Source organism: Nicotiana sylvestris, chromosome 5, assembly GCF_000393655.2.
Source record: "Nicotiana sylvestris chromosome 5, ASM39365v2, whole genome shotgun sequence".
Lineage (NCBI taxonomy): Eukaryota > Viridiplantae > Streptophyta > Magnoliopsida > Solanales > Solanaceae > Nicotiana > Nicotiana sylvestris.
Window position 1 is genome coordinate 39,469,851 of NC_091061.1, and position 72,089 is coordinate 39,541,939.

At 39.8% G+C, this 72,089-nt stretch overlaps 2 protein-coding genes and 1 long non-coding RNA gene across 3 annotated transcripts; 2 read left to right on the forward strand and 1 right to left on the reverse strand.

Moving 5' to 3' along the window:
• The first annotated feature begins 10,397 nt into the window (after positions 1–10,397).
• LOC138868538 (uncharacterized) lies at positions 10,398–12,431 on the forward strand. The gene has a single exon (XM_070146093.1). The coding sequence runs from the start codon at positions 10,398–10,400 to the stop codon at positions 12,429–12,431; it is 2,034 nt and encodes a 677-aa protein (XP_070002194.1).
• Positions 12,432–28,466: 16,035 nt separating this feature from the next.
• LOC104212403 (uncharacterized) lies at positions 28,467–36,068 on the reverse strand. Its single transcript, XR_011407538.1, has 2 exons — positions 34,722–36,068; positions 28,467–28,820 (listed from the first exon to the last, which is right to left on the reverse strand). It is a non-coding gene; the product is annotated as an uncharacterized lncRNA (long non-coding RNA).
• On the forward strand, positions 28,891–32,941 carry LOC104212402 (phenylalanine ammonia-lyase 1). Its single transcript, XM_009761643.2, has 2 exons — positions 28,891–29,487; positions 30,925–32,941. Exons 1-2 carry the CDS (start codon positions 29,081–29,083, stop codon positions 32,672–32,674), a joined length of 2,157 nt encoding a protein of 718 aa, XP_009759945.1. The 5' UTR covers positions 28,891–29,080; the 3' UTR covers positions 32,675–32,941.
• Positions 36,069–72,089: the final 36,021 nt, after the last annotated feature.

The following is a 72,089-nucleotide window of genomic DNA, read 5'->3' on the forward strand; positions in this document are numbered from 1 at the left end:
GACCAAAAGGGATTCAAAGAGAAACAAATAATTGAATGGAGAATGAGTTTAAAACTAGAAGTGTCCCTTTCGGGGAAAGGAGAGAAGGACTTATCTGGAGTACATGCGGACTCAACCATTTTATGGCTTTTCTTCTATCTCGGCAATGGTTGTAATGGCCTTCAGTGCCGGATCAAATTCCTCATCTTCACAAATCATTCCGACTATTGGCCTGTTATTGTGGGCGGGCAACAGATTGTTCATCACATCAGGAGCTTCTTCATCCTGAAAAACGATTCTTTCAGCTTCAATCGAATCTTCAGCTGCCCTTTTGAGGGTCCAACAGTCCTTTGTATTGTGCCTCACTGCTCCAGAGTGGTATTCACATATAGTGTCAGCTCAATGCGGTGGGGACTCGGGGTTCAGCCGAATTTGGTCCACTGGCTGCAATAGATCCAGCCTAACCAGCTTTTGGAACAAGCTTGAATACGATTCACCAATAGGGGTAAACTGATTCTTTCTGAAAGGCTCTCTTGGACGAGAATTGTGTCGGGGAACATCTGATTGAGGATTATATGGAGCTTGGTAAGAATGGATATTTCTGGGAAATAGAGCTTAGTTTTGTGGATAATATTGGTGGCTGTGTGTAAGGTTGCGCATTCATCAACGCATACCAACAAAACCAATCACCTGAACAGAACCTGGCTAATTTACTCACACACACAACCTTGTTAGTTTTGAGGCATTTAACATATAGGAAATCACATGTTGGGATGCAATGCACCTAAACAGTTAAACGCTTCTACCATGTGTTTGAACGGGTTGCATGTTTCACCCCGGCCTTAACTAGCTCTTTTCACTATGTATCTCTTTTCTTTTATTCCTGCCTCTCTTTAACCACTCTTGATCCTTTTTTTTTAATTTTTCTCTCTTTTTTCCCATTTTTACTCAATTATTTTATGGCTATGATCGAATCCGATGGGGATTGTCTACGTATCATGACCCCGCATGAATCAGATCTTGCGTAGTTCGGGAGGATCGAGAATGAAGTAAATAAACTAATTCTCTTTTTTTTTGGAATTTTTGAATACTTTAAAAGAAGAAAGGAAATAATTTTTTTTAAATTTTTTTATTTTGATTTTGATTTTTGTTTTGCTTTTGAAAGAAAGACTTTTTAAACCTCATTTGCTTTTGAATTGAATTTTGGGAATTTGAAAAGTAAAAAGAAAATATTTTTGTTTGAATTTTTATTTGTTTTGACCTTTTCTAAGGAAGAAAGGAAACATTTTTGGATTTTGGATGTTGCCTCTTAATTTTCGAAAGAGGGACTTTTTTTTTTTAAAGAAAAATGTTTTGAATTTCTGAGCTTTTTATTTATTTACAAAAACTTCTAAAGAAAAACGAAAACATTTTCTGGACTTCAAAAATTAAAAAAAAAATATTTGTTTTGAAAGAAAGACTTTTAAACAAGGAAAATAATTTTTTTTTCTTTTTTGTTATTTTGTTTTTTGAATTTTGGGGAAAAACTTCTTAAAAACGTAGAAAAATATTTTTGTTTTATATTTTTTTTTTTGGATTTTGATTTGACATGTGGATTTTCGAAAGAAGGACTTTTAAGAAAATATTTCGGATTTCTGAGTTGCTCTTCTTCCCCCCCTTTTTTTTTCTTTTTAATTCACGAAAGTACTTTTAAAGAAAAGTAAAAATATTTTTGGACTTTTATTTCTAAAATTTTTTATGGATATTTATAAAAGAAGTATTTTTAAAGAAGAAAAGAATATTTTTAGATTTTTATTTCTGTTTTTTTTTGCGGGAAAAATACTTCAAAATGAAGGAAACCCGTATTTTGGACCTTGATTTTTTATTATTTCATTTTTCCGTATGAAAAACTTCAGAAAGAAAGGAACTACCCTTTTTTGAGTTTTAAAAACTTCATTTTTTTAAAGAAAGATTTATAAAGAAAAATATTTTTGAATTTTTGAAAATTGGGGCCGGAACCGATGAGGTTTGCCTACGTATCTCACATCCGGTGAGAATCAGACCCGCATAGTTCGGTCCGATAAAACTAACTATTTTCGGAAAAAGACTCTTTTTTTTTGACAAACACCATTTTTGGAAATACTCTTTGTGTACTTCGACAAACTATATAAAAATGAAACTTTTCTCTTTTTTTTTTTACTTTTTTTTTATTTTATTGACCAATAAACAACCATTTTTTTAACAAATTCTCTTTTTTTCATTTTTCTAAAAATTTGGCGGAGTTTCGACACTATTTTGACATTGCTTATTTTTCTAAAATAGATAATCACACTCTCCGTACTCTATTTCTCTCCCTTTTTTTTTTAATTTTCCCACATGCTCCAAAGCCGGTCAGCATGTAAGTCTGAAACAAATAAATGCACAGAAAATAAGTAGGATGCATCAGGATGGTCTTTTCATTTTGGTACATCTGTCCTAGACAGACCCAACCCCTGTGTTGGGCCTCCAAAGTCAAATGCACATGATGCAAACAAACGTTCCTACTAGGGATCCGGCATGAAGCTGAGTTATTCTAGGTTCGTAACCTAGTATTTGTTCTAGACTGTGTACCCGAGCGGACAACTCGAGTCGAGGAGGGGGCTACGTACCGGGGACCCGCGAGATCGTCCGTCTTTGTAACTTGTCCGGCCTCTTTCTTATTTCAAGGTATGACACTAACAGAATAGGGAGTCTCGACCAGCAAGCTCCTCCCCGGAGGTAAGAAGAGAAGGGTTTCGGCACAGTTTATATACAGTTCAGATAATATCAAAGCGGTAAAAGACAACATTTAGCACGTTATGCCCAAACATGTAATAAAGATTAGATAATAAAGCCAAATATAACAATTATTCTAAGCTCGAATTCTTGAACCCTGAACCAGCGATTCTGGGTTCTTTCCCCAGCAGAGCCGCCAGAGCTGTCACACCTCCTTTTTGCGCGCCTACCCGAAGGGTAAAATCCGTAAGGGGGTTTTTCCAATTTAAGTGACAATATTCGAAATGGGATTATTTATTTAATTCAGAGTCGCCACTTGGGAAAGGTTTGGCTTTTGGTGTCCCAAGTCACCGGTTTATCTTGAATCCCAATTCGAGGAAAATATTCGACTTTCCAAATGAAGTCTGCGAACCAGAAATTCTAAGTAAGGAATTCTGTTGACCCGAGGGAAGGTGTTAGGCACCCCCGAATCCCGTGGTTCTAGCACGGTCGCTTAAATTGTTATAATGGCTAAATATCTGATTTAAATACATGTTGTGACTTATGTGCTTTTATTAAGTTTAAACCGCTTTTATTATTATTATTTTTAATAGAATTGCAACGTCGTGAAAATGCATCTCGAACCACGTCGCAATCAATGCACCCATGGTTGTTAATACATTCCGACTCCGTTGAAATTTGGATTTGGGTCACATAAATGCACACCCAAATTTAGGAGATTTGGTATCGCAACTATGCCACGGGAATCGTTCCCATAGCCACGATAATTTATTAATCACGCCTAAAGCAAACTACGAATATACAATTATTTTTTCTAAACTACTTTGAGATTATTGCAAAGCCGAGAGTTATGGAATTATTGTGGTAAAAGTGATATAGTGTAGATTTTTATTCTTTACCCAGTTTGTATTTGAGCCCGGATCATAATCCTTGCTATGACTTATTAAATCTAAAAGCCCAAAATCTCATTCATCTCACTTTAAATTTAAAAGATCCAATGGCTCTAATATACCATAGTTTCTTTAGCGTAAGGCTCCATTTTTTAGTTTTTATTAGATAACTATAATAATTTTGAACTTAAAGCCATATATTGTTTCATGAAACAAGAAATTAAAATAATTGAACACTAGAAACATAACATCAACTAAGGAATAAAATGCTAATATAAAAATTGTTTTTTTTTAAAAAAAGAACTTCCTTTAAAATAATGACTTATTTACGTTCAAGTCTAACATGGATTTCTCAAATCATATTAATCTAACAACATAGGTGAGAAGCTAATTATTTAGTGACTTGAGAAACTAATTCTAATCAAACACACATAAATCAAAACAGAAACAAAAGAAATAATAATGAAACATTTAAACAGATCTAAATCAAAACTGAAACATTCATCTAATGCAAACAAGAATTTAGAGGAAATGAACATTTGATATGAATATTCTATCAATAGACTGAGTAGACAACATTCTTCATGAAATGGATACACCTCAACAATCGTTACTCCAAAATGAAATAAATCCAAGCAAAACCATACGGACTAGAAGGAGACTCAAACGGAAACCCGGACTAGCGTCTTCGACCGGCGACGAAAATCCAAACGCATCTGTTCTGATTTCTTTTAGCCGATTTCAGCAGATCTTTTGGCTCATTTTGGGTGGTGTTAGGAGTGGATTTTATGGCTGTTTGCAACAGGTTTTTGCTGCTATTTTAAAAGTCGTTTTGACTAAAAAAACGGAGCTATTTTCAAGCTTGTTTTGATGTGTTTTGAACAGATTTTTGATGGCTGAATTACTGGAGCTTCAAGGCTGGTCTTGATGGTGAAAAGGTCATTGTTTTCTGGTTTGAGAAGAAAGAAAGAAGGAGATCCGTTGGGGAGGGGGTGTTCTGCCTGTGTATACCCACGGTATATCGAGTGTATATCTACGGTATACTCTGTCCGCGTTTTTGGGAGGGTGAGTGTATTTGGAGAAAAAATGGGTAGAGGAGAGAGTTGGGGAGCTCTCCTTGCTGCCTCTAACCGTATGTGTGTTGAAGAAGCTTAAGAAATGAGGAAAAGGGGGAGAGGTAAAAGTTGTCTTGTTGTTGGAGTGTAACATGGGTGAGTTGGAAATGGATAAAGTGAGAGGGGACAAGAAAAAATGGGGGACAAAAGAAGGTGGGATGGAAATATGAGAATAGTGGGATGAGGGACCGGTGTAGGGGCAAGGGAAAGTGAAAGTGAGGTATTGAAGAGATAAGTGGGAAAAGTGGGAATAAATTCAAATAGGATCAAAAATTAGGTGTCAACAACTTGCACAAGTGCCAAAGACAAGACAAGCTCAGGCAAAGCAGGCCCAGTGCGGCCGCACACCATTCTGTGCGGTCCGCACCAGGAGATTCAGAGAGGTCGACTTCCAGGCAAAGATGCAATGCGGATGCACTAGGTTTTGTGCGGCCCGCACTGAAGGCAATCTGGCCGCACTCGATTTAGTGCGGTCCGCAGAACCCAAGATCAGAGAGGTGCCAGAGTTGAGGATTGAAGCCTATGCGGTCCGCGCTCCATTTTATGCGGACCACACTAGAAGCCTATGCGGCCGCAGTCCATTATGTGCGGTCCGTATTGTCCAAGTTCAGAGAGCTGTATTTTCAAGTTCAGAGCCCTAGTGTGGCCGCACACCATTTTGTGCGGTCCTTACTAACCCCGCAAGAGCATTTTTGTCCAGAATTTTAGTTTAGTATAAATAGTTTCTTTTCCCATTTTTAGGGTATCAGATAGTTTTGTAACGTAGTTGCGCTCGTGGGTTCGACTTTCTTAGCCATTTTGGGCAATTTTATTTATTTTTCATCATTGAATCTTGTTATTTACCTTAGCGATTAATTAATATGAGTTGTTCCTCATCTATCTCTTATTTTTCTTCTTTAATTATGAGTAGCTAGTCCATAAGCTAGGGTTGTGGCTCAACCCTAGTGTGAGTAATTGATAGGTCTTGTATTTTAGGGCTAGATTGACTATGTGTGTTTGATATTTGGTCCAATTTCATGGTTAATTGCTGAATTAGTGGTTGCAAGCACTAGTTTGTGTTTAGTTGACTAGGGCTCTTCTTGAGAAAGAGAGCCTAAATCTCCGAAATTGGTCCAATAAGGAATTGGGGCGTACTCAAGAGATTAATAGCCCCAATTAAAGGGTTAAACCTCGAGAGAATAATACCCGACTTGAACCCTAGTTGCTTGTGCAAATTTGCATACCCAATTGGTCTTGAGAAAGTCAATTCAGGCAAAATCACTCGAACCACCGAGAGGTGTAGAGTGGGTAATATCGTACAACGGTTATATCATACTCCTCAATTATGTCAATCGTGTCTTCGATTCAATTACCCGTCAATTAACCACCTAGGTGAAAGTCATTACCCTAGTGCCTTTTAAACCATCTGAACAACCCTTTTTAGATTAACTCTTAGCTTAATCTAGTTGCATTTACCATTTGTAACTGATAATAGTAGAAGTAAAATGAAAACCCCAAAAATGATTAGAAGTGTAATTTGGAACACACACGCAACCCTAAACTAGATAGATACTCGATTCCAAATTGTAGCTCTCTGTGAAAATCGATCCCGACCCTAAATCGGGTAAAAGCTGCTCTGACCCTCTCTCGCTACTCAATAGTAGTGCGGAGTAGGCCGCGATCATGTCCCAGTAAAAAAATGCCACCTTGTTAAATGAAAGGCCCATATGTTCTGCCGTTAGACGCGGAGGTAATTTTATTAATAAAATTAACGTCGTGTATTTTTTTGGACTAATAGATGGACGGAGGGTATTTATAAACCATTTAGCAAACCATAGAGATAGTTTTGACCCTTTTCCATAATAATAATAACGATGATGATGATGATGATAATAATAATAATAATAATAATAATAATAATAATAATAATAATAATAATAATAATAATAATAATAATAATAATAATAATAATAATAATATATGTATGTCATCTACCCCAAAAAAATAAAAAAAGGCTTATTTACTTGAACAGTACCTAACAAAAATTTCAACAAAATGGAATATAATAGATATATGCATCACGATAAATTTTTCCAAAATTCTCACATAAAAAGTTTATTGTAAAAAGCACTTCGCAATGGCTGCAAAGTAAATGCAATATAGTTGTAAAGATATATGGTGATTGCCTCAATTTCAAATATCTTTGATTTCAATGTGTGCCTTTATAAATAAGGTAATCCCATAAATTGCACTAATACTGTAATTATTTCATAAATTGATCCACTTGACTACATTACATTCAATTTTTATATTATTTAAATTACGGAAAAGGGTCAAAACTATCCCTAGCTATTCGATTTGCTACTAAAATGACCTCCATCCACTTATTGAGCCAAAAATAGCCCCACCATTATTTTAGTGGCTCAATTATGCCCTTATTACTAGCGGATTTATCTAAAAGAAATAGAAAATTTTAATGAATATCCATGTGTTACTGTCTCATTGGCCCAAAATATAAACCCATGCTAAATTAAAAAGAAAAACCCACCATAACCTGGGTTTTGATTGATCCGTCCTGATTTAAAACCCTATTAATCCAAACTCGATAAAAGACAATGTAACTTCTTTTTCATCTTTTAAATTATGCAAATGGAAGAATTTGTGCCACCACCACAACAAGAAAAGTAACAATTTAAGCAAGAAAATGTTGAGTTTGCGAATGAAATGAAATGGATATAATCATAAAATTCCATCTTGACTTAGGAAGTAATTCATTAAATAAAATCAAATGGGTATTAGAAAAAAATTCATTATCTCCTCTGATTCAATTTCTTGGAGATGGGAGTTGGCAATGGAGCTTGTCCTTTTTTTCGGGCAAGTCTGAAGAAACCAATGGGTGTATTTTTTTAAAATATTTGGTAAAGATTTAAATTTAAACCAATGAGACGGTGATACGTGGATATTAATTAAAAATATTTTTCAAATATTTTTCAAATAAGTCTATTAGTTAATAAGGGCATAAGTGAGCCACTAATATAACGGTAGGGGTATTTCTTGCTCAATAGGTGGACTGAGGGTATTTTTATACCAAATCGAATAGTCTAGAGGTAGTTTTGACCCTTTTCCGTTTAAATTAAAAAACAAAAGATTCAAGTTCAAATATTTCTCTTCAAATAATGATATTACTATTTCAAAGATATCATCATATCAAATTAACGTGCTTAATTTTTAAATTATCAGATCACAAAATGTAAAATGCTGGAAATTAAAGGAAAATGAAAAGAAAAGTCAAAAGGAAATGGAAGTTGAAGGGAGAAACTCTACTGCTTAAAACTTCTTCTATGGCACAAAAGTCTATTTGAATAATTATCGGAAAAAGATAATTAAAATGAACACCATGACAGAATAAATAACAGTAGATGGTATTGCTTAATAAAAATTTGCATAAATAATACTAATATACAATTTAACATTTAATACGATGTTTTAATAGTCAATTAACTTTTAGTGGAGTTTTTGTAATTCAATCTTTAAATTGGGACTTCATACTTATAATATAGTATGATTTAAAATAGAGAATATACGTCCATTTCCTTCATTATTCACCTTTTTTTTTAAATCTACTATTTGTTGCTATCGATGTATTTTCTTATCTCTTTATTTATTCTCGTTGCTTAAATGATATCCAAAGAAACATGAGATGGCCCCCTTAACAGATTAATTTAATAAATTATTTTTGTCTTAAAATATTTCACATTTTAGGCAAAAAGAAGTTACTCTTTTTCTTCACACTTACCGGTGCAATTAGTGTGAGTATTATAAGATAAAATATAAGAAGAGATAAATAATAAGATTATTAAATATCTTTTTGTTAAATATATAAGAATTTTAAAAGATAAATAATATGGACCGAGTGAATATATATTTTGTAAACTTAAGCGAAGACAATAAAGTAAGAATGAAAGTCAAGTCAACGCTCGTGAAATCTGGTCCCTTCACCAACCCCTCTTATTTATTTATTTATTTATTTATTTTTTTAAAAAAAAACCTTTTCCCCACTTTACCAACCCTCTAATTGACAAAAAGGTGTAATCGGACAATAGCATATCTGGTGGTTGTTGGTTAGCTAAGACTTGACGAAATCTACCAAAGCGCACTTCATTATTTTACCAATTTATTACTTATATTGTAATATTTTTATTTTAAATTATCCATTCATAAGAAAACCTACCTCTAATATGATTACTTAGTTAAACGTATCAACATGACAAATCCCAGCTTTAAATAAATAAATGCAGGCAAAAGTATAAATTTTTCTGCTGTCTACTGACCGGTCTTGAAGAGAAGCAAATTTTCAAATTTAATCCTAACAAGAAAAGATAAAGATTCGAGGAAATTTCTTTTCTTGACTTACACAAAATTTGATGTATTGACTCACTAATCTTTCCTTAAGACAATTATAAAAATAAAAAAAGAGTTCTGTATCCGGAGTAAAAAGATGATTAAATATATAACAAAATAAAAGGATTATAAAAATTATACAGTAGCAGTTTCTGAATTAATCAAATAATTTCGTACAATAACAAGCCGTTAAAGTCAAAAATAATGGCGGAGGAACTAATTCAGGATGCTAAATTCACATCTAGGTTGTGATTGCCTGTTTGGTATGAGGGAAGACAATTTTTATTTTCCGGTGTTTTTAGTTGTCAGCAAAAATTACCAAAAAGAGGAAAATGACTTCTTGGCTCATCATTGGATGGAAGCTATCTTTCTTCACAATTATCTCTATTTTTAACTTTATATTATTGCTTTAACTAACACTCAGATAACATTATCAGATCTTTATGTCATGACCCACCACATCATCATGCCACGTAGGTATCACTTGGCATATATTTTTGCCATATGAAATGGTTACATAAGTTAGGGACAAGATCTTGGTGAAATATTCTAGAACTATGGAGAATCTCCTTGGAAAAAGCTCTAGATATTTATGCACTTGTAGGAAGATTTTAGAGAAATATAGAGGTTTCTCTAGGAAGACCCTAGAACCCTATAGAATTGTTAGGGAAGTCCTTAGAAAATTCTAGCTATGTAGAATATTCTAGAGAAAAGGACTTATTTGTAAATACGGAAGGACTTATAGAATAATTATTATTTACATACTAGCTCCTAGGTGATTAGTATAAATAGGGGGCATTCATTTGTAATTCATCAATCAAGCAAACAATTCAAGTTCTCTCTAATACAAAACTTCCTTTAACAATTCTCGTGTGTTCTTTCTTCCATTCTCTTAGCGATCTTGAGTGTAGTAAGGCTGACTTGACATAGCAAGAACGTGAGCAAGTTGTGCAAGATCATGAGCGAGTTGTCAAGTGCCGCACGTGTACATAGTTAACAACTAAGGACGTGACAACGTGGTACCAGAGCGAAGGTTTCAACTAAGGGAATGGCGAACGATGGAGAAATTAACGCTGCCAACACCCAAGCCAATGTCATCCAGGATGCTGCTGGCAAAAGTGGCCGTAGCAAAAAGAGGAATGCCACCAACAAGAGCTAGGAGGTTCCACCTGAGGTTGTGTCAAACGAAGGGCTTACATCCCAAGAACCATTTGCCACTGAAGCGAGCGGGGATGAAGTGAAGGTCCTTCCAGAGGATGTCTCGCTCGGTAAAGAGTGAGTGATGAAGATGAACGCGAGGATGGACGCCGTAGAGATCTTAGGCCAACACTTGAGGAAGGTGGAAGGCACCCTTAACGTTCTTGAGGGGCACACTCTTGAAGAGATTGAGAGTATCCGAAATGACTTGGAAGGACGTACACAGACTAGGAGGGAACTAAGGCAAACCATCAAGGCCTTAGAGTGCAGACTCATGGAGGCTTTGAGTACTATCGATGCTATGAAGGCAAAGATAGAGTCACTCGAGGAGCATGTCAATGTTGGCGTGACCGAGGTAGCCAACAATGTTGTGGTGACGAGGGAGGCCAAGATCGAGGCTCCCAAACCCCCGGTGTTCAAAGGTGTTCGTGATGCACAAGAAGTGGAAAACTTCCTTTGGCACTTGGAGAACTACTTCAGGCATGGCAAAGTGAGGGACGACGAGGCCAAGATCAACACTGCGGTATTGTACCTCTCAAAGACTGCCATGCTATGGTGGAGAAGGAAGATGACCGACGTGGATAAAGGTCTATGTACTATTAGCACATGGGATCAGTTCAAAGCGGATTTCAAGCGACAGTTCTTTCCAAACAATGTCTTGTACGAGGCAAGGATCAAACTTAGGGAATTGAAGCAAACATGGAGCATACGTAACTATGTCAAGGAGTTCACTACACTTATGCTTCAAATCCCCAACCTGACCAATGATGACTTGTTGTTCCACTTCATGGACGAGTTACAAAATTGGGCTAAGCAGGAGTTGCAACGCCGACAAGTCACTGATATAGACCAAGCCATAGTGGAGGCTGAATCATTGATGGATTTCAGGCATGACAAGCACGACAAAGGTAATGTCAATGAGTCAAAGGTTAACAATGCCAAAGGTGGGGGAGACCGTGACAAAGTCAAGGAGATACAACAACAATACTCCAAGACTCAAGATTTCAAAAAGTCGAGTGGTCGTCAGGGCTACGCCGAGAAGAAGGCACAGGTTGAGAAGAAGGGATGCTATATATGCGGAGGGCCACATGGCTTCAGGAATTGTCCTGACCTCAAGAGCCTCAGTGCCAAGGTACGTGAGCAGAAGGAGCAGCCACAAGGAAAAAGTTCGGGAATCGCAGAGTTGGGTATGATCGGATTATGTGGTGCTATCACGAAGCAAGCTATCCAACCTACCGATAATGGCAATCAGTATGTGGATATCACCATCAACAACAAACCCGCTCATGCAATGGTGGATACTGGAGCAACTCATAATTTTGTGATTGAGGCTGCCGCAAAGAGACTAGAATTGAAGCTTGCTCCAACTAACTCTCGCGTCAAGACCGTGAATGCCGAGATACAGAATGCTCGTGGGGTAGCTAATGGAATTGGTGTCAAATTGGGAACTTGGAAAGGTATGACAAACTTTACCATAACCGCTATGGATATCTTTGACATTATACTGGGGCAAGAGTTCTTTAGACATTGTCATATTTTAATCGACCCCTACCACCAACGTCTCTTGGTTATGGAGCGAGAAGGAGCTTGCATGGTACCTACAGTGACTATGCCACACGGACAGATCCAAGCACAACTCTCAGCTATGCAGGTTGTCAAGGGGATCAAGAAGGGGGAGCCGACGTTCGTGGCAACCATTGCAAGTCTAGAGGAAGACAAAAATTTTCAAGAGATAGTGCCGCCTTGCATAGAGAAGTTGCTTAAAGAAAACAAAGATGTCATGCCCGAGGAGTTGCCTAAGCACTTTCCACCCAGGCGAGAGGTGGATCACAAGATTGAGTTGGATCCAGGGGCTAAGCCACCCGCATTTGCCCCATATCGTATGGCACCTCCCGAGCTAGAGGAGCTCAAGAAACAATTGAAGGAGCTCCTAGATGCTGGTCACATTTGCCCATTAAAGGCACCTTTTGGCGCACCAGTATTGTTCCCGAAGAAGAAGGATGGATCGTTGCATTTGTGCATAGACTACCGAGCACTTAATAAGGTCACCGTGAAGAATAAGTACCCGATCCCGCTTATTGCTGACTTGTTCGATAGACTTGGGCAAGCAAAGTACTTTACCAAGGTGGATCTTTGAAAGGGCTACTACCAGGTTCGCATTGCGGAAGGGGATGAGCCAAAGACAGCATGTGTGACAAGATATGGAGCCTTTGAGTGGTTGGTAATGCCCTTCGGCTTAACCAATGCACCGGCCACATTTTGCACCCTTATGAACACGATTTTTCATCCCTACCTTGATCAGTTAATGGTAGTCTAACTAGATGACATAGTCATCTACAACAACACCTTGGAGGAACACATGAAGTACTTAAGGAAGGTTTTCCAAGTCTTGCGAGAGAACGATCTATACATCAAGAGAGAGAAGTAAGAGTTTGCACAATCAAAGGTGCACTTCTTGGGCCATGTCATTAGAAATGGCGAGCTACGCATGGACGATGCTAAGGTACGTGCTATCCAGGAGTGGGAGGCACCCATAAAGGTAACTGAGTTGAGATCCTTCCTTGGCCTTGTTAACTACTATCGTCGGTTCATCAGTGGATACTCAACAAAGTCCACACCATTGACTGAGTTCTAAAGAAGAACAAGCCATGGGTTTGGACGGAGCATTGGCAAAAGGCGTTTGAAGGTCTTAAGGCAGCTGAAATAGAGGAGCCAGTCTTGGCATTACCTGACTTTGCCAAGACTTTTGAGGTGCACACAGATGCCTCAGACTTTGCCATTGGGGGTGTCCTGATGTAGGATAAGCATCCCATAGCATTTGAGAGCCGCAAGTTAAATGAGATGGAGAGGCTTTACACGGTACAAGAGAAGGAAATGACTGCCATTGTGCATTGCCTTTGTACATGGAAACATTATCTGCTCGGGTCGAGGTTCGTGGTCAAGACTGATAATGTGGCTACTAGCTACTTTCATACACGGAAGAAGCTCACACCAAAGTAGGCTAGGTGGCAGGATTTCTTGACCGAGTTTGATTATGCGCTGGAGTATAAGCCGGGCAAAGGTAACGTTGTAGCCGATGCCTTGAGCCGGAAAGCTGAGCTTGCTGCAATCACTTCAGCGAGATGGGATATTCAGGAGGCTATAAAAGAAGGCATGCAACATGATCCAACAGCCAAACAACTTATTGAGTTAGCCAACCAGGGCAAGACGAGACATTTTTGGGTAGAAGACGGCATATTGCTTACTACGGGTCGGTGGGTCTATGTGCCTAAGTTTGGAGACATTAGACGGTGTATTAAAAGGGAGAGTCATGATACAATGTGGGCTGGTCATCCAGGCCAACGTCGCACCAGGGCCTTGGTTGAGTCAGTCTACTATTGGTCACGCATGCGAGATGATATCGAATGTTATGTGCATACTTGTCTTGTATGTTAGCAGGACAAGGTTGAGCAACAACAACCCGGAGGACTTTTGGGGCCACTACCAGTTGCAGAGCATCCATAGGAGAGCGTGACTATGAACTTTATCACTTGCCTACCAAGGCCCGACGGTTATGGTACTATTATGGTGGTAGTGGATAGATTTTCTAAATATTCCACCTTTATGCCCGCCTCACCAAGTTGCACAACCAAGGAAGCTACCAAGCTATTCTTTAAGAATGTGGTGAAGTATTGGGGCTTACCAAAGCATATAATCAGTGATCGAGACCCCCGCTTTACTGGAAACTTTTGGAGAGAGTTGTTTGACATACTTGGTACGGAGCTGCACTTTTCTACTAGTTTCCACCCACAGACGGATGGACAAATGGAACGAGTCAATAACTTACTAGAATGCTACTTGAGGCATTATGTAAGCGCACATCAGAAAGATTGGGCAAGGCTCATAGACATCGCCCAATTCTCTTATAACTTTCAGCGGAGTGAGTCCACGGGACAGACACCATTTGAGCTAGCCACAGGCCAACAACCACAAACTCCACATTCCTTACCAGCCGCATTTGAGGGAAAAAGTTTAGGGGCTTATCATATGGCCAAAGGATGGGAGGAGCAGCTCGACACTGCTAAGTCCTACTTGGATAAGGCAGCTAAGAAGATGATGAAGTTTGCGGACCGTAAGCGGCGTCCCATATACTATAGAGTTGGGGACATGGTCATGGTGAAGTTTAACCTAAGACAGTTCAAGGCACTACGGGGCATGCATCAGAATCTGATTCGCAAGTATGAGGGGCCGTTTAAGATCGTTGCCAAGGTAGGCAAGATCTCATACAAGCTTTACATGCCATCGTATCTTAAGATCTACCCTGTCTTCCATGCCAACATGTTTAAGCCATATCATAAAGATAAGGATGATCCGAGTAGGGGCCAATCAAGTCGAGCGTCAATGACTATCACCGCCTCGCATGATCGGGAGATTGAGGCTATCATAGATTATCAGGCCAGGCAAAAACAAGGGCAAAAAGCCACCGCTATATTCCTCGTCCATTGGAAAGGGAAATCACCAGAGGAGGCCACGTGGGAACGATATGAAGACTTGTGGCAATTCAAAGATAAGATCCGAGAGTTTATGCAGTAGCATTGCGCCGCGGTCTTCGCAATATTGAATGGGGGAGAGTGTCATGACCCGCCACATCATCATGCCACGTAGGTGCCACTTGGCATATATTTTTGCCATATGGAATGGTTACATAAGTTAGGGACATGATCTTGGTGAAATATTCTAGAACTATGGAGAATCTCCTTGGGAAAAGCTCTAGATATTTATGCACTTGTAGGAAGGTTCTAGAGAAATATAGATGTTTCTCTAGGAAGACCATAGAACCCTATAGAATTGCTAGGAAAGTCCTTAGAAGATTCTAGCTATGTAGAATATTCTAGAGAAAAGGACTTATTTGTAAATACGGAAGGACTTATAGAATAATTATTATTTACATACTAGCCCCTAGGTGATTAGTATAAATAGGGGGCATTGATTTGTAATTTATCAATCAAGCAAACAATTCAAGTTCTCTCTAATACAAAGCTTCCTTTAACAATTCTCTTGTGTTCTTTCTTCCATTCTCTTAGCGATCTTGAGTGTAGTAAGACTGACTTGACATAGCAAGAACGTGAGCAAGTTGTGCAAGATTATGAGCGAGTTGTCAAGTGCCGCACTTGTACTTAGTTAACAACTAAGGACGTGGCATTTAATACTAAAAAATTTCATGAAAAACTATATATTTGCTAATATTACCATTTACCATCATCTATCTATAATAACAACAACAACAACAACAACAACAACAACAACAACGACTCAGTGTAATCCCACAAGTGGGTCTGGGGAGGGTAATATGTACGCAGACCTTACCCCTACCCCGATGGACAGAGAGGCTGTTTTCAGGAGATACTCGGCTCAAGAAGGCAACAAGAGACGATATATTAGTACCATCAATAAAATCATAATACAATAACAACAATATAAAAAATACGAAATAAATGGAAAGTACAATAATAACCAGCAGATAAAGCCCTACATCAGTAGATGGTTACTAGCATCCTAGAACTAAACACCATCTATAACACTATATGTTTTTTCAATAAATAATTTTTATTTTCCAACCAAATACCAAAAAATATTTTTCAAAAAATAATTTCTATCCGACCAAACTTCTACTATCACAAACGTATTGAATTTAATATCATGCATATAATATCTCAACCTTTTTATATCTCGATCAGGGTGGGTGAATAGCTTCTTTTAGACATTGTCCACCTACGAACATTGAATTTAATTGGTCAAGTTGAATTAAAATGAACCAAAAATTTTATGTTCTCTTTAGTATATCCTTATATGGCATTTATTCTTTCATATAAACTATTGCATCATAACATTAAGCTTATCCTAGTCAAACTTTATCACTTATTATATACGATCAAAATCAGGTATACTCGATTTTGTAGGTACGAGGAGTCGCTCCGAGAATAAGTTCAAGGCGGACCGGGCTCGAGTCCGATGGTGGAATGCAGGGCTTGAATATCGAAGTGCTCGATGAACGCCGAGGTCGAGTATGACCAACCCTGAGATGATGCTGTTATGGATTTGTAACAAAAAGAGCAAGATTCCCACAACGGTCTTAAGATCACGGCGTAAATTCCGGAACGAATTTGTACTAGGCGGTTAGACAGCTGTCCAATAAGATTCCTTACTAAAATGGAAATGTACCTTGTTAAGGACTCCCTTATTATATAAAGAGGAGCTCATTCATTTGTAAATCATCAATCATTGGCAAAGAAATATACATTCTTCACTTTCTTGCTTACTACTCATCATAACTATCTTTTAACTTTCCTATTCTTACTGATATACCTCGAGGCCACCTTAGCTCGAGGTCGAGACTTGCTTGCACACTGGTTTGACTTACTTTATTCTTTAATTTATACGTTTGATTCCTTGATTATCAGTTAGTATTGGATTAAATCACATATCTTTAAGATATCTATACAAATTTAATTGTTACTCGGATTTTAGCGTAAACAGTTTAGCGCCCACCGTGGGGCTAAGGATAATAGTGATTGTTTCAGTATTGATTTTGATAACTCACGTTATTTTCACACTTGTTCTTGTCAAAGATTCTTTATTCTCAGGTTAAAACATGTCAAACTTAGAAAACACACCCGTACATGGTGATAACGGTCTTGGATTTCACGGGGAAATGAAAACATAATTGCTCGAGGAGTCGGGGTGCCACCGATTAACCCTGGGGAAGTGCTTGTTGCTGACCTGGTCAATGTCAGTTCGCACATTGCTTTGGACGCAGACTTAGGCGTGGACCCCGGAGGGAGCGTGCACACAGAAGGCAGAACTAGTGGCCAAGGAACTCAGGGCGTAGGAGACGAGGAAGTTAGTATCCAGGTAATATTCGAGATGTTGCAGGCTCAACAGGCCGCTATTATAGCTTCAGAGTCAACACAGGACTCCGAGTGTGGTCAAGCCGGAAATCACTCGTCGTACCGAGCCAGTGCCGAAAAATATGAATGGTAGCGGATCAAGGGCTGATCCCACGATTATGAAAATGCTTGAGGAGCTCACCAAAAGAATTGAGTCAGGAGAAAAGAAGTTCGAAGATAATGACAAAAAAGTGGAAACATACAACTCCCGAGTTGATCAGATACCAGAAGCACCCCCGATCTTAAAGGGTTTGGATTCAAAAAAGTTCGTGAAGAGGCCTTTCCCTCAGAGTGTGGATCCAAAGCCCATTCCAAAGAAGTTTCATATGTCGGATATACCAAAATACAATGGGACCACCGATCCTAATAAAGATATCACTACGTACACATGCGGGATAAATGGAAATGACTTAGAAGACAATGAGATCGAGTCCATTTTGTTGAAATTTTTTAGGGAAACCCTATCAAAGGGAGCAATGATTTGGTACCACAACTTGCCACCGAATTCCATCGATTCATTTGCTATGTTAGCGGATTCTTTTGTGAAGGCACATACCGGGGCCATAAAGGTCGCCATGAGATAATCAGACATTTTCAAGATAAGACAAAGGGATAACAAAATGTTGAGGGAGTTCATGTCCCTATTTCAAATGGAACATATGGAGTTACCACTGGTCTCAGATGATTGGTCCATTCAAGCTTTCACCCAGGGGTTGAACGAGCGGAGTTCGATAGCATCACGATAGTTGAAGCAAAATCTAATCGAGTATCCAGCTGTAACTTGGGCAGATGTGCACAATTGATATCAATCGAAGATCAAGGTCGAGGACGACCAGTTAGGAGCCCCTTTGGGTTCATCTCATCCAAACAGGTTGGTAGTTAAAGCCCCGAGGGATACCGACAGGGAACGATATCAACCATATATCGCAGATCGAAGGAACAATGGTTCGGGGCACAATCCATCCCGAAATGTTCGGAGAAGCGATCAAGGGTAAAATTCTCAGGGACTTATGAGAAAAGGTGGTTTTGATAAGCATGCCGATCTAGTGGAGGCACCTCGATTATCGGAATATAACTTTAACATCGATGCATCAGGCATTGTATCAGCAATCGAAAAAATCAAGGACACTAGATGGTCTAGACCCATAGAAACCAATCATTCCCAAAGAAACCCAAATTTGATGTGTAAGTATCACGGCACGCATGATCACAAGACCGAGAATTGCAAGCAATTAAGGGAGTAGGTGGACCGTCTACTCAATGAGGGCCATCTTCGAGAGTTTCTTAGGTTTCGAGCCAAGAATCATTTCAGAGACAGAGACGCCAACAGGAAAAATAAACAGGAAGAACTACAACATGTCATTCATATGATCATTGGAGGGGTTAATATTCTACAAGGGCCCATGTTCAAATGCACTAAGGTATCGATTACCAAGGAAAATCGGACCCGGGATTATGTGCCTGAGGGTTCCTTATCATTCAACAACGAAGAAGCAAAAAACATTTCTCAACCATACAATGACGCTCTGGTAATTTCTATCTTGTTAATAAAGTTCAAGTTAAGCATGTTTTAGTAGATCCAGGTAGCTCGGAAAACATCATTTGATCAAGGGTTGTGGAGCAGCTCAACCTACAAGATCAAATTGTGCCCGCAACTCGGGTCTTAAACGGCTTCAACATGGCCAGTGAAACAACTAAATGGGAGATTATTCTACCAGTGAACATGGCTGGAACCATTCAAGATACTAAATTCCACGTGATCGAGGGCGACATAAGATACAATGCCCTACTCGGAAGGCCCTGGATTCACAACATGAGGGCGGTTCCTTCAAATCTCCACCAAATGATGAAATTCCCAATATCGCACGGCATGAAAATAGTGTACGGGGAGCAGCATGCGGAAAAAGAAATATTTGCAATTGATGAAGCAATATCAGTATCGACTTTGTAAGCTCTGGAGAGGTCGAGCATCAAAGGCAAAAAGGATACCAAATAGCAATCACAGCCACCAGCCTCGACCGAATCGGGAAAGCAGGAGGAAGAAGAGGAAGAGGAAGATTTTTAGACCCCTCGAACCTTAATTGTTTCCGAGGACTCCGATGCTACCAAATCAACTATCGAGGTGCTGGAACAGGTCATATTAATCGAGCATCTGCCCGAGTGAATGGTATATCTGGGAATGGGATTAACCCCCAAACTCATGAAGAAGCTTATTCAATTTCTTATCGATAACATAGATTGTTTTGCTTGTTCCCATTTAGACATGACAGAGATCCCACCGGATATAATAACACATCGGCTAAGCCTTGACCCAGGTTCAAACTAGTGAAACAAAAGAGAAGGCCCCAGTCTGAATTAAAACATGCATTCATAAAGGACAAGGTAACTAAACTTCTCAAAATAGGGTCCATTAGGGAGGTAAAATACCCTAAATGGTTAGCCAATGTAGTCGTAGTCCCTAAAAAAGGGAACAAACTTAGAATGTGTGTGGATTACAAGGATTTGAACAAGGATGCCCTAAAGACTCTTTTCTACTGCCTAACATCGATGGCATGATCTATGCCACAGCCGGCCACGAGATCCTTACCTTTCTCGATGCCTATTCTGGGTATAATTAAATTCAGATGAACCCGGAGGACCAGGAAAAAACCTCATTTATCACCAAGTATGGAACATATTGTTATAATTTAATGCCTTTCGAACTAAAAAATGCAGGAGCTACTTATCAACGCCTAGTAAATAAGATGTTCGAAGAACAAATAGGTAAGTCAATGGAAGTTTACATTGATGACATGCTAGTTAAGTCCTACGCACAGAGGACCATTTGGCTCATTTGCAGGCAACGTTCGAGATTTTGAGGAAATACAACATGAAACTCAACCCCGAGAAATGTGCTTTCGAAGTCGGCTCAGGCAAGTTCCTAGGCTTCATGGTGTTAAATAGGGTGATCGAGATCAACCCCGAAAAAATCAAGGCCATCGAAGACATCACCGTCGTGGACAGTATAAAAGCCGTACAAAGGCTAACCAGACGGATAGCTGCCTTGGGCCGATTCATTTTGAGGTCATCAGATCGAAGATACAGGTTCTTTTCCTTACTCAAAGAGAAAAATGATTTTGTATGGACCCTAGAATATCAGCAAGCATTGGAGGAATTGAAGCGATACCTATCGAACCCACCTCTGCTCCACACTCCGAAGGTAGATGAGAAGTTGTACTTATACTTAGCAGTGTCCGAAGTAGTGGTAAATGGTGTACTAGTTTGAGAAGAGCAAGGTACGCAGTTCCCTGTTTATTACGTAAGTCGAACCTTAGGAGATGCTGAAACTAGATATCCACACTTAGAGAAATTGGCACTTGCATTAATAAGTGCGTCTAGAAAATTAAAGCCATATTTTTAGTGTCACCCCATATGTGTGTTAACCACTTATCCACTTCGAAATGTTTTGCACAAACCCGAGTTATCGGGCCGATTGGACAAATAGGTCGTCGAACTTGGCGGGTATGATATCGAATATCAACCCCGAACGACTATCAAGTCTCAAATTTTAGCAGACTTCGTAGCTGATTTTATGCCAACCCTCGTACCCGAAGTGGAAAAGGAACTTCTACTAAAATCATGTACATCATCAGGGGTATGGACGCTCTTCACGGATGGTGCCTCGAATGTGAAAGGGTTCGGGCTTGGCATTATTTTGAAGCCACCCACAGGTAGCACTATTATACAATCTATCAAAACTTCTGGGTTGACTAACAATGAGGTCGAGTACGAGGTTATGATTGCAGGTCTCGAGCTAGCTAAAAGCTTGGGGACAGAAGTCATTGATGCCAAGTGTGACTCTTTATTGGTAGTGAACCAAGTAAATAAGAGCTTCAAAGTTCGATAGGATAGAATGCAAAAGTATTTGGACAAGCTACATATAACATTGCACCGCTTCAAGGAGTGTACTCTAGACTATGTGCCTCAAGAGAAAAATAGTGAGGCCGATGCACTTGCAAATTTGGGATCATCAGTCGAAGAAGATGATATTATCCCGGGGGACTGTCGTTCAGCTATCGAGATTTGTGGTCGAGGAGGGTCACGCCGAGATAAACTCTACAAGCTTGACCTGGGATTGGAGGAATAAATATATTGAATATCTAAAAAACGGAAAGCTCCCATCGGACCCTAAAGAGTCAAGATCCCAACAAGCCAAAGCCACCCGATTCACATTAGATGAAGATGGAACGTTACATAGGAGGACTTTAGATGGACCATTGGCAGTTTGCTTAGGGCCGGGGGACACCGATTATGTTTTACGAGAAGTTCACGAAGGCACTTGTAGGAACCACTCCAGTGCTGATTCTTTGATTCACAAAGTCATTAGAGCAGGGTACTACTGGGATAACATGGAAAAAGACATTAAGGAGTTTATTCGAAAATGTGACAAATTTCAAAGGTTTGCACCGATGATCCATCAGCCTGGAAAACAACTTCATTCAGTCCTATCCCCATGCCCATTCATGAAATGGGAGATGGATATCGTCGGCCCTCTGCCAACGGCCCCAGGTAAAGCTAAATTTATTTTGTTTATGACTAACTACTTTTCTAAATGGGTGGAAGCACAGGCCTTCGAGAAGGTCAGAGAAAAAGAAGTTATAGACTTCATATGGGATCATATTGTGTGTCGATTCGGGATACCTGCTAAAATCGTATACTACAATGGAAAGCAATTCATCGGCATCAAGGTAACAAAGTTCTTCGAAGAACACAAAATAAAAAGGATCTTATCGATGGCGTATCACCCGAGCGCAAATGGATAGGCCGAATCTATGAACAAGATTATTATCCAAAACTTAAATAAAAGGTTGAGCGACACTAAGGGGAAGTGGAGAGATGTTCTACTCGAAGTCCTTTGGGCATACCGAACGACATCAAAGTCCAGCACGGGGTCAACCCCGTTCTCCTTAGTATATGGTTCAAAGGCCTTAATCCTAGTCGAGGTCAGCAAACCTAGCGCCAAATTTTGGTATGAAACGGAGGAATCAAATCACGAGGCTATGAATACTAGCCTCGAGCTATTGGATGAAAAACGAGAAACTACACTTGTTCGGATGGCTGCACAAAAGCAAAGAATCGAGAGATATTTCAATAGAAGGGCCAACCTTCGCCACTTTGGAATCGGGGACTTAGTTCTAAGGCAGGTCACCTTCATAACTCGAGACACAAACGGAAAGGGATCTTACAAACTTGGCACGATGGAAGGAGAATAATTGCCAAACAATTGGAACGTGTCACTACTCAAACGATATCATTGCTGAGGTATGATTTTTTCCCTTTTCTATTTATAATTTGATGCTAACTTATTGCAAGTGTTTGATCGAAGCGTCGAGGAAAATTTTTAACACGAAGATCTTGGGTTTTAAAGCACGTGTTGCACTCTTTTTCCCTTAGTCCGATTTTTATGCCAAATGGGTTTTTCGGGTGAAGTTTTTAACGAGGCAACAATTATGTGCTACCTGAGACAAATTCAACAGTATCCAAGTCATCTTTTCAATCAACCTCGAATACTAGGGGGCATCACCCTCAGAGGTTTTATTTTCAAGAAAAATACTCCATGTCAAAGGGTCTTGATAGGGAAACTTTGTAATGGGCCAAACGGTCGAGTGAACCGTGCCCATATAGATTAGTCAAGGCCCGATGGCAAAATATGTGCGCATGTATCGATTATTCAAAGAAGTATTCTATATCGAACACTTTGCATCTCAAAGAAAATTTGCTACTATACTACATACTTATGATTTTGTGAGAAATGGCTCAAGGGCCAAGCACAAGTACACCTCGAACACTCGGGGACTGCATGCTCGAATTATCTAAATTCGAAGTCACAAGACCTCAGACAGGCACCCCTCGACGTAAAGGCCAAGGACATCATACTCGAGGACTAACATTTCGAACAAGTTCAAAATGTTATCAGGAATAAGTCCAAGAGGCATACCTGAAGGCTACAGTCGAAATAAAGGCTAAGGCCAAAATTACACGGCTCAAAGACATCCGAATTCCGCAATAAATGACATGCCTTCTAATACTTTGAAAAATCGGTTAACATAGGATACCCTTGGCAAATTATAATAGGGCTTCGATAAGATCAGCCCTCGAAAAACCTTAAGAGGTATCAGCATAATCTTAACATAAACGTGCTAAGGCACAAAAAGCAAAAGGGTTTCGACCAACATGGAACCCTCAAAACATCCAATGGGTAAAAAAACACATGCTAAGGCATAAAGAAATTTTCACTAAGTGTTTTAAGCCAAAAGAGGGGAATAATAGCCATCTTTTAAAGGCCATAAGAACCGATCTAAAAGAGCCTAAGGGCCGATACACTTAGGGTTCGAGATCTCATTCTCACCCAATCCGAAACCAAGGGTTCGATTATCCCGAGTCTGAATAAATAATAACTTAATTACGGCTCGGGGAACTCACCATTATACGACACATGCCCTTAAGGGTTTATGCCTCAAAATTCAAACCTTATTCAAACTCAACCATGACAATTTCAAGGAAGCCATCCGAAGCAAAGTCTCGAACGCATCGTTCAAAACATGAAACTATATTAAAATTTTGCAAGGCAGGAAACATGTTCATAAAAAATAAATAAAGAAGGCATTCAAGAAAGTTTTTTTTATATATTGTAGAAAAAGTATGTACAAGAGACCGACAAGGGGTCTTACAAAAAGAAAAAGAAAAAATACAAGAAGAAAAGGAAAAACTCTAACTATGTTCGGGGCTAGTTTCTCCCTCGGGAGCAGCTTCCTCTTCGGGTCCCTCATCATTATCAGACACACCTTTGCTGCCTTCATCATTGTCATCATCATTGGAGGAGACGAGAAATCTGGCATCAGCCTCGTCCGCCTTTGCTTGAGCTATTTCTGCAAAGAGGTCGTAACCTCGAGCATGAATTTCTTCGAGAGTCTCCCTCCTGGATTGGCACCTGGCCAGATCATTACTCTGCCGCTCTCGGTCGGAGGCTTCCCGTAGCTGTGTTTGTATAGCCTCGTCGTCCCTTAAGTACACATCAACGGTTTTGTCAGCCGTGACCTTCGTCTTCTCGACCTCTGCTTTGGCCTCGGCAAGCTTGACCTCGAGTTCGTTGATATTTTTGGCTTGGGTCGAGATTTTCTACATAGCACCCCAGATTTGGGACTCAGCCGATGCCAGTATAGCTAAGGCAGCCTCCTTCTCCGCAGTGAGGCAGACCATATTCTCCTTCCACCGATTGTAGTCGGCCTTGATCTGATCGACCTCTCCGCGAAGTAGCTCGATACTCTCCAATTTTTGTTGCAACTGAGACATCGAAGTATTAGCCTCCGAAGATGGGTCTAGTAGACCATACTCTTTCAAAATAACAATTACCTGCTTGTCCAGCTCGGCCTCATCCTTACGAGCCTTGGCCAAGTCAGCCTGAAGATCTTTGAGCTCTTCCTCCTTTTAACTACAAAGGAGCTTCAAAGCGTTCCTTTCATCCGAGATCTTCTGGAGCTCAGTCTCACATTGACTCAAATCGGCCTAGAACTTGGTAAGAGCCTTGTATTTATAGGGATGCATGACGGTTCGGCGGCACTAAGTAGCCGACTGCCTCTGACAGACATTTAATATTTTTGGGGAGCGAACCGACGGGAGGTTTCGGTCACCTCGAGTGCTAACGTCAAGGGAATGACATCATCATTAGGGACTCCAGATAATCGAGGCTGAAATCGTTTCTTATCATCTTATTCTAAGAAACGCGAGGACTAATTGTATGCGGTCAAAATTAGGTATGCCCAATTTCGTAGGCACGAGGAGTTGCTCCGAGAATAAGTTCAAGGCGGACGGGGCTCGAGTCCGATGGTGGAATGCAGGGCTTGAATATCGGAGTGCTCGATGAACGCCGGGGCCGAGTATGACCAACCCCGAGATGATGCCGTTATGGTTTTGTAACAGAAAGAGCAAGATTCTCGCAACGATCCTAAGATCACGACGTAAATTCCGAAACGAATTTGTACGGATTTGTACTAGGCGGTTAGACAGCAGTCCAATAAGATTCCTTACTAAAAATGAAAATGTACCTTGTTAAGGACTCCCTTATTATATAAAGGGGAGCCCATTCATTTGTAAATCATCAATCATTGGCAAAGAAATATACATTCTTCACTTTCTTACTTGCTACTCATCGATCAGAACTGTCTTTTAACTTTATTGTTCTTACTGACATACCTCGAGGCCACCTTAGCTCGAGGTCGAGACTTGCTTGCATACTGGGTTGACTTGCTTTATTCTTTAATTTATACGTTCGATTCCTTGATATCAGTTAGTATTGGATTAAATCATATATCTTTAAGACCTCAATACAAATTTAATTGTTACTCGAATTTTAGGATAAACACTCATCCTAATTGATATTCTATTATATATGTTCCTAGAATTGTTAGATCAATTTTCTTTTAGTAGATCTTAGACAAAATCTAAAGTTGGCAAAATTGAATGTTACAAAAAGTTCGAGAGGGATAAACTTGATATTTTGTTCAAATTAATTGGGCAGAAGAAATGGAAAAGTACGACATAAACCTAAAGGTTGGTAGGAAAAATAATTTTTACGTCCTTATTTTGATCTTTGGTTGATAAATTGTAGCAACCAATCGTCCAGCTTATATTATGTGTGCCCACAGTGATTGGGACACTCCTTGCTGAGAGGTGTCACCGAGCACTGCTTCGCAAAACAAAACAAAAACAAAAGGAAATTTTAATATATGTTTGTAAATAATATTTTCTAAAAACCAATAATATGAGGTTACACTTGTAAATAATAGTAGTAAGTATAATAAGAGCATAAATATTGATTTGAAACAAAGTGTAAATAGTCACAAATCCAATTCACTTAGTTACGAGACGAATTTCAACAATTAATCGACACTCTTTGTATAAAATCTTTTGTACGTCACGGCCCCAATATAATTTTTTTTTTTTGCATATATACGATCAGTATGTAGTTTTTTTTTCTTTTTCTGGCAAAGCAACAAGTAAAAATTTATGAAGTTTTGTACTACTACAACTAATATTTTATTGTTAATGAAACGGTAGGTTGTTGAGTCAATAAAGACTGTAGCTCGATGTCTGTGTACTCCATTTTAATTTATTTGCCGTAGTTTTGCTTGAATATCGAGTTTAAGGAAAAGAAGAAGTCAAATAAAGAAAGACTTTTGAAATTTATTGTCTTAAAAGTTGTAAAAGTTTTGTGCGACCATAATATTTGTGTGATTATAAAAGATTTTCATTTAGAGTAGATGAACAAAATAAAAAGTTTAAAGTTAAATTATTTTGAAAAATAAAAATGTGTCATTCTTTTTTAAATGAACTAATAAAAAAACAAAAATAAAATTGTGTCATTCTTTTTTAAATGAACTAATAAAATAAATGAACTAATAAAATTAACAATCATATAAATGAACTAATAAAAAAATGCTCATAACTAATAAAATAAATGTGTACATGGACCGGGTTGGTTCGGTTTTTATCAAAACCAAACCAAACCAATTATATCGGTTTGGATTGGTTCGGTTTGTCGAGTTTTTCGAGTTTTTTTGTTACATGTATATTATTTCAATCTTACTTTATTAAAATTATAGATAAAGCTTTGATAAGTGAATATATGTTTAGTAAATATGGAAAAAATTGACAAACATATGATCTATTAAAATATTCTAATGGGAGAAATTTTTTAGTAACACATGATAGTTATTTTCTTAGTCGTTTAACAATAATTTTTCGTTAATTTACGCTTTCAAGGTTAATACATGAGAGGATCCCAAATATTTCTATATTTTCTAAAGAAAAATCACTATAAAGTCTTAAAAATATAAATAAAATTTATATATTTATATGTCGATTTGGTTCGGAATTTTTTACTCAATACCAAACCAAATCAAACCAAACCTAATCGGGTTTTTTAATCGGTTTGGTTTGATTTTTCGGTTTGGTGCGGTTTTCCGGTTCGGTCTGAACACCCTAAGAGGAAGTATGTTTTAATTTAACACTTTTACATTGTTAGTGTAGCCACACCCTCGTACCCTACATTATCCCAATGATAAAATGTCAAACATGAGAGTACAGGACCAAATATATATAAAATTTTAAGTCAATAAATATACTGTACTAATAAAAAAATTAAGTCGAGAACAGTAATTTTAGTGAGATTCGTAATATAACTTATCCATAATATATAACTATTTTACTACTACTAGAGTTACTCGAAATACTGTACAAAGTATGCCCCTTAAATATTACTGGCATCTATATTTGAACATTATTAAGACTATAGAAAGTAATTAATACTCAAAATTTGGACAATAATCACTATTTGCATTGAAATATTTATCAACAACTTGTGTGTGCAGTTTCATGTATAATACACGCAAATGATCTTTTTATTAAGACTTCAATCTAACGACTCCAAGATTATTTTAGGTATAGCTACTTTCATGGTTTGACTGCTAGACTGATACTACTATAATAACCACGCAGAGTTATGTGAGATCGTTAAATCCCTTCGTTCGGGTTCGAAAATCGAGGAATGAAGAACCTCTTTGGTTCCCCTTAGTTGGCCTACTTACGTAATTAATTGAATTTGTGAATATCGAATACTTGATGCATAAAGAAAAATAAACCTTATAACAAATAAGATTCCATATATTTCTTATCTAAAAAACGTTAATATTCCTAGTTACCAACTTAGGATGAAGCAAAGATAGTTGAATGAATAAAGATCTTCAACCAAATTTAGCTTAATGGAATATTCATTTTGTCCGTGCCCAAAAAAGTGAAAATAATCACTCTTAAAACATCCCATTTAGACGAAAAGTCAGAATTATGGAAATTATTTTGCTTCACTTTTTGCGACGTTTTTTCACGTATTCCTCAAATGTGAAACGACGCGTTGCTTTTGTTTGAGTCCATCCCAACAACCATGCCCAAACCCTTTCTTTCCCTTCCTTCTTTGACTTGAACAAACATCCTTCCCTTTCCACCTTCATTTGCACATGAAATTATATATAGTGAGGGAAATAATATTATATGTTCCCTTGACATAAAGTTATCTGTAATTCATTGAATCAACTAATCCAAATTAACGTCGCACTGGAGTTCATTATAGTAAGAAGCATTTTCTAATAAAAGTTTTTTCATTCGGTGCTCGAGCCACGGACGTAAATTTGCTATTATTGCATCTAGAAACATAGTCAAGAAAGGAACCACTAATATTTGCATTAGGGTAGGCTATTTACATCATATTTTTTGAGGTACGACCCTTTCCGAGATCATGTATGAACGCGAAATATCTTGTGCACCGGGCTACCCATTTTTGTACCTACAAACGTAAATTCTTAACCACTTAAAAAAAAACAAAAAGAGGGTTGGTGGATCTTTGTTTTTCGGGGTGAAGAGTGGCTGTTAGTGAAAATACGCCTACCCTGGCTGCCCTTCCTTTTACATGTACAACTACTTCACGTTCTCCACGTGTCAAGAATCTCAGCCGTCCATTCCTATGTGCAATCCAACGGCCAATCTTGATTTTCAACTAACACATCGGCCTGCCAAAGTCCAACACACAATGACAATGTATTTTCCCATTCTATTTAAACACTCACATTTTGGCTAAACAAACTCAGGAAATTCATATAAGCTTTGCAATTTCCTAACCTCCACCAACAAATAAACATAGAGCAACACAATCATATATACATGCACCTATAGCCCAATATTCATCAAACATCACATATAGTTTTCTTTCCTAACCAATTAAGTATTTGTCCAAAATATTGAGAATTCATTAATTACCCTGCACATAATAATGGAGTATGCCAATGGAAATTGTAATGGTCATAATGCTAGTCAAGAATTTTGTATTAAGGGTCATGAACAACAAGACCCTTTGAATTGGAACATGGCAGCTGATGCACTCAAGGGTAGCCACCTTGATGAAGTCAAGAAAATGGTGGAGGAGTTTAGGAAGCCGGTGGTCCGGCTAGGTGGAGAGACGTTAACGATAGGTCAGGTGGCCGCGATAGCAGGCAGGTCGGGCACAGAGGTGATGGTGGAGCTGGCGGAGGCGGCCAGGGCGGGCGTCAAGGCCAGCAGTGATTGGGTCATTGAAGGCATGAAAAATGGGACTGATAGCTATGGTGTTACTACTGGTTTTGGTGCTACATCACATAGGAGGACCAAGCAAGGTGCAGCTCTACAAAAGGAGCTAATAAGGTAAACACAAATTCTATTATCACCACATGTTACGTACGTACCTCATGTCTTCTCGCAATAAGTTTTACGTGACATAGTTACGTGAAAACAAGCTGTAATTTTGTTTCACATATATATAAAATATTTTGAATTTTAATTTTATATATATACTTTGACAGTGTTATGATATTTATGTTATCGATTGTAGTTTAATATATGATAGGAGTATTAGATTAGTTGCTATTTGTACCAAATTATTCGTATTTTTACAGAGTTTCTTAACTTTTAATTATCCTATAAATAACTTCATTGAATATATTTTTCACAATATTAATGCATACACATAAATTGAATTATCAAGTTTATTAGTAGAAAATTTATCTTCGTTGAAAATAATTATGCTTTTGCTTTCGTGCAATTCTTCACTTTCCCCCCTTTTTTCTCAACCATGCTTTCTGGGATTATGCCATTACTACCGATTGAAACAATACTATATGCGCGCGCACATATATATATATATTTAAAAAAATGAAGTCTATATCACTAACATGATAGGGTTGTCTTCAGATTTTGAAAAGTAGTTGCAGACACGTTATCCAAGTAATAGGAAACCTTTACTCATTCCTTAATTAAAAATTAAATTCAACTTAATTTTGGTCCCCAACAAATCAAATTATTAATTAACCAGAAAAATTTTTGACGTTGTAAACATCCCACATGAATAGCCCAAACGGACGTGACTGCATGAAAACCTTTATACATTATGGTTCAAAGTTGCTTTTGCTTTTTTTTTTTTTGCCTAATAAATATAGCTGCAGATTTAGGTCTAATTTTTGTCTAAAAAGAAGGCATTTAATAGATACAACATCTGTCTATTTAATCCATAGATTTGTTAGGTTAAAGTGGTCCCAACTATTAAACCATAGTAACGTTATTTACAAGAGAGACTGAGAGACACAAGATATCCCAACTCAACTTTTAATTATTTAAAGAAATAACCTAAAATAACAAAGAAAAAAACCCCAAAAGTATACTCCATTATATTTTGTAACAGGATTTGTTTGCTTTATAAGGGAAAAATATGTTTTTGGCTCTGATTTTGAACGGTATTACTCTTTTAACTGTTTAAACTGGTCTAACACTCGCACTTTAATAAATTTTGAGGGAAAATTTACCCGTATTTATTATTCTTCGTACTTTAATACATTTCAAGTGCACAGATAGTTATTCTCAGGGATGCTATTTAAAGATTAATCAATACTTATTTTGTTCTGAAATTTTAAACTAAAAATCTTAACTTTAGGATAATTCAGGATATTGTCCTACAAAATTGACTGAAAAACTGAAATTCATGATGAACGGGCTAATTCCTAAAGTGGCTACCTGGTGTCATTTCTACTAGTAATTTTGTACGTCAACTTAAAGCTGATTTGCTAAATGGAATATCATCTGAACCAGGTTCTTGAATGCCGGAATCTTCGGCAATGGGACGGAGTCTAGCCACACGCTGCCACATTCCGCCACGAGGGCTGCCATGTTGGTGAGGATCAACACCCTACTTCAAGGCTACTCCGGCATAAGATTTGAGATCTTAGAAGCTATAACCAAATTGCTTAACAACAACATTACCCCATGTTTGCCTCTCCGTGGCACAATCACAGCATCTGGTGACTTGGTACCACTGTCCTACATTGCTGGGCTTTTAACAGGCCGGCCCAATTCCAAAGCAACTGGGCCTAATGGAGAATTATTGGATGCCGTCAAGGCGTTTCAATGGGCCGGTATAGACACTGGATTCTTTGAGTTGCAGCCCAAAGAAGGCTTAGCTATGGTTAATGGCACTGCTGTTGGTTCTGGTTTGGCTTCTATGGTTCTTTTTGAAGCTAACATTCTTGCTGTTCTTTCTGAAGTTTTATCAGCTATTTTTGCTGAAGTTATGCAAGGAAAGCCTGAGTTTACAGACCATTTGACACATAAATTAAAACATCATCCTGGCCAAATAGAAGCTGCAGCTATAATGGAACATATTTTGGATGGAAGTTCTTATGTGAAAGAAGCTAAAAAAATCCATGAAATGGACCCTTTACAAAAGCCTAAGCAAGATCGTTACGCTCTACGTACATCTCCACAATGGTTAGGTCCTCAAATTGAGGTCATTAGATCAGCAACAAAAATGATTGAAAGAGAGATTAACTCAGTTAATGACAACCCTTTGATTGATGTTTCAAGAAACAAGGCATTACATGGTGGAAATTTCCAAGGGACACCAATAGGTGTATCAATGGACAACACTAGGCTAGCACTTGCTTCCATTGGGAAACTTATGTTTGCACAATTTTCTGAACTTGTCAATGACTATTACAACAATGGATTACCTTCAAATTTGACCGGGGGACGGAATCCTAGCTTGGATTATGGTTTCAAAGGTGCTGAAATTGCTATGGCATCTTACTGTGCTGAACTCCAATTTCTTGCAAATCCAGTGACTAACCATGTCCAAAGTGCTGAGCAACATAACCAAGATGTCAACTCGTTGGGCTTAATCTCCTCAAGAAAGACAGCTGAGGCGGTCGACATTTTGAAACTCATGTCTTCTACTTATCTAGTAGCACTGTGCCAAGCCATTGATTTGAGGCACTTGGAAGAAAATCTCAAGGCTTCAGTGAAAAGTGCAGTGAGTTTAGTGGCCAAGAAAGTGCTAATAACTGGCCAAAATGGAGGGCTTCACAATTCAAGATTCAGTGAGAAAGACTTGCTCACAGTAGTTGATAGAGAATATTGTTTTGCATATGCTGATGACCCCTGCAGTGCTAACTATCCATTAATGCAGAAGTTAAGACAAGTCTCAGTGGATCATGCCCTATCGAATGGCGACATGGAGAAGAATTCTAGCACTTCAATTTTCCATAAAATCAGTGCATTTGAGGAAGAATTGAAGATTGTTTTGCCTAAGGAAATTGAGAGTGCTAGATGTAACTTGGAGAATGGCAAGCCAACAATTCCTAACAGGATTCAAGAATGCAGGTCATATCCATTGTACAAGTTTGTGAGGGAAGAATTAAAGACTAATTATTTGACAGGTGAGAAAGTCCAATCACCTGGAGAAGAATTTGACAAGGTATTCACAGCTATGAATGAAGGGAAGTTGGTAGATCCATTGCTTAATTGCTTGAAGAAATGGAATGGTGCTCCTCTTCCACTTTGCTAGAGAAAAAAGTGGGAAAAATGATCAAAAAGTTATTGGCTTCACACTGTAGGTACATTACTTTGTAAGTTTATTTTTCTAGTTTTGAGAATTTTTTAAGGGTTTGTATGAAAATTTGTGACTCTTAAACTTATTGATGATATTTGTATCTTGTTTTTAGCAACTGTATTTACATTTTTGTGATTACAGAAAAAAGTTACTTCAACTTGTGTAATCCCTCAAGAAGATAATGTTCTACAGAGAATAAGAAAATCACTTTAACAAGTTTAATTATATCTTTCATTGGCCCTACACTTTGGTTTAGGTAGCTATTGTTTTGTTCTTGACTTCTGCTCTTTCATTTGTGGTCATTAGTTTGATTTTGCTGGCCCTATTGCCTCATGATTGTTGATAAGACAGATAGATAAATACATGTTTTAGTCAACATTAATGCATTTCAATTGTGACTAATAGCCTGTTTGGCCAAGCTTATTTTTGACCAAAAGTGTTTTTTTTTTTGCCAAAAGCACTTTTGGCCAAAAATTGAGGTGTTTGGCCAAGCTTCTGGAAGGAAAAAAAGTGCTTTTGAGGAAGCAGTTTTGGAGAAGCAGAAAAAAATAGCTTCTCTCCAAAAGCACTTTTTGAGAAGCACTTTTGAGAAAAATACACTTAGAAGCAGTTTTTTAATGCTTGACCAAACACTAATTGCTGCTCAGAAGTGTTTTTCAAACTAATTAGCCAAACACAAACTGCTTCTCACCAAAAGTACTTTTGAGAAAAATACTTTTAAAAAAAAGCACTTCTCAAAATAAGCTGATTTTTGCAGCTTGGCCAAACGGGCTATAAGTCTTGGTTAGCCAACAAATCCCCTTCATGGGTTGGTAAGTGAGAAGAGAGATAGTGATATCTGTTCTAATTTTTCGGCCAATAACTTAATCAACTTGTTGACAAAAAGTTGGTAAGTACATGAAACTAAAAAAATAAAAATAAAAAGTACTTATCCACAATGTTAATAAATCCTGAACTTTGAACAGGAGAAATTGGTCAAATTTTAATGACAAGAATGTTCCCAGGAGTGCTAGTTAGGAGTAAAAGATACTCAGTAAATAGTAGCACTACAATGCTTGCAAACTATTTTAGAATTACATTCTGAATCAAAGATGATATTACTTAAATTAAAAGAACAAGAGCCTTTAGTTACTAAATCCTTTCAGTAGACATTTGAACATACACTGGGGAAATGGTTCAAAATTAAACTTTTACAATTTGGGTAGAAGAAAATGACCCTACAAAGATCTCTTGTGTTTTATTTTCAATCTATTGTGCATCAAAATAAAGATCTCTTTAAGAAATTTGACATAAAACTAATAGAAATTCTCTAATAGGCCACAAAATTTTGTAAACTATGAAATATTATTTGCAAACCAATAGGTGTTTTACAATTTTGTCCATTATTTCAACCTCAACTAGAAGTAGAGAATTTAAAGTTGAAAAGTTGATTTGAGGAGTATTTCAAATGAAATAATGATTTTCACTCACAAAACTTCAACCTCAATCTTTTCTTTTCAGTAAGATTTATGTTCAAAAATACAGTAGAGCGTTCAATCAACTGAACGTCAAATACTCATCGTTTCAATTCAACCAAATGTGTCTTAACAATACCTAATATTTTGCTAATGGAAACCTCAGCAGGGCGGATTTAGGCCGTTTTAAGATGTAGGTGAACCAATGGGTCTTTCTTCCAAACTAGGTATTTTATATATATATTTTGTAAAATTGATCTAACATTGTCTGTTGGCTCTCATGCTCCAAAAAGGTTGAGCATTCCACTTGGTTGAATGCTGAGTTATTTATCCAAAGGAATATAGATCGATTCCCGCTTAGTACTTTTTTCTCGCTTTTGTAGTGGTTCACCCATGTTCTAGAAATCCCTCGGTGAAGTTTTTTTTTTAAGTCATGGAGTAATTAACATTTAATCAAAGATAATAAGTCTTTAACAAAACATCTAAGTATAGCAAAACATAATGTTAGTAAACAGCCAAAGTAAAATAGACTAAGATTAAGCATCGACCTGGTTTATGGTTCTGGCGAGTGGTGGCGTGCAGAAATCTGTGGCGCAATAAAGCGAGCACCTGGGGGCTGGGGCGATGAGATGTGCTGAGCCAAAATACACTGATAGTACGGTTCCATTCCTCCAGGATGATCGGAGTCAGCGCCGCCCGGCGACAGCAGCACGGGTCTTTGAAACAGGTCACCTCCAATTCACGAGACCATCTTATGGTAGTATTTTATTCTTTATGAAAGGACCGTTGGTAAAGTATTCAAATTTACCCCCTACTTTTAACTGTGCTCCAATGTGGCAGTGAACCCCAACTATTAAATTGCCACGTGTGTATTAACATTTTCTTATTTTTCGAAAAAACCTCATTTATATGTCTTCTGCTTAATTTTTCATACCTCCATTACTGTGTATTTGTAATATCTGGATAGCAAAGTAGACTCCTAACTAAGATAAAAAAGACCATTGAATAGAAACTGGACGTACAAACTCATTTATTCACGGGGATGAAAGTCCCGTGGCTAGAAATAGAAGATCTCCATGTTATTTTTTAAGAGAAAAGAAAAATCCAAAATGAACAACGAAGACCTTCAACGAGCAGCCTGTCACTCCCACAATATAATAGTATTTCTCTTTTATTGTTACTTTTCATATTATTCTATGTTACAAACTCACGACTAGTATTAATTTATTTCATTTTGTTTGGCAATAACTTTTTATTGACATAATGTAGTTGGAATAAAAACTGTGGAGGTTTGAATTGTTGAATGAATAACTCTATCGCCATTCGCCAATTATACTTCTCTGGGTTTGAATAGCATCCATTTTGAACAAAATTATTTCTAAAAAATTCTAACAATATATCATTAAAAATACAAATTTTTTTTTGGAATACTTTTTTAAGAATATTTTCCAATAAACTGTTCGAACCCACCCTATTTCTTAGCCAAAACGTTTTCGTTTAAAATTGTAACCTTTATTAGGTTGCCTAATAGTGTCGCATCTATTCTGGTCTTTTTTGAGCCTCCATTGTTAGCTACCATAAAACTTGTTGGGAATAAACCCCCTACAAAAATAATATTCACAGTAATAAAAGCGGAATAATAACGTAGCACCGAGATACGGTAATTAACAAGAATAAAAGAGTAATAACGACACCAAGATTTTTATATGAAAAATCCTTTTGAATAAGGGAAAAAACCACGGCCCTCAGAAGAACAACTGATATCACTATAGCAAGGAATTTTATACTTTGTAGGTCCGAGTAAAATACTCAAAAGACCACTACAACACTCAAAAGAAATAACCTCTTTTGATATTCCCACCTCACTACAATATCACTCACTCTCTATTTTTCTCACATACTATTTTCTTATACCCTGTCTGTGAAACCTCACTCTTTCTTTCTAGCTCTCAGATATATTTTTCCTCTGAGATTGGTGTGTCGAGATGAGAGTTGAAGCTCTCCTTTTATAGGCAGAGCCTCACTCTCTCACGCCTACTACATTTGACATTTTCTACCTGCAGATCTGCTATGCCTACTGTCACACCTCCTTTTTGCGCGCCCTGCCCCAAGGGGTTAGGTGCGCGGGTGGAGTTTTTTCCAATTTAAGTGACAATATTCGAAATGGGATTATTCATTTAATTCAGAGTCGCCACTTGGGAAAGGTTTGGCTTTTGGTGTCCCAAGTCACCGGTTTATCTTGAATCCCAAATCGAGGAAATTTTCGACTTTTCCAAATGAAGTCTGCGAACCAGAAATTCTAAGTAAGGAATTCTGTTGACCCGAGGGAAGGTGTTAGGCACCCTCGAATCCCGTGGTTCTAGCACGGTCGCTTAAATTGTTATAATGGCTAAATATCTGATTTAAATACATGTTGTGACCTATGTGCTTTTATTAAGTTTTAATCGCCTTTATTATTGTCATTTATTTTACAGAATTGCAACATCGTGAAAATGCGTCTCGAACCACGTCACAATCAATGCACCCGTGATTATCGACACATTTGGACTTCATTGAGATTTGGATTTGGGTCACATCAATGTGCATCCGAATTTAAGAATGTGATTTAATTAAGCCGCGCCTACAGAGTCTAACGCGTTATTATCTTTGTATAAGGCCATGAAATTTATTAAATGGCCTATCTTGAATTCTAAATAATTATCATGATTATTTATTGAGAGCCCCGCAATTTTGCATCTTTATTTGGCGAGGCTCATCTCTATTTTAGAAAAGGATATCCTAAAATAGCTACATTTCTAACGCATTTGTCTCTAAAACTAGAAGAAAAGGTACATGCTGATTCAATTAAGGTTTTTGTCTAATCCGGATTTTTGTCAGTTTCTGATTAACTACTTATAAAGTAAAAAACGTCATGCCTCGCGAGGATGTTTCAGTCGAACAAAAAAACTACATATGAGATTGATGAAATGCAATACCTAATCCGAATATTTCTTGAATTGAACTTAACTGAACTTATTTGGACTAGATTAAAGGATAACTGGCAAAGTAAAATACTTTAGTTTGGCAAGGAATCCTGTACGAGCTAAACGAAATACAACACTTAATCCGAACACTTCTCGAGTTGAACTCAACTAAGCTTATGTGGACTAGTCTTAACTAAACAAAACTAGTGAAACCAGAACAATATTGTATAAGGTCGAAATATACATGCCCACAAACAACTACAGAGTTAAAATACAACAGAGCAAACTCAGTCAATTATCAATACATACTTTCAAACTGCTGGATTATAAACTAATCAATTTTCACAAGCCCGTTAATGTACTATGAATATTACAGCAAATGCTTGAACTTCTTCAACCTTTTTCATTTCATGCTTTCAAAACTGTTTCAATTACATCAATATGGGCTTGAAATGTGTACCTGAAAATGCTGAATGTGCAAAGGAGAAAAAGAAGAAGATGTTGAAATCAGCAGCAAAAGAAACAGGACTAGCAATAGCAGCAGGACAGGGCAGCAGCAAAACAAAACGAACAGCAGAAAAGGCTCAAGTGCAGAAATGCAACTATGGCCAATAGAAAGAAATAGCCAAACGAGAGCACAACCCAGTGGAATAGAATCAAGAACTCCAAGCAGACCAAACCAATAGTGAACCAATGGAAAACACTTGACTAAATAGACACAGCTGGAACTTCAAACAATCAGAATTGATTTCAACGAGTTAAACAACTGAAAACCCAAATAACAAATAGGAAGAAACAATTTCTGATTGTAGATTGTATAATTTCTGTATCTCTTTGTATGTCTTTCAAGCTTTCTCTTTCAACACTCCTCACAGTGTGTTCCCCTTTCCTTTATTTTCTGATCTCCTCTCCCCTCTAATTCTGTCTATTTCTATCTCCTAATTCTGTCCCTCTCTATATCCCTGTGTGTGTCCTCTACTCAGATGGTCTCCTATCCCCCCTTTTATAAGCCTCAAACTCAACCTTTTAACAGCCTGTTTTCAGAATATCACCATGCCCCTCCCATGTGCATTTCCATTTCAGATTCCCATTAGTTATTTAAGTATTAACCTCCATCAACATTCCCTGGCAGATTTAGCTTTTAAAAGGTTTAATACTTTTTTAAACTTAAAGCAAGGTATGGGCAGTAGAATCTATCTGACAGCATATGCTGTCAACACATTTTAAATTTAAAAGCCCCTTTTATGAAGGAAACAGGCTGTGCACAATGCACATGCTGTGCACAAGTGCACATGCCATCAACTCAGATTTCAATTAACAGACCAAGCCTTAGGTTTCTGAAATCATATTAACAGCTATAAGTAACTGGACTTGGTTCTTAATTGTTTCAGGCAAATGTTCATCAGAAGCAAATTGATTTAACTTTGTTCGGGTAGCTGAAACTAATTGACGACATATGTCGACTCGACTATATTAGCATTAACATACACAATCGAAGCCAAAAATCAGACATTTAAAGTATGGGACACATGGTTTGAATTATACTGACTAAACAGAAATACCCTCGAGGAGTCAAATAATCAGTACAAATTTGGAATACAACCCAATACATATGTCTTATCAGAATATGAGGGGTTCAAACAAACATAGTGGTTCAAACAAGGTGGACAAACGGAAGTTGGTAAAAATTCAAAACACAAATTGACACAAAACATGAACAGACATCTAATCCCTCACATGGACCAAACAAATAAGGGAAGAAGGCAGACTCACCTCAAATCTTGAAAAATCGGAAACCTTGAACCGGACTTGGACAGACTTTCTTAAGGCTGAACGGACTTTAATCGAAGTGTTTCTCAGATGAGAAACACTTCGATTAAGGTCCCTTGGACCTTAATTTCTTTGGCTCGAACGGGTATGAACTAGTGACGAGGAACTACAAAGTTCCAAAACTCAGATCCGGGATTCATGTTTCCCTGGTTAGATTCGGACCAAACCAAGTATGGTTTGGTCACGAGGGGGGTCTGGGGAGTGTCTGGTGTGAAGCTGGGGTTGGTTGGTGTAAACCGAGTTTTAACTCGAATCTTCAAATGAAGATTCGAGGACCTAGGGGATGATTCGAACTGCATGGTTAACAGATCCATGTTCAGGATGGCAAGGGGGTTCTAGGGTGTTCAGGTGGAGGTCACCGGCGTTCAGGCCGCCGGGTTTCTGGTGAAGGTGTGCAGGGGCGGCTAGGGTTTGAAGGGGATGGGTTTGGGTGAAGACGACGAAGCTGGGGTATTGGATAGGGGGGGTAGGGTAAGGATTTGGGCTTATATAGTTAGTGGGTGGGTCGATCTCAACCGTTAGATCAATCTAGATCTACGGTTTGGATCTGATGGTCTTAAGTGAAACGGTGTCGTTTCAAATGTTGAGGGTTTGGGTTTGGTCCGGGTGTAAACGGGTCGGGTTTGTTGATGGGTTATGGGGATTGCTCTTGGCCGTTGATCACTCTGAGATCAACGGCCCAGATCAAGCACGACTCAAACGACGTCGTTCGGACGTCCTGGGCATCAGGTGACCTGGGCCGGCAGGCCTGGGTCTTGGGCCGTTTGTTTGGGCTTGTTTGTTTTGAAATCGGACTGGCCCAAGTCCGAACTCCTTCTTTCTTTCTTTTTTTTTCTTTTTTTTTCTTTTTAATTCCTTAAAATAATTTGCCAAATAATACCATGTAAACATTGGACAACAATTATCACACAATTAATTATACTAAACACTTAATGACAAAATACAACGAAGGACGCACATATTTTATTTTTATTTTAATAAACAGACTACGGTTCACCCGACATATACACATATATATTTATATATTTTGAATAAAACAAACATGGGCAAAATCACAAATAACCAGCAAAAAAAAAATGCCACGTAAAAATCCAGCAAATGTACAGCAAGACCAATTGCTATCATTTTGTTTCTTTTGGAGTGATTGTCGCGTAAAAGCAAAAATCACGTGCTCACAGCTGCCCCTCTTTGTTCGGAAACACGAAGAGTTTTCGTGCAAAGACAAAGTGAGCGTGTATGAGCGATTTTTACTTATGGACCACTCCGTATGAAGCATGTTTTTGAAAGATCTGACCGAATCTTGCTTCAAAGATTTCCTACATATCCTGGGCTAAACAGGAATCAGGTCAATGTAGTTCGAGAAGTTTTGGTAGCTGGGACTACCATGGGATTGCAATGCTTGCTGCTACTGCTGCTGCTGTTGCCACTGCTACGTTGTTGACCGCCTTATTACAACCAAATGGAAATTGGAAACTGAGCTAACTACTTATATGCATATCAACTGCTAGTTACAAGATTCCTATCTATGATTCTTTTACGACTTGATCTTGGGCCTTAGCTGATTCTGCTTGTAGACTCCGATCTGAATCTTGATGCTTGCGAGTTGCAGCGACTTGTTTAACCTCTGGGATACTGAGTGAGACGCGATCGGTAGGGTTCAGGCCCTTAATTAAACGTTGGAGTCAATCCTCCTTGCATTTACTCCGATATCTCGGGACATCCTTTTTTTTTTTTTTTTTTTTTTTTTTTTTTTTGATTCCGAACTGGGATTCATCTCGTGGGGTCATTTCGATCCATGTGGCTCGAGGTCAGACCTGCGGGAGAAAAGAAACAAACAAACGAAATTTTCTGCCCCAGTTTCACTAGGAAAATTTCGTTACTTATTCACCAGGAAGTTCATAAAATTGATGAAAGAGGATATGCGTGCTCAGTTCAGGGTTGGAGCCCTAATATCGACTAGCTGGGGAAAGGTTCAGTGTAGGGTTTAAAACCCTTACGCCAAACAAAGGAAGAATTCAGTTTAGGGTTTAAAACCCTAATGCTGACTAAAAGGAAAAAAGTTCAGTTTAGGGTTTAAAACCCTAATGCTGACTAAAAGGAAAATTCAGTTTAGGGTTTAAAACCCTAATGCTGATTGGCTGGAAAAGCTCAGTTTAGAGTTTAGAACTCTAATGCTGGCTGAAAGGAAAAAGTTCAGTTTAGGGTTTAAAACCCTAATGCTGACTGAAAGGAAAAAGTTCAGTTTAGGGTTTAAAACCCTAATGCTGACTAAAGGAAAATTCAGTTTAGGGTTTAAAACCCTAATGCTGATTGCATGGAAAAGCTCAGTTTAGAGTTTAAAACTCTAATGCTGACTAAAGGAAAATTCAGTTTAGGGTTTAAAACCCTAATGCTGATTGGCTGGAAAAGCTCAGTTTAGAGTTTAGAACTCTAATGCTGGCTGAAAGGAAAAAGTTCAGTTTAGGGTTTAAAACCCTAATGCTGACTGAAAGGAAAAAGTTCAGTTTAGGGTTTAAAACCCTAATGCTGACTAAAGGAAAATTCAGTTTAGTGTTTAAAACCCTAATGCTGATTGCATGGAAAAGCTCAGTTTAGAGTTTAAAACTCTAATGCTGGCTAAAAGAAAAAAGTTCAGTTTAGGGTTTAAAACCCTAATGGCGACTGAAAGGAAAAAGTTCAGTTTAGGGTTTAAAACCCTAATGCTGACTAAAGGAAAATTCAGTTTAGTGTTTAAAACCCTAATGCTGATTGCATGGAAAAGCTCAGTTTAGAGTTTAAAACTCTAATGCTGGCTAAAAGAAAAAAGTTCAGTTTAGGGTTTAAAACCCTAATGCTGACTGAAAGGAAAAAGTTCAGTTTAGGGTTTAAAACCCTAATGCTGACTAAAGGAAAATTCAGTTTAGGGTTTAAAACCCTAATGCTGACTAAAGGAAAATTCAGTTTAGGGTTTAAAACCCTAATGCTGATTGCATGGAAAAGCTCAGTTTAGAGTTTAAAACTCTAATGCTGGCTAAAAGGAAAAAGTTCAGTTTAGGGTTTAAAACCCTAATGCTGACTGAAAGGAAAAAGTTCAGTTTAGGGTTTAAAACCCTAATGCTGACTAAAGGAAAATTCAGTTTAGGGTTTAAAACCCTAATGCTGATTGCATGGAAAAGCTCAGTTTAGAGTTTAAAACTCTAATGCTGGCTAAAGGAAAAAGTTCAGTTTAGGGTTTAAAACCCTAATGCTGACTGAAAGGAAAAAGTTCAGTTTAGGGTTTAAAACCCTAATGCTGACTAAAGGAAAATTCAGTTTAGGGTTTAAAACCCTAATGCTGATTGCATGGAAAAGCTCAGTTTAGAGTTTAAAACTCTAATGCTGGCTAAAAGGGAAAAGTTCAGTTTAGGGTTTAAAACCCTAATGCTGACTAAAGGAAAATTCAGTTTAGGGTTTAAAACCCTAATGCTGATTGCATGGAAAAGCTCAGTTTAGAGTTTAAAACTCTAATGCTGGCTAAAAGGAAAAAGTTCAGTTTAGGGTTTAAAACCCTAATGCTGACTAAAGGAAAATTCAGTTTAGGGTTTAAAACCCTAATGCTGATTGCATGGAAAAGCTCAGTTTAGAGTTTAAAACTCTAATGCTGGCTAAAAGGAAAAAGTTCAGTTTAGGGTTTAAAACCCTAATGCTGACTAAAGGAAAATTCAGTTTAGGGTTTAAAACCCTAATGCTGATTGCATGGAAAAGCTCAGTTTAGAGTTTAAAACTCTAATGCTGGCTAAAAGGGAAAAGTTCAGTTTAGGGTTTAAAACCCTAATGCTGACTAAAGGAAAATTCAGTTTAGGGTTTAAAACCCTAATGCTGATTGGCTAGGGGCAAAGTTCGAGAATACTAAACGACCTCTTTTTTTTCTTTTGAATTTTCTTGTTTTAGTAGAAGATACAAGGGAGTTTCGTGGAAACTTACCTTTCGAGTGAATTCCTTATTGCCAAAATATTTCTTGTACCCATGTACCTTCTTCTTTGGGCGACACCTGCTCCTTGCACGGTTGTCTTGGATTACACCTGTTTCAACTTTTCAGACAAAGGACAATTGTTAGTTCGGAAATGACGGTCGGTTTGGTGACCTCGATCGTTCCCGGTTGCTTTGTTGCGTCTTCATTTCTGTTGTGAAGTCCCGCCATTGATTTGATTCATATGCCGAAACCCTTTAGACCGCTCAGGCTTGTATTTCCAGATTCTGTGATGATTTGCCTCGTAAGGCTCTCTTTTTTTTTTTTTTTTGTGTCCCGTTTTGCTTGGAGGTTCTCAACGGGGATTTTATTGGAGGTATTTTGTGGGGATTTGTACAAAAGGGAAGCTTTGTGGGGAATATTTACAAAGTGGATTCTTCGTGTGGATTTTTGTACAATGGGCATGCTGGGGATTTATTTCAAAGTGGGATTTCTAGGATTTGTTGGGGTAAGCTTGTTGGGGAATATTTACAAAAGGACTTGCTAGGATGTGCTGAGGAGATTCCATTTTTTTTTTTTTTTTTTTTTTATATATTGAGGAGATTCTGTGGGAGATTGTACAAGACTCTGTTGGGATTTGTACAGGGGGAGACTCTGTGGGGATTTGTCCGAAGGTGGACTTGCTGGGGAAGATTTCAAGATTTCTCTCTTTTTCCTTTACTCCGGCACACCATCAAACGTCATGATCCATCATGCTTGGGTAATCATATCAACGAGATGAGGTGCTTTCCTTCATGAGACGGGATTCCGTGCAAACAAACCATGCCACCTACTCTTTCCGGTGCGTCCTGAACTCTGGGTTAAAATGCAAAAAGGGATTCGAAAAGAAACAAAGCAGGGGAAAACAAATCAGAAAAGGAATACCCTTTTCGGGACGAGAAAGACTTATCTGAGGAAGATAACGCTGGCTTTAAATGACATGACATGCCTTTTGGACTGGACGTCTGACCTTCTAAGAGCTTGCGTTTTCCTGAACCAGAACGGACCTGTGATTCCAAACTGGTGGCACTCTGCCGAGACTTTCTTGGGGTGGCGTCATTCTTTTCGGCCAACAGCGCCCTTTGCGGGTTTTCGCTGGCTGACCTCTCTCATTTCTCTTCCTGTCATCGCTTGATAGCACTCTTTGCGAGTTTTTACTAAACAAGCTCTCTCATTTTGGTTTCTCTTCTCCCGTCGCCTCGTGGTGCCCGAAGGTTTTCACCGCCGAGACTCTCTCATTTTATTTCTCTCAACTCAGGGTGTGCTGGTTTCCTTTTGTGATGCTTATTGGTTTCCCACCATCTTTGGTAATTGATTTGAAGGCTTGTACCTGGTAAAGAGAGGTAGCTGATACTAAACTTCTCAAGTGTCCGACATGCCCCGGTTTTCAATTTCAAGGTGAATGGGATTTTGTTGTTGGTGTGACTGAACCTCAGGGAGAGGCTGCCTACGTATCCTTTCGGAATCAAGTCAAACGTAGTTCAGGCGTCAATCCACGTTTTTTTTTTTTTTTTTTTTTTTGACGGCTCAAAAGGTGGTAGCGAGAATTGGGTAGTGTTTGGGGAGTAGTGGGGAATAAACACCTTCGCCCTTTCAACGTGTCAGGACCACTTGGAGTATGATCTAGACGTAGTACCTCTTGACTGCATCTGCATTCACCGCTGTGTCAGGGTCATTTCCTTCGATATCACCTAAATACAATGCTCCTCTTGGCAATATTTTCCTTACGATGTATGGGCCTTTCCAATTTGGGGCAAACTTTCCTTTTGCTTCTTCATGATGCGGCAGAATACGCCTCAGTACCAATTGTCCTACTTCGAAATTCCGAGGTCGGACTTTCTTGTTGTAAGCACGGGCCATCCTTCGTTGGTATAACTGTCCGTGACAAACTGCAGCCATCCGCTTTTCATCAATCAACGTCAATTGCTCCAGTCGAGTCTTAACCCACTCGCTGTCCTCGATTTCTGCTTCGACAATGATTCGAAGTGAAGGAATCTCTACCTCTGCCGGTATTACGGCCTCGGTTCCATAAACCAAAAGATAAGGAGTCGCTCCCACCGATGTGCGCACCGTAGTGCGATACCCCAATAACGCAAAAGGTAACTGCTCATGCCACTGTCGGGAACTTTGTATTGTTTTCCTCAAAATCTTCTTGATGTTTTTATTTGCAGCTTCTACAGCACCATTGGCTTTTGGCCGATAAGGAGTGGAATTCCTGTGTGTTATCTTGAATTGCTCGCACACATCTCCCATCAAGTGACTGTTCAAGTTTGCTGCATTATCTGTAATGATAGTCGCAGGAATACCGAAGCGACAGATAAGATTTGAGTGTACAAAATCCACTACAGCTTTCTTGGTGACCGACTTGAGAGTGACAGCCTCTACCCACTTTGTGAAGTAATCGATGGCAACCAGTATAAACCTGTGTCCATTCGAAGCCTTTGGTTCAATTGGTCCAATGACGTCCATGCCCCAAGCGACAAATGGCCAAGGTGCGGACATGGGATGCAGTTCTGTGGGAGGTGCATGAATCAAATTACCGTGCACCTGACACTGATGACACTTCCGGACAAAGCTAAAGCAATCCTTTTCCATGGTCATCCAGTAATAACCTGCTCTAAGGATCTTCTTCGCTAAGACATACCCGTTCATGTGAGGTCCACACACACCTGCGTGTACTTCGTGCATGATCTTTCTCGCTTCCTCGATATCGACACATCTTAAGAGATTGAGGTCCGGAGTCCTCTTATATAACAATTCACTGCTCAAAAAGAAACCACTTGCATGTCGCCTAATGGTCCTCTTTTGATCTCCAGTTGCATGCTCGGGGTATTCTTGTGTCTTCAAGAATTTCTTGATGTCATGGTACCAAGGCTGCGTATTTGATCCCGCCTCGATTACACTGCAGTAACCGTGTCTTTCCTTGATTTGGATTTCCAAAGGATCGACGTGGGCGTCGCCCGGGTAGGGTAGCATAGAAGCCAGAGTAGCAAGTGCATCTGCCAGTTCATTGTGAAACCTCGGAATATACCTGAATTCTATTGAGTTAAAGCGCTTGCTGAGGTCCTCCACATGTTGTCGGTATGGGATAAGTTTGACATCCCGAGTTTCCCATTCGCCTTGAACTTGCCGGATGATCAGGTCAGAGTCTCCCATAATCAGTAAGTCTTTGACATCCTGATCGATTGCCATATGTATGCCCATAATGCAGGCTTCATATTCAGCTGTATTATTTGTGCAGAAGAAACGAAGTCTAGCTGTGGCGGGATAATGCTGACCGGCAGGTGAGATCAAAATTGCCCCGATCCCTATACCCTTGGCATTCACGGCTCCGTCAAAGAACATCTTCCAAACATGAGCTTCCTCCGAGATCACTTCTACGGTGTTTACCTCTTCATCTGGAAAGTAGGTATCCAATGGCTGGTATTCCTCATCGACCGGGTTTTCGGCCAAATGATCTGCTAACGCCTGGGCTTTCATTGCCGTGCGAGTGACATAAACTATGTCGAACTCCGTAAGCAAGATTTGCCATTTAGCCAGTCTCCCAGTAGGCATTGGTTTCTGAAATATATATTTCAAGGGATCCAACCTGCTTATGAGGAATGTAGTGTGGGCTTGGAGATAATGCCTCAGCTTTTGAGCAACCCATGTGAGAGCGCAGCATGTCTTCTCCAACAGAGTGTATTTGGCCTCGTAGCTGGTGAATTTCTTGCTCAGGTAGTAGATCGCCTGTTCCCTTTTCCCGGTCACATCGTGTTGCCCCAGGACGCAGCCAAAGGAGTTCTCCAAGACTGTCAGATACAAGAAAAGTGGCCTCCCTGGTTCGGGAGGGACCAAGACTGGGGGATTCGAAAGGTACTCTTTGACTTTATCAAAGGCTTCTTGACACTCCGTTGTCCACTTAATCGCCGCATCTTTTCTTAACAACTTGAATATGGGCTCACACGTGCTCGTCAGCTGGGCAATAAACCGACTGATGTAGTTCAGCCTGCCCAAAAGACTCATCACGTCTTTCTTCGTTCTTGGGGGAGGTAGATCTTTGATAGATTTTATCTTAGTCGGATCTAGCTCGATACCTCTCCTGCTTACGATGAAACCCAAAAGTTTACCCGACGGAACTCCGAAAGCGCATTTGGCTGGATTTAGCTTCAAGTCATACTTCCTTAGCCTCTCGAAGAATTTCCTCAAGTCTTGGATGTGATTATCCTGTGTCCTGGACTTGACTATTACATCGTCCACGTACACCTCTATTTCCTGATGCATCATGTCATGGAAAATGGCGGTCATGGCCCTCATGTAAGTAGCCCCAGCATTCTTTAAACCAAATGGCATGACCCGATAACAGTAGGTGCCCCAAGGCGTGGTGAAGGCAGTTTTCTCGGCATCCTCTTCATCCATCAATACCTGATGATACCCAGCGTAACAATCTACGAAAGACTGTATCTCGTGCTTGGCGCAATTATCAACGAGGATGTGGATGTTGGGCAGCGGGAAATTATCTTTAGGACTTGCTCTGTTCAGATCTCGGTAATCTACACATACCCGAGTTTTCCCGTCCTTTTTCGGTACTGGAACCACATTCGCCAACCATGTTGTATATTGGACTACCCGGATCACTCCTGTTTTCAGTTGCTTGGTGATCTCCTCTTTAATTTTGTCACTGACCTCGGTTTTGAACTTTCGTTGCTTTTGTTGAACCGGAGGACAATCAGGATGAATCGGCAATTTGTGAACCACTAGATCGACACCTAGTCCCGGCATGTCATCATATGACCAAGCAAACACGTCTTTAAATTCAAGAAGAAGTTGAATTATCGCCTCTCGCGTTTTCTTGTCCGTGTGAATGCTTATCTTGGTCTCCCGGATTTCTTCCGGGGTTCCTAAATTTACCGGTTCAGTGTCATTCAGATTTGGCTTAGGTTTATTCTCGAAATATTCCAACTCTCGGTTTATCTCCCTAAAAGCCTCTTCCGCATCATATTCTGGTTCTGGATTCATTAATTCGCAGTTAAATAGCTCATTGTGATCCGGGCGTGAAGTCCGCAAGCATGTCATATTTAAAGCCGCATTATTAGGACTGAAAAGGAAGATAAGAGGAAAAGTAATAAAATCAGAACGAAAGAAAGAAAGGAAAGCAATGAAGATTTTTTTCATTTTCTTTGGAAAATTGGAAGACAACAACGTTTACAACTAGGAATTCGGAACAACAAATGAAAAGAAGAAAACGTTCAAGTTATGTCCCGGAGATAACTTGTGATACAAGAAAGGTGGCAGGACAGGTCTACCCGGACTTCCGTCTAGTTGGGAATGGCGTGATCTCCCAGTTTTGGAGCTTGGCGTTTGGCCCCATGTATATCATCTCAGCAGTGCTCGTGCCTTCGCCTGGTTGAACCATGTGGACCTCGTAGAGCATTTCCCTCATTGCCCCACATATTTCCTCGATTTCCTCAACTGTGAAGACCTCATCTTCTTCTTCTTCAGTGTACCCTGGCCTGACAAAAGTCGCATGTAAATCCGGCAGTGGTTGAGGCAACTTCCAGCCCTCATTTCTCCTTTTCTTTGCCCATTTTTCGTCTGCTGGAGTAGGTTTGAAACCTAGTCCAAAAGGTTTCTTGATGACTGGTAAAGTAATGGGTTCCGTCATTCCCTGAAGGGTTCGTCCAAGCCCCTTCCCTGGCCTAAATCCGTGTCGGATCATCTCTTTGGCCACCATAACCGAAGCGTTAGACAAGAAAGGCTGGGGGCAAGGTACTCCCTCTTCGTGCTGCTCTGCCAATACCACCTCGAAAGCTTGATAGACCGTATGCTCACTCCCTTCTCTTGGTTCAAGATACGGGATAGATGGGTCCCGATAAATGGCATGTTCATCTTCTCCATGGACCACGATCTCTTGGTCTTCATACTCGAACTTCACCATCTGGTGAAGAGTAGAAGGCACGGCTCCTGCCGCATGGATCCAAGGCCTGCCAAGGAGGAAATTGTAAGATGTGTCCATGTCGATCACTTGGAAAGTGACTCGAGATTCGACTGGTCCTATGACCAGCAACAGGTCTATTTCTCCCATGGTGTCTCTCTTGATACCATCGAAAGCTCTCACGCAGACGTTGTTGGGTCGGATTCTTCCGGTCTCAATTTCCATTCTTTGCAGCGTGGAGAGCGGGCAGATGTCAACACCTGATCCCCCATCCAGCATCACCCGCTTGACATAGTAGTCCTCACATTTGACTGTTAAATGCAATGCCTTGTTGTGTGCTGCTCCTTCCGGGGGTAGATCGTTCTTGCTGAAGGAGATTTGGTTGACGGCGAAGAATCTTTCTGTCATCCGCTCTAGTTGCTCCACCGAGGTTTCGACCGGTACGTATGCTTCATTCAGGGTTTTCAACAGGATCTTTTGATGCTCGGTTGACCTCATTAATAGTGACAGCATGGACACTTGCTCAGGGTGCTTGCGCAGCTGGTCTATCACTTCGTAATCCGGCATCTTCATCTGCTTGAAGAACACTTCCGCTTCTTCAACACTCACAGGCTCCTTTGGAGGGAAGCGCCTTTGTGTGGCGTTGTTCAGTTCTTGGGTATTTGAGTACCCTCCAACGAAAGTATTTTCTGGAAGTTCTTCCATGACCTCCTTACCTTTATACGTTACCAAAGTCTTTTGATAATTCCACGGCACTGTGGACGGGTTGGTCATTGGCTTTTGTGGCACGCGTCCGATAACCACTGGCTCATTCAGCCGAGGTGGTTGAATCGTCCCCCGGACCACATAGGCCCCTTTTGGCACATACATAGGTTTTGTCTTTTTGATCCCGAAGTTCTGCGTCTTCTTGGCTTGACCTCGCGGTATGTAAAGAACTCCACCTTTTGCTGGTACTACTTTCTTCTCCACCTTCTTTTCGGGCTTGCTTTCTGCAGCCTTGGCCTCCTCCCCCCTTTCTGATTTCTGGTCTGTTTCGGGCCTCTTCGCTGTGTCGACAATGGCAATTATGGCTTTCAAAGCAGGGTCGAACTCTTTGTCTTCACAAATCATGCCGATCAGCGGCCCATTATTATGAGCGGGCAATGGATTGTTAGTCACATTTGGGATCTCTTCGTCCCTTAGCACTATTTTCCCCTGCTCTATCAAATTTTCGACCACTCTTTTCAATGACCAGCAGTCGTTTGTATCATGTCCTTCGGCCCCTGAATGATAGGCGCATCTGACTCCGGCTTTGTAAGAAGGAGATGTCGGGTTTTGCCTCGTTTGGGGAATTGGTTGCAAGAAACCCAACTGGACTAGCTTAGGGAACAATGTGGAGTATTGTTCACCGATGGGCGTAAAAGTCCGCCGTCGAGGTGGCTCCTGGGGGCGGTAGTTATTCTGCGGGGGTTGTGGGTTATAGTGGTTGCGGTAAGGAAGCTGATTTCTGGGAGGTGGAACTGGGCCTCGGTTGGCTTGTTGTGGTGAATGGTTATAAGGCTGGGCATTCATGACCATATAAGGTTGATGAGCATATGCCACATTTGAGTGGGGGTAGTAGTGTTGTGGGGCCCTTTCCGAAAAATGGGGCCTGGGATGACGATACTCCCTTGCTTCAGAGGCTGCCATAGCCGTTTCTTCCTTCTTCTTCCCCCTTGTCGTCCCTCCAGACCCGCTTTGGACGGCCTGGGAGGTTGCCCTTATGGCTGCTTGACTCAATATCCGACCCGTTTTCAGCCCATTCTCTACCATCTCTCCTATCTTGATTGCTTCCGCGAATGGCTTACCCATGGCTGACATCATGTTTTGGAAATAGTCAGACTCTTGAGCCTGGAGAAAGGTAGTGACCATTTCCACTTCATCCATGGGAGGCTTCACTCTCGACGCCTGTTCACGCCACTTAATAGCATACTCTCTAAAGCTTTCCGAAGGCTTCTTCTTCAGATTCGACAGAGAGTTTCGGTCTGGCGCAATGTCGATGTTATACTGGAATTGCTTTACAAAATCTCTGGCGAGATCATCCCATATATGCCATCGGGACATTTCCTGATCCATATACCATTCCGAAGCTATCCCTACTAAGCTTTCCCCAAAATACGCCATTAGCAGTTCTTCCTTTCCGCCGGCTCCCCGCAATTGGTTGCAGTATTTCTTAAGATGTGCAATGGGGTCACCGTGCCCATCGTATTTCTCGAACTTGGGGGTCTTGAAACCCGTCGGCAGGTGCACGTGAGGGAACATGCACAGGTCGGTGTAAGAGACGCTCTTTTGCCCGCTCAAACCTTGCATATTCTTCAAACTTTGTTCAAGGCTTCTCATTCTCTTAGCAATCTCATTTTGTTCTGCAATCCTGGGGTTCTGATCCTGTCCCGGTGCGAGTTCGCACTGAGGCGGTAGAGGATTATTGTTGGTAGCGAACCTGGTTGGTTCCATTGAGAACGATGGTGCTTGGAATGTAAAAGAGGATGAGTCAAAGCTTGGCTTGTATGTGGCAGGCTGTGCCGTAGCTGGGCAAGGCGATGCAGTAAAGATATTCATGCTTGCATCGGTGGCCGACATTCGGGGATGAGGCTCAGAAGGTGATCCGGCGGAGAAAACGGAGTTGGCTGGGTACCCGAATGGGGTAGCAGGGTAATTTATGGGGACATTAGAAGTCCCACCTGACCTGGAGAATAATTCAGGGAATCCGGGGACGACACTTGGCGGCTCTTTCCCATTGTTCCAATCATCCAGCATTTCCAACATGCGGAGCCGTAGGATTCTATTTTCTTCTGCAGTTGCGGATTCAGGCGTGAGGACGGCTGAGATTGAGCTCTCCTCAGAGACGGGGACTGTTTGCAATGGAATTTCCGAAGACATTTCCACACTTCCTTTTGACCTGGTGAAGTAGGTGTGAGTACTGTTTCTGGTCCTAACAATAGGTAGTTGAACACCTCTCCTTGACCTCGTGAAGTATGAGTGCGAGGCCAGACTTTCACCAAACCAACCGTCTTTTCAAAAACCCTGGAAACATGCTCAATGACAAGCGCACGGTTAATTTGCAGCAAATAACAGATAGTTAATCTCACGTTGGGCATGATGCACCTATACAGTTAAGTGGATTACTATATGTCTGCTACGAGAGCATGCGTCATTCCGGTATTTTCCTCTTATTTCCCCCCCTTTTTTTTCTTTTATTTTATTTTTTATTTTATTTATTTTTCTTTTATATTTTTTTTGTAGCAAAATAAAATGCGATCGGATCCGATGAGGATTGCCTACGTATCACGATACTCACGTGAATCAGATCATTACGTAGTTCGAAAACACGAATGAGCGTGAAAGAAGCAAACTCTTTATTATTGAAGCAGTCTATTACAAACTACATTTTGCAAAAGAAAAAGCAAACTTTGGAAATAAACCTAGACTCAAAAATAGACTAAAAATCACCCTGATGAAAAAAACAGGCAGAAGATGCTAAGATACAGATTTGACCTATGAATGCATTATGGTTTTAAAAATTGGTTTCCGCGGGGCGTCGTTCGGCCTCGCCGCGGTCCTAGGCGTGAGATCCCTCTCAAGTTGCTCTAGCTCGTGCATAGTCTGCTTGACATAACCCATTACTGCCGAGAGGACGGTAGCGCTGGACATGTTCTCACATCGTAGGCATCGTCTGGTGATGGCATGGGCAATGGCCTTGATCCTATCTCTGGTTTGCTTCTTCTCTACGAGCAGGCGTTTTGTCTGATCGCTGCATATCTTGAAAACTTGAGCATCTTGTACATGCTGATGCTTCAGTCGTCGTACTTCCAACTTCATCTGGGCTATTGAGTCATACCAGTATCTGCTCTCAATTTGGAAATCCTTGGCCTGATTAGCTGTTTTGATCTCAAGTGCAGCCATCTCTCTCTTTATCTTAGCAACAGTCTTCTCATGGTCGCTTTCCAATCGATTCAGGTACCTGCGATGCTTATCCGTTCTTGTATCCCACTGTGCTTTGAGCTCTGCTATGATGTTTTCAGATTTCTCCAAACCATCTCGCCATTCCCTGATTTCACCTTTTAGCCCTTTTATCAGCTGCTCGTCCGATCGACGCCTTGGTTGTCTATCTGCATCCAACCTTATCTGTTTGATCTGGGCTCTGAGCATTTCATTTTCTTGAATCAACCTGTTCCGTTCTCCCAGATCGGTAGCAACTTGCACGTTGTGTTCATATTTCAATTTTTCCACTTGTTGCTTTAACCCGCTGATTTCGGTGCAATAGCCTCTTTCTTTTGCTAACCAATCCCACTGCTTTTGTGATGATTCGGTAAAATTCCGGATGTGGGGTCTCTTAGCTGGCCTTTCGTGCTCGAGTTCCCTTCTGTACCATGCAAGGTAACCTGGCGCCGTTTCTCCTTTGGCTTGATCCCGCACGCAAGTATCTGATTTCAAATATTGACCCTCATTCCAGATTTGGCGAATCTTTGCTTCTGGGAACTGTCCGTTAGGACTTATCTCGATTGCTTGAGTGCTTAGATCTTCCTCATGAGGTACTGTCTGGCATTTTCCGAACTGTCTTAAAACTCGGCCGGGTGCGTAAGGTTGAATGCTCTTAAGCCCCATCAGCAAGAAATGAGTTTTAGTCGCTGACATATATAAGACCTCATCAACGGGCAACCATCCCAACTTCCATTGTATTTGGCTGGCAGTAAGAGCTTGAAAGAACGAGGTCCAAGCCAGGACTCCTTCGGGCAAACTGATCTCTTTGGCTCTTGCGTAAGATTCTTCTATGCGGGTCTTATCCGGGGAACCATGGCTCAAAATCTCGGAATGATGGCAAAGGTGCTCGGTCATCCATATCTGCAGGAGCAAGTTACAACCTTCGAAGAAATTTCCCCCAGCTTTACAAGCTGTGAGAGCTCGAAAGATGTCGGATACCACCATAGGCGCGAGAGTACTGTCACTTTGCGTGAGTAAAGTGCTGACGACCCCCGATATCTTCAAATCAATGTTTCCATCTTTCCTGGGAAATACCAGAAGTCCCAGAAACGTTATCATGAACGCCACCCGTCTGTGCTCGTCCCACTTCTGACGAACTCCTTTGCTGCACAGTTTGTTGATTGGATTATTGAATCCCCCCTCGTGACCGTATCTATCATATATGAAGCATGGAGTACAGAATCCGGCTGCTAGATCCGGGTTGTGGACTGTTCTAGGTATTTTCAATGAATCCAGGAACCGATGTACTGTGACGACTCTTGGGGCGACCAAGTATTTTTCCCTCAGCGGAAGTTCAGTATTCCCGATGTATCCGGCCATTTCTTCTAAAGTTGGGGTGAGCTCAAAATCAGAGAAATGGAAAACATTGTGCGCCGGGTCCCAATAGGTAACCAAAGCTCTTATGATATCTCCCCGAGGCTGGATTTCCAACAGACCCACAAGACCTTTCAGATTTTTCTTAACCTCATTTTGCCCTTCAACACCTAGATCATTCCACCATAGCCGTAACTTGATAGGGATTTTGGTCATTATTGAAAAATGTTCATTTTGCATCGTGCTCATCCTGCACATTTATTAAGGTGATTTTAACAAAAATGACTGACTCAAAATATTTTACAGAGGGGACCAAGCTTTGAACACGGCCTTTAAGCACTTCGGGGAAGAAGATTTTAAGGCTGTGTGGGTCTAAAAATGCTAAGGAAAACCCAAAAAGTGGCTATTTATGCAAAGTCAACCTTCCGGCGTCCCTTTCGGGAACATTCGGCTATTCATGTCAAAACAGCATCACCTGACTTATTTATGACTCTTTAAAAATTTGAAACATATTTTTTTGATTTTGGCTATTTTAGCAAAATGGGGGTTGAACCCGACGAGGGTTGCCTACGTATCTCACATCCGGTGAGAATCAAACCGGCGTAGTTCGGGGTATCGTAACGTAGGAAAAAAAATCGAATAAACCTAGAAATCAGGAATGCGTATTTTTTACATTTTTTTTTTTTTGAAAAGAGATAAAGATTAAAGAAACTATATATATATTTTTTTTATATATTATTTTTTTTTAAGAAAAATTTGGACTATTAGTCTGAATTCATAAAAGGGGTACTACGAAAGAAACAACTCATTTTTTTTTTGAATTATGAATTTTCGATTTTTTTTTTTTACTTTTAAAATAAATACCCTTTTTTTGATCTTTGAAAGTGATAAAAGAAAAAATTTTTGTATATATATATTTTTTTAATAACTCTCAATAAACAAAACAGTCTTTTTTTTTTAGAAAAATTCCGGCGAGGTTTTGACACTACTTGGACATTGGTTCTATTTTCCAAAAATAAGTAATTATCTCCCCTGCGCTGCTATTTTCCCTTCTTTTTTTTTTTAGAACCGGTCGACATGCGGAACCGAAGCAGATAAATGCATAACACAGATAGGAATGCAGCATGATGGTCTTTCCATTTCGGGTTGCCTGTCCTAGACGGACCCAACCCCTGTGTTGAGTCCCCTAAGTCAAATGCCATATGATGCAAATAAGCGTTCCTACTAGGGATCCGGCATGAAGTTTCGTTATACTAGGTTTAAACCTTGGTATTTGCCCTAGACTGTGTACCCGAGCGGACAACTCGAGTCGAGGAGGGGGCTACGTACCGGGGACCCGCGAGATCGTCCGGCTTTGTAACTTGTCCGACCTCTTTCTTATTTCAAGTATTGACACTAACAGAATAGGGAGTCTCGACCAGCGAGCTTCTCCCCGGAGGTAAGAAAAGAAGGGTTTCGGCACAGTTTATATACAGTTCAGATAATATCAAAAGCGGTAAAAGACAACATTTAGCACTTTTATGCAAAACATGTAATAAAGATCAGATAATAAGCCAGATATAACAATTACTCTAAGCTCGAATTCTTGAACCCTGAACCAGTGGTTCTGGGTTTGATTCCCCAGCAGAGTCGCCAGAGCTGTCACACCTCCTTTTTGCGCGCCCTGCCCCAAGGGGTTAGATGCGCGGGTGGAGTTTTTCCAATTTAAGTGACAATATTCGAAATGGGATTATTTATTTAATTCAGAGTCGCCACTTGGGAAAGGTTTGGCTTTTGGTGTCCCAAGTCACCGGTTTATCTTGAATCCCAAATCGAGGAAATTTTCGACTTTTCCAAATGAAGTCTGCGAACCAGAAATTCTAAGTAAGGAATTCTGTTGACCCGAGGGAAGGTGTTAGGCACCCTCGAATCCCGTGGTTCTAGCACGGTCGCTTAAATTGTTATAATGGCTAAATATCTGATTTAAATACATGTTGTGACCTATGTGCTTTTATTAAGTTTTAATCGCCTTTATTATTGTCATTTATTTTACAGAATTGCAACATCGTGAAAATGCGTCTCGAACCACGTCACAATCAATGCACCCGTGATTATCGACACATTTGGACTTCATTGAGATTTGGATTTGGGTCACATCAATGTGCATCCGAATTTAAGAATGTGATTTAATTAAGCCGCGCCTACAGAGTCTAACGCGTTATTATCTTTGTATAAGGCCATGAAATTTATTAAATGGCCTATCTTGAATTCTAAATAATTATCATGATTATTTATTGAGAGCCCCGCAATTTTGCATCTTTATTTGGCGAGGCTCATCTCTATTTTAGAAAAGGATATCCTAAAATAGCTACATTTCTAACGCATTTGTCTCTAAAACTAGAAGAAAAGGTACATGCTGATTCAATTAAGGTTTTTGTCTAATCCGGATTTTTGTCAGTTTCTGATTAACTACTTATAAAGTACAAAACGTCATGCCTCGCGAGGATGTTTCAGTCGAACAAAAAAACTACATATGAGATTGATGAAATGCAATACCTAATCCGAATATTTCTTGAATTGAACTTAACTGAACTTATTTGGACTAGATTAAAGGATAACTGGCAAAGTAAAATACTTTAGTTTGGCAAGGAATCCTGTACGAGCTAAACGAAATACAACACTTAATCCGAACACTTCTCGAGTTGAACTCAACTAAGCTTATGTGGACTAGTCTTAACTAAACAAAACTAGTGAAACCAGAACAATATTGTATAAGGTCGAAATATACATGCCCACAAACAACTACAGAGTTAAAATACAACAGAGCAAACTCAGTCAATTATCAATACATACTTTCAAACTGCTGGATTATAAACTAATCAATTTTCACAAGCCCGTTAATGTACTATGAATATTACAGCAAATGCTTGAACTTCTTCAACCTTTTTCATTTCATGCTTTCAAAACTGTTTCAATTACATCAATATGGGCTTGAAATGTGTACCTGAAAATGCTGAATGTGCAAAGGAGAAAAAGAAGAAGATGTTGAAATCAGCAGCAAAAGAAACAGGACTAGCAATAGCAGCAGGACAGGGCAGCAGCAAAACAAAACGAACAGCAGAAAAGGCTCAAGTGCAGAAATGCAACTATGGCCAATAGAAAGAAATAGCCAAACGAGAGCACAACCCAGTGGAATAGAATCAAGAACTCCAAGCAGACCAAACCAATAGTGAACCAATGGAAAACACTTGACTAAATAGACACAGCTGGAACTTCAAACAATCAGAATTGATTTCAACGAGTTAAACAACTGAAAACCCAAATAACAAATAGGAAGAAACAATTTCTGATTGTAGATTGTATAATTTCTGTATCTCTTTGTATGTCTTTCAAGCTTTCTCTTTCAACACTCCTCACAGTGTGTTCCCCTTTCCTTTATTTTCTGATCTCCTCTCCCCTCTAATTCTGTCTATTTCTATCTCCTAATTCTGTCCCTCTCTATATCCCTGTGTGTGTCCTCTACTCAGATGGTCTCCTATCCCCCCTTTTATAAGCCTCAAACTCAACCTTTTAACAGCCTGTTTTCAGAATATCACCATGCCCCTCCCATGTGCATTTCCATTTCAGATTCCCATTAGTTATTTAAGTATTAACCTCCATCAACATTCCCTGGCAGATTTAGCTTTTAAAAGGTTTAATACTTTTTTAAACTTAAAGCAAGGTATGGGCAGTAGAATCTATCTGACAGCATATGCTGTCAACACATTTTAAATTTAAAAGCCCCTTTTATGAAGGAAACAGGCTGTGCACAATGCACATGCTGTGCACAAGTGCACATGCCATCAACTCAGATTTCAATTAACAGACCAAGCCTTAGGTTTCTGAAATCATATTAACAGCTATAAGTAACTGGACTTGGTTCTTAATTGTTTCAGGCAAATGTTCATCAGAAGCAAATTGATTTAACTTTGTTCGGGTAGCTGAAACTAATTGACGACATATGTCGACTCGACTATATTAGCATTAACATACACAATCGAAGCCAAAAATCAGACATTTAAAGTATGGGACACATGGTTTGAATTATACTGACTAAACAGAAATACCCTCGAGGAGTCAAATAATCAGTACAAATTTGGAATACAACCCAATACATATGTCTTATCAGAATATGAGGGGTTCAAACAAACATAGTGGTTCAAACAAGGTGGACAAACGGAAGTTGGTAAAAATTCAAAACACAAATTGACACAAAACATGAACAGACATCTAATCCCTCACATGGACCAAACAAATAAGGGAAGAAGGCAGACTCACCTCAAATCTTGAAAAATCGGAAACCTTGAACCGGACTTGGACAGACTTTCTTAAGGCTGAACGGACTTTAATCGAAGTGTTTCTCAGATGAGAAACACTTCGATTAAGGTCCCTTGGACCTTAATTTCTTTGGCTCGAACGGGTATGAACTAGTGACGAGGAACTACAAAGTTCCAAAACTCAGATCCGGGATTCATGTTTCCCTGGTTAGATTCGGACCAAACCAAGTATGGTTTGGTCACGAGGGGGGTCTGGGGAGTGTCTGGTGTGAAGCTGGGGTTGGTTGGTGTAAACCGAGTTTTAACTCGAATCTTCAAATGAAGATTCGAGGACCTAGGGGATGATTCGAACTGCATGGTTAACAGATCCATGTTCAGGATGGCAAGGGGGTTCTAGGGTGTTCAGGTGGAGGTCACCGGCGTTCAGGCCGCCGGGTTTCTGGTGAAGGTGTGCAGGGGCGGCTAGGGTTTGAAGGGGATGGGTTTGGGTGAAGACGACGAAGCTGGGGTATTGGATAGGGGGGGTAGGGTAAGGATTTGGGCTTATATAGTTAGTGGGTGGGTCGATCTCAACCGTTAGATCAATCTAGATCTACGGTTTGGATCTGATGGTCTTAAGTGAAACGGTGTCGTTTCAAATGTTGAGGGTTTGGGTTTGGTCCGGGTGTAAATGGGTCGGGTTTGTTGATGGGTTATGGGGATTGCTCTTGGCCGTTGATCACTCTGAGATCAACGGCCCAGATCAAGCACGACTCAAACGACGTCGTTCGGACGTCCTGGGCATCAGGTGACCTGGGCCGGCAGGCCTGGGTCTTGGGCCGTTTGTTTGGGCTTGTTTGTTTTGAAATCGGACTGGCCCAAGTCCGAACTCCTTCTTTCTTTCTTTTTTTTTCTTTTTTTTTTCTTTTTAATTCCTTAAAATAATTTGCCAAATAATACCATGTAAACATTGGACAACAATTATCACACAATTAATTATACTAAACACTTAATGACAAAATACAACGAAGGACGCACATATTTTATTTTTATTTTAATAAACAGACTACGGTTCACCCGACATATACACATATATATTTATATATTTTGAATAAAACAAACATGGGCAAAATCACAAATAACCAGCAAAAAAAAAATGCCACGTAAAAATCCAGCAAATGTACAGCAAGACCAATTGCTATCATTTTGTTTCTTTTGGAGTGATTGTCGCGTAAAAGCAAAAATCACGTGCTCACACCTACCGAATTTGACAAATGCAAAAGATATGATGGCTGCCAACTTTGAAAACAATCAACAAGGAAGAAAAGTCTTCCTTAATTAATGGGATGGACCCCACAAAACTCACTTCCAAATCTCACTCTAGAAGAAACCCCAAATCATAACTTTAAGCAAGCACCGTATGCGATAAAGAGGGAGGGAGGGATAGATAGATAGAGAAAGATTAGTTGAGTGATATGAGGAGGGTGGCCGGCAGCCATAAAAGAGTGATGAGTCCACTAATGGTGGAGGTATGGACTGAAGCAGAAGACTTATAGATGAGTGTTTTTCTATTTCTTCGAAAAATAAGAAAATGTTAATACACACGTGGCGTCCACCATAGCAGTTTAGTAGTTGGGGTCCACTGCCACATTGGAGCACCGTTAAAAGTAGGGGTAAATTTGAATATTTTACTAACGGTAGATATATATACCTCAAAAATACAACGGAGATTAAATGTAATCAATATTTGAAAGTAGAGTAATACATTTGGCCCTTTTCGCATTTATAAATGTGTTTTTTCCAAAATAAGCTAAAAATATATATCATATAAAATAACATAGAATAATTCTATATGGCTTAATACAAATTTTATTCTTCCAACTTGCACAAAAATTCTTTTTGTACATTTTTCTTTCCGAGTAATTATAATTTTACAATTTTTTTTTAATCAGATGTCCATGAAGGGATTCATTTTACACAACTTAATACGCAACATGTTGTGTCTAAAACTCCCCTTTTTGCTAATAATGATACAGTTATATTAAAAGTTAAACAGTAATATTATTACAAAGTGGAACCATTCGTGGTACAGTAACATATGAATGGTCCTTATTGAAAGCATGTAAAACAAAGGGTGGGGGAGACAGAAATGTACGGGACTCCACAGCCATTGGCATTCAGAAGGAATTAGGTGTTGCGGAAGCCAAATGTATATAGTGTAAATGAGTCACAACTACTATACCAAAAATTATGACAGCCACCAAATAATAAATAAGACAATAAAGCAACAATAAAAGGAACACCAGAATTTACGAGGTTCGGCCAATTTTGCCCACTTCCTCCAATATTTTATTCCACTCCAAAAATACAAGTGAAATAATACTAAAGAGAGAAGATACAAATGCCTTAAGAAGATAAGAAGGCAAATGAGAGGTGTGTTTAAATCCTAAACATTAGGCCTTCTTTTATAGGGTGAAATTCTCCCCCAAATGAAGTCCCCCACCGATATGGGATGAACTTTTGACATATTCAACAAATCTCCACCTTGGCAAAATTCCACATCTTCAATTTTATTTTAATAACAAATTTTGGTTGTGTCTTCATCTTCAATCTTCAGTGTTCAACAATGTTGATCAAATCCAAACAATGTTGAAACTTGACCGCAGTCACCACTTTTGTCAGCATATCAGCAGGATTCTCTGTAGTATGAATTTTCTTCACCGTGACTCCACCTTCTTCTATGATTTCTCGTACGAAATGATACCGAACATCAATGTGCTTCGTCCTTGTATGATAAACTTGGTTCTTCGCTAATTGAATAGAACTTTGACTATCACAAAAAATTGTGATACTTTTTTGTTCAACACCAAGCTCTTTTAACAACCCCTGAAGCCAAATTGCCTCTTTCACAGCCTCTGTAATAGCCATGTACTCCGCATTTGTTGTAGACAAAGCAACTGTTGACTGCAAAGTAGACTTCCAACTAACTGGTGCCTTTGCAAAAGTAAACACATAACCAGTAGTTGATCTTCGTTTGTTCAGATTACCCGCAAAATCTGAGTCACAATATCCAACTACAGACTAATTGTCTTCCTGCTAAAAAACTAACCCAACATTTACAATATTATGAATATACCGTAGAATCCACTTCATAGCTTGTCAATGCTCCTTTTCTAGATTATGCATATATTTGCTAATAACTCTAATAGCTTGTGAAATGTCAGGTCTAGTACAGACCATTGCATACATCAAGCTACCAACAGCATTTGTGTATGGTACCCTTGACATATACTGTCATTTAGCTTCATCCTTTGGCGACATAATAGTACTTAGCTTAAAATAGGGAGCAAGTGGAGTACTAACTGGCTTAGTCTTCTCATCTATGCCAAAGCGCTGCAGTACTCTCTTCAAATATTCTTTCTGAGATAAACAGAGTTTCTTTGAACGTCTATCTCCATGCCAAGAATTTTCTTTGCCTCACCCAGATCCTTCATCTCGAACTCCTTCTTCAGTTGAATCATCAACTTATCAATTTCTTCCAAATTCTTGGAAGCTATCAACATATCATCAACATATAGGAGAAGATATACAAAGGAACCATCTTTAAGCTTGCACAAATACACACAATGATCGTACTTGCTTCTCTTGTACCCTTGCTGCAACATAAATTTGTCAAATTGCTTGTACCATTGTCTAGAAGATTGTTTCAATCCGTACAACAATTTTTCAAGTTTGCACACCATATTTTCTTTCCAGCAACTTTGAATCCTTCTGGCTGAGTCATGCAGATTTCCTCCTCCAAGTTACCATGTAAAAATGCAGTTTTTACTTCCATATGAACTAGTTCCAAATCCAACTGTGCTACCAAAGCCAACATAATTCTAATGGAGGAATGTTTTACAACTGGAGAAAACACTTCATTGTAATCAATTCCCTCCTTTTGAGCATATCCTTTGGCCACCAATCTTGCTTTGTAGCGAATATCTACTTGGTTAGAAAATCCTTCCTTCTTTGCATAAACCCATTTGCACCCAATTGCTTTCTTGCCCTTCGGGAGATTGGCCAATCTCCATGTATGATTCTGATGAAGGGACTATATATCATCATTCATGGCAATCCTCTACTTATCTTCTTCTGAACTTTGGACTGCGTCTTTATAAGTAGTAGGACTATCATCAGCTACAATTGAGGCGACACAAGCAACCGTCTCTATAAGACGAATAGGTTTTGCTATTGTCCTTTTTGGCCTGCTAGTTGCTATTGATTCAAGTTGTTGTTGAGGTTCCAGAGTTGGAATCTCCCTCTCTACTGGCTCTTCTTCCAAAGGATAATCTTCATTTGTTTCCTCCTCCGCTTCTTGTGTGGGAAAAATAAATTTTCCCTCAAACTCCACCTGCTTAGAAGCACCCTCATTTTGTTTGGTATCTTCTGTTACCTTATTTACCATAGCAGATTCATCAAAGGTAACATCCCTGCTGAATATTACTTTCTTTGTCATAGGACACCATAAGCGATATCCTTTGACTCCAGAAGTAATTCCCATAAAAATAGCCTTCTTTGCCCTTGGATCCAATTTTGACTCTGTCACATGATAATATGTAGTTGAGCCAAACACGTGCAAAGAGTCATAATCTACAGCAGGCTTTCCATACCATTTTTCAAATGGTGTCTTGCCATCAATAGCAGCAGATGGTAAGCGATTAATGAGGTGACATGCATATGTAATTGCCTCAGCCCAAAATTCTTTGTCCAAGCCAACATTGGACAACATACACCGTACCTTCTCCAGCAAGGTCTGGTTTATACGTTCTGCCACTCCATTCTATTGTGGTGTATGTCTGCCAGAGCTGTCACACCTCCTTTTTCCGCACCCGAGGGGCGCAGAGGAGTTTTTTCCAATTAAAGGACAATCGAAACGGGATTGGTTTAATTATTTCAGAGTCGCCACTTGGGAGATTTAGGGTGTCCCAAGTCACCAATTTTAATCCCGAATCGAGGAAAATAATGACTCTATATTATAGTCTGCGTACCAGAAATCCGGATAAGGAATTCTGTTAACCCGGGAGAAGGTGTTAGGCATTCCCGAGTTCCGTGGTTCTAGCACGGTCGCTCAACTGTTATATTCGGCTTATTTATCTGATTTTTAATACAATTATGAACCTATGTGCCAATTTTATCTTTTATCCGCTTTTATCGTTCACTGTTATTTTTATAGGACTTGCAACGTCGTGAAAACATATCTCGAACCACGTTACATCAATGCACCCGTGGTTATTGATATATCTCGACTCGGTTGAGATTTGGATTTGGGTCACATAAATGTGCACCCGAATTAAGGAAAATAAATTATTTAAGGCGCGCCTAAAGCGACTAGCGTATTTATTTTGGACAGGACCGTGGAATTTTACTAAACGGTCCATCCCGAAGTCTAAACGAAATTTTTAAAGCAAATATTTACTGAGGGCCCCGCAAATTGTATTTTTATTTTGGCGAGGCTCATCTCATTCTTTTTTTTTTAAAATGAATTGGCAACGTCATGGACACGCATCTCGAACCACGTCACAATCAATGTACCCGTGATTAGAAACACATTTCGACTCCGTTGAGAATTGGATTTGGGTCACATAAATGAGCACCCAAGTTTAAGAAGGCAAGATTTATTAAGGCGCGTCCTAAAGAGTCTAACATATTGTTATTTTAGGAGGGTTGTGAGATTTGCTAAACAACCCGTCCTGGAAACTAAATGCTTCAATAATATACATTTAACAAGGGCCCCGCATCTGCGCGTTTTGTTTATTTTCATCGAGGCTCATCTCGTTCTTATTTTAAAAGGATATCCTATAGCAACTACGTTTCTTGTCGTGTTTGTCTCTATCAATTGAAAACAGTAGATAGTCCTAATTAATTACATGCTTGCAAGTTGTTTGTAACAACATTCAGAAAAGCTTGAAAATCAGAAATGAGGCTGCATGTACAGTCAGCCGAACAAATAATCCCGGGCCCAAATCCAGCCCATGCGTAATAGGCCAGACCTGGGCCACTGTTCGTTCGATGCGGGCTCGCCTGGTCTGTTTTTGACCTGGGCTCGACCTTCATGAGGTTGAGGCCCTGAATTTGTGTTCTTTATCTTAAAACATGGTTTTAAGAGTTATATATGGCAATTTATTGGAAAAGAAAGAACTTATTTACAGTGTGCGAATTTCATGCTTGGCATACATTACGGGCTTATACTACACCATTAAACTAAATATGAGATACAACCTACTGCCTTGGGCATACTCTCATCACCAACCTATATACACAATCTAACATTCAACTATCATTCGTTGACAGTTGTTAGGCTTGAAGGCTATTTCCAGTATCCAAAACAAGAATAAATTTTTTCTACATTACATGATATTTAAAGTAACAAACTATGTATATAAAAAAAACATTCTTCAAGTCTTTTCATTTACATTCATGCTCAAGTTTCCCAATTACATTGGACAGTGCATTGGTTGTGTACCTGGTATAGAAGGCAAAGAAGAAAGGGATGATCAGCTGGGGCAGTATGCAGTAAACACAGCAACAGCAGACACACAGCAACAACACAGCAGCAAATCAAGCAAACCAAGTGTTTTCCACAGCCACAGACAACCAACAATATCTCCCAGAACAAAAGAACTAGCATATAGTCGAGTACCAAAACAGCAATCCCAGGAAAGAGTAAGGAAATAGCAGCAATAACTGAGGGTTCAATGCAGTAAAACCACCAGTTCAACCACCACAAACAACTCGGTCAATGCAAGCAACAGAACTTGGCCAAGACAGCTTGACCAATATGCACTTTTATACAACTTTCAAGCAGTGTTTGGTTACAATGTTTATTGGAAACTACCTTATGTTTTTCAGTTTTCTTTGAACTCACTAGACCTCTCTTCAGACTAAATGTTTTCCAGCCTTTTTTCTTTTCTGAAGACTAAAAGTCCAGCCTTAAGACTAATAATGCCACTTTTGTTTTCTCTCTCTCTGAACACCAAAAGTCCAGCCCCTTTTAAGTTCTCAAATGGCCTATTTATAAGCCAAATGAACCAGTGCAGTTAAGCTACCTGCCCTGCCAATTGGCAGAATACCCATACCCTTTAAGCCTATGCCTAAACATCTTTGGTGCCAGCCCCTTTGTTCCCCACGCTTGGTTTTTGTTTAATCAAGAGTTATGGGCATCATTTTATTATTCATTTTAAGCCCCATACTCTTGTGTCTTGTTCCCCATTGGTATTAGTTTAATCCCAAATTAGTACCCTACTTGTCAGCTCATTTAAACTAATCTTTCTGTCCTTTTTAACACCCCAGAATACCCTTGTTAACCCTTGATTATTACTGCCCTGCCTATTGCAGCATCAGGGCATTTTTGAACTGATGAAAGTTCAAATTCAAGACTGCCTGGACTGAACCTTTTCAGTCATTTTTACAATGCAAACAAACCATTTCAAACAATGTTGGGGCATTCAGTCAGTGGCAAAGTTCAATTAGTCATGGGACATTATTAGCTCATTCGATTTCTTAGTTATAGAAAACTAATCGACGACATTTATCGAGTCGACTATACTAATTATAACAGGTAATAATTAGTCGCTCATATAAACAATACGTTCAGGGACCTAAAGGGTATCAGACAACTTTTGTTCAATTACTGGGGCCTATATAAGTTATTCATGCGACGACTATACTAATCGGACATGCTTATCATAGGATACATTTAAATCATACACAGAAAACAATCGACCAAATAAAAGGTCTTTACTGAGATGAAAGAAATTAAGAAACTTTCGGAAAATAACAAACAATTACCACAAAGCAATGCTAATGACTTAATCAACAATTAATATAAACGAAAAGGGAAAGAAAACTTACCGAAAAATGTTTAAATCAAACAGACCCAAATCTGACTCAACTTCGAACTCTTGAGGCCGAACAAATTTTAACCAGGGTGTTCTCACATGAGAACACCCTGGTTAAGATCCATTGAACCTCAAACCCCTTTCAAGACCGGCTGGATTCCCCAGGTGCATGTGTTTTAAGTTCTGGATTTTCAGATCTGGATTTTTAGGAGTTGTGGGTAGATTCGGACCAAACCAAGCTTGGTTTGGTCACGAGGAGGGTCAGGGGAGTGTCTGGTATGAAGATGGGGTGGTTTGGCATAGGTCCGGGTTTGACTCGAATCTTCAAATGAAGATTCGAGACGAAGGAAGGTGATTCGAGGCTAGGGGGTAACAGATCCATGTTCAGGGGAGTGAGGGGGTCTTAGGGTGTTCAGGGGGTGGTCACCGGCGTTCGTGCCGCCGGCTTTAATGGCGAGGGAGACTAGGGCGGCCTTAGGGTTTGATGGGGGCTTCAGTGTTTAGGCGAAGACAAGGGAGCGGAGGGGGTTCGAATAGGGGGCGCGGGGGTATGATAGGAGGTTTATATACGGGGAGGCTGATTGGATCTGAGCCGTTAGATCAGATGATCTCAACGGCTTAGATCTGATGCTGAGAAATGAGACGGGGTCGTTTAGTAGTTAAACGGGGTCGTTTGGTTTAAGTGAGGGGTTGGGTCAAACCGGTTATTGGGTCGGGTTTGAAAACGGGTTGCTGAAAGAGGTCCTGAGCCGTTAGATCGGCCTGGACAGACGGCTCCGATCAAACGCCTTTATACGGCGTCGTTTGGGAGGTTTGCCTGAGGCCTAGTTTGGACTGGGTCTGGATGCCGGTTTTGGGCCCTTTTTTTGTTTCACTTCCTGGGCCCAAACCGATTTTAATCCCTCTTTTCTTTGTTTTTCTAATTTCATTTTTCTTTTAAAACAAGAAAAATAAAAATAACAAATAAAAAAATTAATAAAGTTAAAACTAAACAACAATGCAACATTTTAACATAATTACCACAAAAATATTTAAGTAAATTAACTAAAGCCTAGAACGAACGATGCACATATATATGTTTTGAATTTTCTTTTAATGACACACATATTTTTTGTATTTTGTTTGATAATGATTAGATGCAAAAATGGACGGACCCACAAATGACTAGCAATACATGTCATGAAAAATTTGTACTGCGGGGTCATTTGTCACTATATTTTTTGTTTTCCTTTTGGAGTGATTGCTCGTGAAGCAAAAATCACGTGCTTACAGCTGCCCCTCTTTGCACGAAGACACGAAGGGTTTTCGCGCAAAGATAAAGCGAGCGATTTTTGCCCGTCCGAATACTCCGTGTGAAGCATTTTTGAAAAAGATTTGACCGAACCTTTGCTTCAGAGGTTTCCTACATATCCTGGGCTGAACAGGAATCAGGTCAATGTAGTTCGGGAAATTTTGGTAGCTGGGACTACCGTGTGACTGTAGTGTTTGCTGTTGTTGTGCGCTGTTGTATGCTGCTGTAGGATGCTACTGCTCAACCGATCTCCCTATTACATTGCTCTAAAAGGAAAACAAGAAGCTAAGCTAAACTGAGGATCCTGAAATCTCATCCATCTTCAACTTGTTCTTGTTGCCTTGCTTTCTTGTCGGCTAACGCTTTCCTCCGATGCCTTTATCTTGTGACTTTGGGAGATGATGCTGGTCCTTCGCTGACGTTTGAATGCCAGTTTTCATCACTTTGCTTGATCCGCTGGGAACATGCCCTCTTCTTCAAGCCTTTCAATTGTTTCTTTGGTGGTATGGCTTTTCACCAAAATTGTTATGTTGGGCATGCTATAACGTTCCCAAACTGCTTCTTTTGAGACGCGTTCCTTTTTCCTTTTAAAATGCGCGCTTGCCTCTGCAATTGTCTGCTTCTTGGTGCTGGGGATTTTATTGTTTCCTGTTTGGGGATCTCTGTTGTACCCTTCCGTCTTCAGGTGAGGTGACTGATCCCAAAATCTAGAGCTAAAAAGTATTCCCGCATTATACTGGTGGGCGACCTAGAACTTAAATGTATTCCCGCATTATACTGGTGGGCGACCTAGAACTTAAAAGTATTCCCGCATTATACTGGTGGGCGACCTAGAACTTAAATGTATTCCCGCATTATACTGGTGGGCGACCTAGAACTTAAATGTATTCCCGCATTATACTGGTGGGCGACCTAGAACTTAAAAGTATTCCCGCATTATACTGGTGGGCGACCTAGAACTTAAAAGTATTCCCACATTATACTGGTGGGCGACCTAGAACTTAAATGTATTCCCGCATTATACTGGTGGGCGACCTAGAACTTAAAAGTATTCCCGCATTATACTGGTGGGCGACCTAGAACTTAAAAGTATTCCCGCATTATACTGGTGGGCGACCTAGAACTTAAATGTATTCCCGCATTATACTGGTGGGCGACCTAGAACTTAAAAGTATTCCCGCATTATACTGGTGGGCGACCTAGAACTTTAAAGTATTCCCGCATTATACTGGTGGGCGACCTAGAACTTAAATGTATTCCCGCATTATACTGGTGGGCGACCTAGAACTTAAAAGTATTCCCGCATTATACTGGTGGGCGACCTAGAACTTAAAAGTATTCCCGCATTATACTGGTGGGCGACCTAGAACTTAAATGTATTCTCGCATTATACTGGTGGGCGACCTAGAACTTAAAAGTATTCCCGCATTATACTGGTGGGCGACCTAGAACTTTAAAGTATTCCCGCATTATACTGGTGGGCGACCTAGAACTTAAAAGTATTCCCGCATTATACTGGTGGGCGACCTAGAACTTAAAAGTATTCCCGCATTATACTGGTGGGCGACCTAGAACTTAAAAAGTATTCCCGCATTATACTGGTGGGCGACCTAGAACTTAAATGTATTCCCGCATTATACTGGTGGGCGACCTAGAACTTAAATGTATTGAAATTGCTTCCCCGTTCTTTCGAGAAAATTTTCGACAATCGGCAGAAAATTTTCTGCCCCGGTTTTGGTGATTTCCCTGACGTTGCATCTTGCTGCCATCATCAGTCCTTTGTTTTCCTGCAGCAGACAAAAGGATTTAATTAGTTTTCATTGTGGCGGTAGAGGGTGCCTTTTTGGCGAATGATTTTTCCTTTCTTCTCTTTTCTTGCTCTATGTCCCATAATTGATTAGTGGGCAGGGCTGCCTGCTGGGGGTCTCTAGCCTGCTGGGGATTGGCTTTCAATTAATCCCCTTTTCTGCTTTATCTTTAAGCACGTGCTGTGGGAGTCTGCTTTTAACTCCCGACACCACTCCCTTTAGGAACTTACTTCCTCCAAAATTGTCGGGCACGATCACTGCACTGCCTGGGATCGGCTTTTAAGACTGTTTGTATTATCCTGCACTGGATGAATTCCCCTTCGATCTCTGGTAGTAAGCTTTGAAAGATCCTTTTCAGGACAAGTTTTAGGAAGAGAAATAAAAGCTAGAAGGAGAAAATCTTTCTGAACCCATATTTGGTGGGGAAGGAGAAACTCAGAAGAACTTAACTGGAGGACATGACTGGTCCCCGTGATCATGACGTGCACCATAGATTCCCGACCTAGTCTATTTGTATCAATCGATTTGCCCGATGGTCTGACTTGCTGGGGATGATAAATGACTGTCCATTTTGTTGCAAATGTGGTCGCTTTTTTGTTGATCTGTCTTGTCGCCTCATAGTGCCCTTCGAGGGGTTTTCACTAGTGAGACTCTCTCTTTTCTCTCATCTCCCGGCGCCTTATGGTGCCTGTGAAGGTTTTCACCAATAAGACTCTCTCATTTCACATCCCTCATCTTACATCGCCTCTCGGTGCCTGTGAAGGTTTTCACCAATAAGACTCTCTCATTTTATTTCTTTCGAGGAATCGGGGCGTTGTAGATACGACCCTCTCTTCTGGAGATTCCTTTGACCATCAATTCATTCCCAGTCTTACGATCCTCTTCTTTGCTGGGGATCGGTGTATTATTCTCGGCCTCATTTGCCTGACTCGACATCTCTTGAACATTGATCGGGAGGTCTTTTGGACGTTGATGTTGGTTTTGGTGTGGAGTTAAAGAAAGGCTATGAAAAATGAAAATAATTTGATGGGCGGTGTGCTACAACTTTTGGAATCAAATCTTTGTTGGAACTTAAAACATAACCTCTGCCCCAGTTTTCTTGCTTGGGGAATTTATTTTTTTACACTTATGTTGCGTTATGTGCGTTACGCACAATGTGCCTATTATGCACACTATGTACCTTATGCATCCTATTATTCACTATGATGCATACTATGACCGAGCCGTGAGGCGCCTACGTATCCTCTTTGAGGAATCAGGTCAAACGTAGTTCCCACGGTTTTGTATTTCTTATGATTTTATCTTCTTCTTTTTCTTTTTCCTTCTTTTCATTTTCTTTTTCTTTTCCCCTTTTTTTCTTTTTTTTTTTCACGCTTTTTTCTTTTCTTTTTCTCTTTTTTTTTCATGTCTTTTCCATTAGTGATTCCAAAAGAGGGGTATGAAAGAATAACTTTAAGCTCAAAGGGGGAAACAAGGGTTAAAAAGTGTTTGGATAGAAGAAAGAATTGCCTCCGTCATCTCATTATCCAATAAATGCCAAATACAAACAAGTAAACCAAAAATTGCCATAATTAAATAAATTACGCATAATATCTCTTGACCGCATCTGAATTGATAGCCATGTCGACACATCTACCTTCGACATCTGTCAAACACAAAGCACCGTTGGACAATACTCTGGTCACGATATAAGGCCCTTGCCAATTTGGGGCGAATTTGCCTTTTGCCTCGACCTGATGTGGGAGGATCTTCTTCAATACCAGCTGCCCTACTTCAAACTTCCTGGGGCGCACCTTCTTATTATACGCCCTTGCCATTCTCTTCTGGTACAGCTGACCATGGCACACTGCTGCCAATCTTTTCTCATCTATCAGGCTCAACTGTTCCAATCGAGCTTGGACCCATTCATCATCATCAATCCCGGCTTCAGCGACAATTCGGAGGGACGGAATTTCGATCTCCGCTGGTATCACGGCCTCAGTTCCATACACCAACAAATAAGGAGTTGAGCCTATGGAAGTCCGGACGGTAGTGCGGTAACCCAACAAGGCAAAAGGTAATCTCTCGTGCCATTGTCTGGACCCTTCCACCATTTTTCACAGTATCTTCTTGATATTCTTATTGGCTGCTTCGACTGCTCCATTCGCCTTGGGACGATATGGGGTGGAATTGTGGTGTGTAATCTTGAATTGTTGGCATACCTCTTTCATCAAGCTGCTATTAAGATTCGCACCGTTATTCGTGATGATCACTTTTGGGATCCCAAATCTGCAGATGATATGGGAGTGAACAAAGTCCACCACTGCCTTCTTGGTTACTGATTTGAAGGTTTTAGTCTCAACCCATTTGGTGAAATAATCAATGGTCACTAGGATGAACCTATGACCGTTGGATGCTGCCGGCTCGATGGGCCCAATGACATCCATGCCCCATGCCACAAACGGCCAGGGTGCTGACATCGTATGTAACTCTGTTGGCGGAGAATGAATCAAATCTCCATGTATCTGGCACTGATGGCATTTCCTCACGAAAGTGATACAGTCGTGTTCCATGGTGAGCCAATAACACCCTGTTCGAAGGATCTTTCTTGCCAATACATATCCGCTCATGTGTGGCCCACAAACTCCAGCATGTACCTCTGCCATAACCGTCGTTGCTTGACTGGCATCTATGCAT

Coding starts and splice junctions, on each gene's coding strand:
- LOC138868538 (XM_070146093.1), top strand. CDS start 10,398: ATGGACGCCGTAGAGATCTTAGGCCAACACTTGAGGAAGGTGGAAGGC.
- LOC104212402 (XM_009761643.2), top strand. CDS start 29,081: ATGGAGTATGCCAATGGAAATTGTAATGGTCATAATGCTAGTCAAGAA. Junction 29,488..30,924: donor CTACAAAAGGAGCTAATAAG/GTAAACACAAAT, acceptor CATCTGAACCAG/GTTCTTGAATGCCGGAATCT.